The sequence below is a fragment of the Phyllostomus discolor genome, chromosome 13 (assembly GCF_004126475.2).
Source record: "Phyllostomus discolor isolate MPI-MPIP mPhyDis1 chromosome 13, mPhyDis1.pri.v3, whole genome shotgun sequence".
In the NCBI taxonomy this organism is placed as follows: Eukaryota; Metazoa; Chordata; class Mammalia; order Chiroptera; family Phyllostomidae; genus Phyllostomus; species Phyllostomus discolor.
In genome coordinates this window covers 75,997,167-76,058,114 of record NC_040915.2, presented here as the reverse complement: position 1 = coordinate 76,058,114, position 60,948 = coordinate 75,997,167, and the positions used below count along the sequence as shown (strand labels likewise).

The 60,948-nt window shown below is 44.9% G+C and overlaps 1 pseudogene; it reads left to right on the top strand.

Annotated features, from left to right (window-relative positions):
- The first annotated feature begins 14,580 nt into the window (after positions 1 to 14,580).
- Positions 14,581 to 26,942, top strand: LOC114510253 (annotated as a pseudogene).
- The last annotated feature ends 34,006 nt before the right edge of the window (positions 26,943 to 60,948 follow it).

Genomic DNA, 60,948 nt, shown 5'->3' with positions numbered 1-60,948 from the left:
GCTTGGGACTCTAGAAGTTTCTTCCACCAACTCAATCCCCACTGGTTTTTGCAGCCAGGAGACATGGGAACTGATCTTCCTGTCATTGAAACCATGTTCTGGAAGCCTTGGTGTGAGGCTGGAACTCCTTGCTCCTGAGATATCCCTCCCAAGTTTTTATCCACTACACATATGTGTGGGATCAGCCCATTCTGCATCTTCATCCCTCCTTCCAGTCTGGATGAATGTGGTTTCTTTAATTCCTTAATTGTCAGACTTCCATTCTACTTGATTTATGCTGATTCTGAGTGATAATTGTTCTATAGTTTAGTTGTAAATTTGATGTGGTTGTGCAAGGATGCAAGCCATGTTTACCTGTGCTGCCATCTCCCATTTTTTAATTTTAATTTGTTCCAAGTTATCTTTTGATTTCCTTCTTCATCACTGCATTTACTGATTCATTGTTTAGTAACATGTTATTTAGCCCTCTTGTGTTTGTGTTTTACAGTTTTTTTTCTTGTGATTATTTCTAGTGCATAACATTGCACATTAGAGAAATGCTTAATAAGATTTCAATCTTCTTAAATTTATTGAGACCTGTTTTGTGTTCTATCGTGTGGCCTATCCTCTAAAATTTTCCATGTGCATTTGGAAAGAATGTATATTCTGCTGTTTTCCATTGAAATACTCTGAAGATATCAATAAATCCATTTGATCTAGTGTGGCATTTAAGGTCACTTTTTCCTTTTTTTTTTTTTGCTGATATGTCTTCTTTTTTTAAATATATTTTATTGATTATGCTATTACAGTTGTCCCATTTCCCCCCTTCTCTCCCCTCCACCCTGTACCCCCCTCCCACCCACATTTCCCCCTTTAGTTCATGTCCATGTGTCATACTTACGAGTTCTTTAGTTTCTACATTTCCCGTACTATTCTTGCCCTCCCCCTATCTATTTTCAACCTACATTCTATGCTACTTATTCTCTATACCTTTTCCCCCTCTCTCCTCCTCCCACCCCCCTGCTGCTAAGCCTCCATGTGCCCTCCATTTCTGTGGTTCTGTTCCTGTTCTAATTGTTTACTTAGTTTCTTTTGGTTTTGCTTTAGGTGTAGTTGTTGATATTTGTGAGTTTGCTGTCCTTTTACTATACATGTCTTTTCTTTATCTTCTTTTCTTAGATAAGTCCCTTTAGCATTTCATAAAATAAGGGCTTGGTGATGATGAACTCCTTTAACTTGACCTTATCTGAGAAGCACTTTATCTGCCCTTCCATTCTAAATGAGAGCTTTGCTGGATAGAGCAATCTGAGATGTAGGTCCTTATCTTTCATGACTTGGAATATTTCTTTCCAGCCCCTTCTTGCCTGTAAGGTCTCTTTGGAGAAATCAGCTGACAGTCTGATGGGAACTCCTTTGTAGGTGACTGTCCCCTTACCTCTTGCTGCTTCTAGGATTCTCTCCTTCGTTTTTACCTTGGCTAATATAATTATGACGTGCCTTGGTGTGTTTCTTCTTGGGTCCAACTTCTTTGGGGCTCTCTGAGCTTCTTGGATTTCTTGGAAGACTGTTCCCTTTGCCAGATTGGGGAAGTTCTCCTTTATTATTTGTTCAAATATGTGCTCAATCTGTTGCTTTTCCCCTTCCGATTCTGGTACCCCTATAATTCGGATATTGGAATGTTTAAAGGTGCCTTGGATGCTCTTAATCTTTCCCTCAATTTTTTGAATTCTTATTTCATCATGCTTTCCTGCTTGGTTGATTCTATCTTCCTTCTGGTCCACTGTATTGTTTTGAGACTCAGATTCCTTCCTTTCACTATTGGCTCTCCCCTGCGTGTCTTCCTGCATCTGTTTTATGGTAATCTGCATTCTTTCATCTAAATTTCGTCCAAAATCAACCAGTTCCGTGAGCTTTCTGATCACCAGTGTTTTGAACTGCACATCTGATACATTGGCTAATTCTTGGTCGCTCAAAAGGATGAGTCCTGGGGGACTGATCTGCTCTGTTGAAAACATATTTTTTTTTTCCCCTGTCTCTCCTTTTTTTTTTCCGGTCTGATTGCTCTTGTTACAGTGGGGGGCTGGGCACCCCAGTCGCTAGATTGTGACGTTATATGTGGGGGTGGGGCGGGAGCGGGGACGGGAGAAAACAATGGCGGTAGTTCTGTTTCCCTGGACTCAGACCCTTGTCTGGGCTTCTGGGCCTCGAGTTCTGCCCTGGTCCACAATTGCTACCCCTCTGGGTCTGCCAGCCACAGCTTGCATACTCAGGGATCACCGCTGTGTTCTTGCGCCCCCGGATGGCTTTTGCACCGATTTCGCGCCAAACCTTCCCCCGACCTCCACGCGCCGCCGACCCGAGCCAGCCCCATGCCCACCCGGCTCGTCTTCTCCTACCAGTCCGGATGAATGCGTCTACTTCAACTTCTTGGCTGCCCGACTTCCATTCAGATAAATCCTCTGCCGGATCTGGGTGTTATTTTGATAGTAAATTATTGTTGTAAATTACTTTTTCCTTGTTGATTTCCTGTCTAGAAGGTCTATCTGTTCATGTCAATGGGGAGTGAAAATCCTCTATTATGACTGCATTACTGTTGATTTCTCCTTTTATGTCCATAAATATTTACTTTATGTATAGGTGCTCCTATGTTAGGTGCATAAATGTTTACAAGGGTTATATCCTTTTCTTCAATTGATGTCTTTAGCATTATGTAATGTCCTTTGTCTCTTGTTATGGCCTTTGTTTTGAAGTCTATTTTGTCTGATATAAGATTTGATTGCTACTTCAGCTTTTTAAAATTTTCATTTGCAAGAAATATCTTTTTTCATCCCTTTCTTTTTAGTTTGTATCATTCATTCTAACATAGGTATCTTATAGAAATCACACATACACACACACACATGAATCGTATTGTCTTATCCATTCTGCTACCTTATGTCTTTTGATGGAGAATTGAAGCAATTTTTATTTAAAATGGTAATTAGCAAAGATGTATTTATTGCCATTTTATTCTATGTAACTATGTTCCTTTCTCCTCCTCTTCCATCACCTTCTTCTTGACCCTTTTAATGTTTCTTGCAATATTGGTTTGGTGTTAATGAACATTTATTTATTTATTTATTTATGGCTGGGAAGCTCTTTATTTCTCCTTCAATTTTTAAATGACAGCCTTGCTGGGTTAGGTAGTCTTAGTTGTATGTCCTTGCTTTTCATCACTTTAAATATTTTATGCCCAACCCTACTGGCCTGAAATGTTTCTATTGAGAAATCAGCTGACAGTCTTATGGAAGCTTCCTTGTCGGTAACTGTCTTTTCTCTTGCTGCCTTTACATTCTCTCTTTGTCTTGAACATTTGCATTTTAATTATGATGTGTCTTGGTGTAGGCTTCTTTGGGTTCATCTTTTGGAGGACTTTCTGTGCTTCCTGAACTTGTGTAATTTTTTCTTTCACCAGGTAAGAAAATGTTCAGGCATTATTCCTTCAAACAGGTTCTTGACCCTTGCTCCTTCTCTTCTCCTTCTGCTACCCTTATGATGTGATGTTGTTATGCTTCATATTGTCCCAAAGGTTTTTTAAACTATCCTCACCTTTTAAATTATCTTTCTGCTCTAATTAAATGTTTTCTCCTACTTTATCTTCCAAATTGTGGGGCAGGGTTTTAAGGAGCCATCAGATGAGGCCATCAGAGTTTATCAGGCCAAAACAGACCAAGATTTGGCCACATGAAGGGAGGAATATGCACTGGTTGGGTTTGTGAGAGAAAAATTTCTCCCATGGTAGAGAAACACAACTCAGTCTGTCCAAGATTTTGCAGGGAACCTAAGCTTAACAGGATGGTGCTACTACAAGTCAGGACAATGGTTCTAGTGGATCTCCTATGAGGGAGAGGTGAAGGTAAGGGATCAAAGAAGCACAGAGTTGTGCCCCCTGGCCCAGAGTCACACAAGTCAGTCTGTCCTGGATGCTGCCCAGACCTTGGGAGGGTAGGGCTGTTGGATCCCTGATGATGGAGCTAGTGGATCTCCTGAGGAAAAGGCACCAGTTAGATTCATGGGAAAGTGGGGGGGGAATGGCCTCTGCTGCAAAGCCTCACCATTCATTCACTGACACCCCCTGAATCTGCCCAGACCTCCACACCCATGCACAGGGGGATAACTCTTCAAAGGCCATGAGCTACACAAGGTGGATCACCAGGGAGTCAACCAGAGGGTGGGGATATTGCATTCCCCCCAGCTGATGCCATAAGGAGTGCTCCAACTAAGAAAAATAGCATCTTTAATGTGGGAGAGGGACTCAGCACAGGGGTCCTGGTGGCTGTCCCTTTAGCTCTCTCCCCAGAGCCACAAACTGCATGCAGTCTTGCCTCACATTAGTCTAATTACCTCTACCCTCCTTCTGCTGGAGTATAGGTTTAGTGGCTATGAATAAGATTTTGTGCACTGGACTTTAAGAAGGTGCTTGTATCTCTAGCAGACACCTGCCTCTCCACTACACACAGAATCTCCACAGATTTTCACAGCCAGATGTTATGTTGGCATTTTTTCCTAGCTCTAGTGCTCTGGACTGGGAATCCTGGCATGAGATTGAGACCCCATGTTCCTCAGGGGAAACCTTTGCAGCTGAGATATCTCTCCAGAATCTAGCTGCTGTCCATATGAGTGGGGTCAGCACTTTCTGCCTCTCTGCCCTTCCTACCAACCTTAATGTGGCTTCCTCTGTAAATCCTTGGTTGTAACACTTCTGTTCCACTAGTCTTCCATTAAGTGTTCAGGTTGATTGTTCTATATTTTAGTTGTAATCCCAGATTGGACCTGGGATGAGGTGTGTGAAACACCAATTTAGTCCATTGACATCCTGGATCCCTATGCTCTTGTAACTGATTTTTAGTACCAGACATTTCTGGTTGAAGATGCTTGATATGACTTTACTCTTCTTAACACTGCATAGATAGGTCGCAGCTTATCTGAGAGTTACAATCTCTTTTCTTAAATATTGTTACATATATTGGGTGCTTAGGTTCAGAGCCATGACTAACTACACATTTGTACATGACTAATGTTAACATAACATTAAGCTATCAGTTTGGCTATAACACATGTTTCATAAGGGTGTGTGATATAGTAAATTGTATCTGAGAGATACCTCAAACTCCGAAGTCAAAGTTGGTATAGTTGTCTTTTTTCCCACAAACTTTGAAGTCAGTGTTGCTGTTGTTTTTCATTTACCATTGAAAATGGCTGGAAAAAATATAAATAGTCAGTAATTCAAGAGATGTTGAAGAACTCCAGCAAATGCTACTTGGGTCTAATGATGAGAATGATAGAGTCAACTGATAATAAAAGAGATTTAGAAGATTATTATGTGGAACTTCATTCAGAAAATTCAGATACCAAGCAAGATATTTCTAGTGAAGAAAGTGAAGATGAATTAGACATGAATGAAGAGTATTTTTTGGAAAGAATAAAGAATCAAAATAGAGGGGGGAAACCCAATACGAAGACAAATTAGAAGATAACAACTGAATATTTTGTGCCAACTTCCATTAGTTTGGCCAAATGCAAAAAAATGTCAAGACAGAACTTGAATCTTTGAATTGCTTTATCACATGATATTTTAGACCTAATTTTATTATATACAAATAAATACATCAAATCCATCTTGAACCAGTTTTCAAAAGAAAGAGATACTAGATGAATAGACAAAACCAAATTGAAAACATTTTTATGCGTCTTATATCTAGCTGGTTTCTATGACAGTAACCAAGTAATTTTGCAGGATTTATGGGCTACAGAGTGTAGTAGGGGTCAAACTTTCTAGATTTACATGTTTTATGAAGATTTAGATTTATGCACAATTGTATCAGGTTTGATGACAAACTTACCTGTTTAGAAGGCCTAAAAGTGAACACATTTATGGCTGTCAAACATTTTCTCAGCTTTTGAGAAAATTGAAAATTATATTACTGTATAGACAGAATGTAACAATAGATGAAATGTTACCTAGATTTAGAGGCAAATGGGGGGTTTAGACAATATAATTCCATCCAAGCCCAGTAATATGATATAAGAATTTTGCTAAGATAGATTTGAAAGTATTTTACACAGGAAAATCTTCAATATATGCCAAGAAGCAGCCTGAAGGTCCTTACTTGATTGGTGATAGATCAGCAGACATAATCAAGGGACATGAAGAATCCATTTACTCATCAGGAAGTAATATTACAGCAGATAAATGGTACACTGATATCAATTTTGTCTCTGACTTGAAAAACTAGTGGCTTTCATATGTAAGTGCATTCATAAGAATAAACCCCAACCATGACCTGAATTTGTGTATTCTAGAAATAGGCCTAAAAAATCCAACTTATTTGCTTTTGGTGCAGATTGACAACTGTATTTTATACGCCCCCAAAGGGGAAAAACATAATATTAATTTCAAGTATGCATTTATTGATGCCATAAATGATAGGTATATATAATGTGGCCAGGAACACCAGAAGATGGCTTGTGGATATATGAGGTCTGTCTAGAACGTATCCAGCCATTAACTATGAAGAAGAGACATTTATTGAAGAAGATAAAAGGTACAAGGAACATTGTATATAAGGCAATAACATCTCAGTCCCCTTCAAAGTAGGCACCTTGTGACCTCACACAGTTCTCCTATCCACCATTGGCCACCCCATCATATTTTCCTGAATCTCATTGACAGTTTGAAATCTCTTCCCTTTCAAAGGTGATTTTAGTTTTGGGAAAAGTGAGAAGAATCAGATCTGGGTCCCAAATTTGGGCTGTGGTGGGGCTGAGTCACCTGGGTGATTTGAACTTTTGACAAAACCTCTGCTCAAGACATGATGCATAAACAGGGATGTTGTTGTGATGAAACTGCCAGTCACTAGTTGCCCATAGCTGCAGCCTTCTGAACCATCAGAATAGTTTCTGTGAAGGAACATTCAAGCTTAACACAAAATATGATGAAGATTCATTGCTCTACTCACTCAGTCATTTTGAATGTGATGGCCACACAGTGCACATGATCACTCAATGGGGTCTACCACACTCACTGACTGGTATAGTGAAGTCATTGTTCATGCATGTGTATTCCAGTCCACTCTTCTTGGCTGCCAGTTTACATTGATGTCACACAGGTGGTTCTTGTTATATTACAGTGGCTGGACTTTTTTCAGACACACCTGTTAAATGCTCAGGCTATTTATATGCTGAAGAGCAATGTGAAGATAAGATGCAGAATATTTATTAGAAATCTAGTAGCTTGGTAGCTGGGGCAGAGAGAACACATCTCAAGGCAGTGACTGGCAGACCACGCAGCGAGGTGGTGGCTGGTCAATGGGGCATTCCCACATTTGCATGCAGATAAACCAGGAGAAAACAACTGGGAAGCAAGACAGAATGTGCAACCCAGGGTTCCAGCACAGAAAATAAAGCCTCAAAACTTCTGACTATAAAAACCTGTGGGGGGTGTGGGGGGTTAGAGAAACTGCCACTCTCACAGGAGAGTCCATTGGAGAGGCCCATGGGATCCTAGAATGTACATAAGCCCACCCACCTGGAAATCAGCACCAGGGAAGCACCTTGAAGGGTGAAATTCGCTTGTGGGTCAGGAGGGGAGTGACTTGTCAGTGGGGTGAGAGCAGAACAAGCAGCATTTTTCCCTCTCAGACTTCTCCCCTATATACAGTGCTACAATGCAGCAAAGTGGGTTTCCTGCCCTGGCAAATACCTAAGGCTCCACCACTTACAATGTAACAGGTGCCCAAAGACAAAGAAATATGGCCCACATGACAGAAAAGATCAAAACTCCATAAAAAGAAATAAATGACAAGGAGATAGCCAACCTATCAGATGCAGAGTTAAAAACACTGGTAATGAGGAGGATCACAGAAATGATTGACTATGGTTGCAAAATAAAGGAAGAAGTGAAGGCTATCCAGAGTGAAATAAAGAAAAGTATGCAGGGAACCAAATGGTGAGGGAATGAAACTGTGATTCAAATCAATGATTTGGAACAGAAGGAAGAAATAAACATTCAACCAGAATGAAGAAACAAGAATTCAAAAACATGAGGAGAGGCTTAGGAACATCTGAAACAACTTTAAAAGTTCCAATATCCAAATCATAGGGTGCCAGAAGGAGAAGAGGAAGAGAAAGAAATTGAAAACTTATTAGAAAAAAAAATGAAGTAAAATATTGTGAGTCTGAGAAGGAAATAGATATACAAGTCCAGGGAGCTCAGAGAGTCCCAAACAAGGACTCAAAGAGGGACACACCAAGGCACATCATAGTTAAAATGCCCAAGATTAAAGATAAGGAGAGAATCTTAAAAGCAGCAAGAGAAAAGAAGAGTTACCTACAAAAAAAGTTCCCATAAGACTATCAGCTGATTTCTCCAAAGAAACCTTACAGGCAAGAAGAAGCTGGAAAGAAGTATTCAAAGTCATGAAAAGCAAGGACTTATGTCTAAGATTACTCTATCCAGTGAAGCTATCATTCAGAATGGAAGGTCAGATAAAGCACTTCCTAGACAAGGTAAAGTTAAAGGAGTTCATCATCACCAAGGCATTATTATATGAAATGTTAAAGGGACTTGTCTAAAAAAAAAGACTAAAACTATGAACATTAAAATGACAATGAACTCAAAACTATCAATGACTGAACCTAAGGAAAAAAAGAACAAAAGAAAAACAAATGAAGCAAAGAACTAGAACAGGAATCACAGAAATGGAGATCATATGGGGGGTTATCAGCAGGGAGGGGTGGGGTGAATGTGGGAAAAGTTGCAGTGAATAAGAAGCATAATTGGTAGGTACAAAATAGACAGGGAGAGATTAAGAATAGTATGGGAAATGGAGAAGCCAATGAATTTATATGTATGACCCATGGACATGAACTAAGAGGAAGGGAATGTTGGAGGGCATGGGGGTACTGGGTGGAGGAAGGAGATTAAAATGGAGAAAAAGTGCTACAATTGTACTAGCAGAATAAATAAAATGCACATTTTTAAAGATTTATTTACTTGTTTTTAGAAAGAGGAGAAGGGAGGGAGAAAGAAAGGGAGAGAAACATCAGCGTGTTGTTGTCTCTTGTCCAACCCCAAATGGGGACCTGACCCACAACCCAGGAATGTGCACCGATTGGGAATTGAACTGCCCCTTTGGTTCACAGACTGGCACTCAACCCACTGAGCCACACCAGCCAGGGCAATAAGACATACTTAAAAGAAAAAAGAAATCTCATAACTCAGTGTCAGAACAAAAGAAAGGCATTCAGAAATCTCTACAAGTGTGCATTAGCCTCTACACCTGAAACTTCATCAATTTTGAACACAAATTGAAGAAAATTCTAATGACAATATAGATACAGCTCCCCTGACAAGCAGAAACAAATAGACGTGTTAGGTTCTATGACCCCAAAACAAGTCATTTATCAAAATATTTTTGCAAGTGTTGGGGAAAAGTATTTATGCCTTGAGCATAAATACTATTTGTAATGACTGGTACAAATGTTTTGCAAAGCCAACCATTGAAGATTCTGATTAATTAATGTTAAAGAATTTTTTGGTTATAATTTTTAGCAATATCCATGTTTCCATTATTTAAAAATAAACATTTTATTCTTTTTAAAACATATATTTTATTGATTATGCTATTACAGTTGTCCCATACTCCCCCCTTTATTCCCCTCTGCCCTGCACACCCCTCCCACCTGTGTTCCCCACCTTTAGTTCGTGTCCATGGGTCGTATATATAAGTTCTTTGGCTTCTGCATTTCCTATACTATTCTTAACCTTGTCCTGTATATTTTCTACCTACCATTTATGCCACTTCTCTGTACCTTTCCCCCCTCTCTCCTCCTCCCACTCTCCCACTGATAACCCTCCACATGATCTCCATTTGTGTGATTCTTTCCCTATTCTAGTTGGTTGCTTGGTTTGTTTTTGTTGTTTTAGGTGTTGTTAATAACTGTGAGTTTGTTGTCATTTTACTGTTCATATTTTTATCTTCTTTTTCTTAGATAAGTCTCTTTAACATTTCATATAACAAGGGCTTGGTGATGATGAACCCATCTAACTTGACCTTATCTGAGAAGCACTTTATCTGCCCTTTCATTCTAAATGAAAGCTTTGCTGGATAGAGTCATCTTGGATGTAGGTCTTTGCCTTTCATGATTTGGAATACTTCTTTCCAGACCCTTCTTGACTGCAAGGTTTCTTTGGATAAATCAACTGACAGTCTTATGGGAACTCCTTTGCAGGTAACTCTCTCCTTTTCTCTTGCTGCTTTTAAGATTCTCTCTTTATCTTTAATCTTGGCTAATGTAATTATAATGTGCCTTGGTGTGTTCCTCCCTGGGTACAAATTCTTTGGGACTCTCTGAACTTCCTGGACTTCCTGTAAGTCTATTTCCTTTGCCAGACTGAGGAAGTTCTCCTTCATTATTTGTTCCAAAAAGTTTCAATTTCTTGCTCTTCCTCTTCTATTTCTGGTACCCCTATGATTCATATGTTAGAACATTTAAAGATGTCCTAGAGGTTCCTAAGCCTTTCCTCATTTTTTTGAATTCTTATTTCTTCATTCTGCTCCAGTTGAATGTTTCTTTCTTCCTTCTGGTCCACACCATTGATTTGAGTCCTGGTTTCCTTTCTGTCACTGTTGGTTCCCTGTGCATTTTCCTTTATTTCACTTAACATAGCCTTCATTTTTTCACCTAATTTGTGACCAAATTCAACCAATTCTGTGAGCATCCTGATTACCAGTGTTTTGAACTGTGCTTCTGATAGGTTGGCTATCTCTTCATTGCTTAATTGTCTTTTTTCTGGAGTTTTTTTTTTTTTGTCTCAGTGCACCTGTTACATAGTAAGAAGAGGGGCCTTAGGTGTTCACCAGGGCGGGGCAACCCAAGTCACTGCACTGTGACACTGTATGTGGGGGAGGGGTCCGAGAGAAAACAATGCTACTTGCTCTGCTCTCTGCTGGTTTTCAGTCACTTCACCTACTATCCACAATCAAATTGGGCCCTTCTGGTGCTAATTCCTGGGTGGGTGAGTTTGTGTACATTCTAGGACCCTGTGGGTTTCTTCAGTGAACTCTCCTGTGAGGCTGCGAGTTTCTCCTGCTGCCTCAACCCCCACAGGTATTTTCAGTCAGAGGCTTTGAGGCTTTATTTTCCCACACTGGAACCCTGGGTTGTATGGTCTGTCTCACTCCCCAGTTGTTCCTCCCAATTTATCTGCACATGAATGTGGGACTGCCCGGTCTGCAATCCACCACCTCACTGGGTCCTCCAGCCACTGCCTTGCCCGCCAGCTGCAGCCTTACCTGCCCTAGTCCACCAGTTGCCACTTTGCTGAGAGTCCTCTCTGCCTGGATGCCTGTCTCTGCCCCTCTACTGGTCTGGATGAATGTTTCTTCTTTAACTCCTTGGTTGTCAGACTTCCATATAGTTCAATTTTCTGTCATTTCTGGTTGTTTTTTTGTTTTTAAATTTGTTGTTGTCCTTCTTTTGGTTGTGTGAGGAGGCACAGTGTGTCCAGAAACATTTTTATTCTTTATGAATGTATCTCTTGGATAAACATGACCTACACTGTAATTTTTTTTACCATTACCTCCACAGAGTTGTATTTATTGACACTTTTTTATGGCCTAACATGGGATATATCCTGGAAAATGTTCCGTATACACTTGAAAAGAATATATATTCTGCTGTGTTGGTGTAAAATGCTCTAAAAATATCAATTAAATATATCGGATCTAAAAGTGTAATTTTAGGCCACTGTTTCCTTATTGATCTTCTGTCTAAAAGATCTAACCATTTATGTCAGTTCAGCTTAAAATCTCTACTACTATTAGTCATTCTTTATCAAAATTGCTGCAGCTATTCGGGGTCATTTAATGATCATATTTCCAAATAGGGTCACATTCTGAGGCACTGTGGGCTAGGACTTCTTTTGGGAGTCACAATACATAACAATGTGAAAATCCAGAATAGGGAAATATATAAGGACAGAAAGTAGATTAACTATTTCTTAGAACTAGGAACAAGGGGAGAAGATAGGAGGATAATTGCTAAGGAATATTGGATTTCTTCTTGAGGTTGTGAAAATGTTCTAAAATTAACTGTGGTAATAGTTACATGTATCTGTAAATGTATTAAAAGTTAAATTATACACTTTAAAACTTTGAAAAAATCTCTACTATTATTGTGTTATTTTCAATTTATCCTTTTAAATCTGTCAATATCTGTTTTATATATGCAGGTACTCCTATTTTGGGTACGTCAATGTGTAAAAGTGTTATATCCTCCTGCTGAGTTGATACCTTTATCATCATAAAATGTTCGTCTTTGTCTCTTATAGCCTTTTTAAAAAGTATACTTTGTATACATATTGTTATACCATCTGTTTTTCTTTGTTATTTGCATAAAATAGCTTTTTAAATCATTACTTTCAGTCTGTGTGTGTCTTTTGAGCTGAAGTGGGTCTCTTGTAGACAGCCTAGGTATGGGTCTTATTTACTTATTCATTCACCCACCCTATGTCTTTTGATTGGATGATTTAATCCATTTACATTTTGAGAATTATTGATAGGTACATTCCTATTGCCATTTTATTATTCATACTTATGTTCTGTTTTTTCTTCTTTTAAAGAAACCCCTTTAACATTTATTGTAATACTGGCTTAGTGGTGATGGTCTTTTTTAGCTTTTTCATGTCTAGAACATTCTTTTCTCCTCCACTTTTTCAGTGATAGCCCTGCTATGTAGAAAAGTCTTGATTCTATGTCCTTTCTTTTCATCTCATTAAATATTTTCTTCCAATCTTTTTGGCCTGCAAATTTTCTGTTGAGAAACCAAATAACACTCTTATGGGGGCTCCCTTGTAGGCATATGATTGCCTTTTTCTTGCTGCTTTTAAAAATCTGTTGGTCTTTAACCTTTGCCATTTTAATTATGATGTGCCTTGGTGTGTGCTTCTTTGGGCTTATCTCTTTTTGATTCTCTTTGCGCTTTCTCTTTTTAGGCCTGTGTGTCTATTCCTTTACCACAAAATAGAAGTTTTCAATCATTATTTTTTCAAATAGATTCTCAATTCCTTGCCCTCTGTATCCTCCACTGGCATCCCTATGTTGCAAATGTTGTTATTCTCGAATTCATCCCAGAGGTCCCTTAAACTATTCTTATTTTTTTGTTTTTCTGATTGTTTTCCGTTACCTGTTGTTCAAAATAATTCATTCAGACTTCTGTTTCATCTAATCTGCTGTTGATTACTTCTACTTATTCTTCATTTCAATTAGTGTATTCTTAATTTCTGACTCATTCTTCTTTATGGTTTCTATGTCCTTTTTTTATGCATAGCATTTCTTTGTTAAAGTTCTCACTAAGTTTCTTGAACATCCTTATAATCATTATTTTCAACTCTGTTTTGTAGATTGCTTGCCTTTATTTTCTTTAGATCTTTTTCAGGAGTGTTTTCTTGTTCTTTCATTTGAAAGATATTTGTCTCCTCATTTTGGTTGCTGCTCTGTATGTTTTCATGTATTAGGTTGATCTGCTGCATTGCCCAGTCTTGGCTGAGTGGTCTCATGTTCCAGGTTCCTGTGAGGCACAATTGTGCTGTCTCTCTGGTCACCGGAGCCTGTTGCTTCTTGACCAGAGAGAAGCAACAGGTGTGCCCTCCTGTTGTGGTTGTCTTGATTGCTGTTGGTATGTTTGTGGGTCAGAATGACTCTCAGGCTGACTGGCTATAAGGATTGGCCATGACCACAGTGTACAAGCTGCTGTGTGAGGACTGACCAAACACAGCAGGATTTGCCCCAGTGGGTTCTGGTCCCTGCCCAGATACCCTTTGAATGTGTCATCTCTGTAGTGCTCTGTTTCAGTCTGAAACTGCCCACCAAGCGTTTTGGGTCTGGGACTCTTAAGAAGAGCTTCTGTGAGGCAAAGATCAGCCACTGCCAATGACCAGCCTTGAGGCATATGATAAGAGCTACAAAGTTATCCATGGCTGGTAGCTGCCAGTCCTGGACCTGGAGGCACATGAAAGAGGCCATTTGATGAATCCACTCTAGTTGCAATCAATAACAGGCCTGGGGCAGCTCAGCAAATTGCACAGGACACCCCTAGGCATGTCACTGCTTTCTGGATTCCTACAAAGCTCAGCCACTCAGGAGTCTAAGGCAGTATACAGTTTTGATTAAAAGGTCTCAGGGTGTCACCAGGGTGGGGCAAGTGGTGTATACCAGGTTAATGCAGATTTACATATGGCACCAACACTGAAACTGGGTCTATTTATCAAAAGGCATAGGTCACACTGAGGCTAGCAGCCATCACCTGGGGTCTCTGAACCTTTGAGAGTTTTTAAAGAGAGATTGCAATGTGGGCCAAGGCCTGCTTCCTTTCACCAAAATAGCCTCTAGTAGTGCACAGTTTGGGTGGAGTGGGGTCTGAGGGAGTCATCAGTGTGAAGTAAGTAGATTTCACCATGCTGAGTGAAATTTGGATTGGTCCATGTGGGAGGAGGCTTAAACACAGGAAAGATAGTGTCTGCCAGTCCCCTTGTGCTGGGGAGGGCTCAACACAAGGACAATGGCGGTTGTACTTCCAGCCCTCGCTCTGAAGTCCCCCAACTATGTTTCTCCCTTTTGTGCTTCTCAAACCACTGTCCCTATGCTGAAGCCCAGCGTAAGTGCCTGCAAGCAAGCAAGCAAGCACATACACAGTCTCCTCAGGAGGACACCTAGGTTTCTGGCAGCCTTCTGCTTCATCTGAATGGAGAGAGTGCCTGCTGGTTTTCACAGCACATGCAGTGGGGCTCCTCTTCCCAGCACTGGTGTTCCGGGCTGGGGGCCTGGTGTGGGGCTGGGAACCTTTGCTCTTCAGGTCAGAACCAATGCAACCAAGATATCCCTCTGGATTCTCATCAGCCACATGTGGGCACGGGGCCAGCCGTTTTGTACCTCCAGCTCTCCTACTAGTCTTGATATGGCTTTTTGTTTATGTCCTTGGTTATAGAACTTCTGTTCAGCTAGTCTTCATGTGGTTCTCCAGGTTCATTGTTCCATAATTTAGTTGGAATTTTGAAGTGGTCATGGGAGGAGGCAAGCAGAGTGTTTATCTACTCTGCCATTTTTTCTGGAACTCCCTATTCATCTACTGATGGTCACTTAGGTTTGTTTTCATAACTTGGCTATTATCAATAATGCTGCAATGAACATGCAAGTGCAGATATAATTTTGCGTTAGTGTTTTCACTTCCTTTAGATGAATACCCAGAAGTGAAATTACTGTGTGGAATGGCAATTCTGTTTTTAAGTTTTTGAGAAACCTCCATACTGTTGTTTACAAGTGACTGCCCGTTTATATCTCACCCACAGTGGTAAGGATTCCTGTTTCTCCACATCCTGACAAACACTTGTTCTTTCTGAGATTTCATTATCTTCTGACACTACCACTCAATGAAAGGCTTTGTGGTTCACCTCAGATGGGGAGAATGTGAGGATCACATTCCACAAGAGACATGTATCACTTCTGTTGCCATTTTATTTGCCAAAGCAAGTTACATAGCTGTAACTAACTTTCAGAGAGCAGAAAATTGTGAGCTTCCCATGAGCCTGGGAGGGAAAAAGAACTGGAAATCTATGGTGACAGCTGCTACACCGCCATGAGTCGGTCACTCCTGTGTGTATTACAGAGGAATACACCCACAGAAATAAAAACAGACCCCTCAGCTAACAGTCTGCAAGGCAGAACTGAAAGATGATTCTCATTTTTCGGTAAATCTGTCTGAAACAAATTACTCGATGTCACAAAATCTTAACTTTGTTCTCTCTCAAATGAGAACAGTAAGCTTCCTTCAAAATATTATGTTTTAATACAATATGCAAGTGCAAACAACATGATAGTATATATTGAGGTAACTCCAGAACATACTTTTTCTGTCACTCAAAAATTTTTGCCTCAAGGAAAGCAGGGTATGTACACCCTTAGAAAAGATTAAAAATGAAGTTAATTGGGAATATCATTAATTTGGTATTTGATAGCAAAAGAAGCAATACCTTGGGATCTGGTATTTCTGACAATTGAGAATTCTAAAATTATGTTCTTAAATTATTTTTAGAAGTAGTCAAATGCTCACTCAAAATCCTAACAGCAAAACTTGAAAGTAGTAACTGTTTCACATTGTCTAATATCTAGCTATTTGACATTTACTGAGAGATTGAAGTCTAGTAAAATGTTTTTCAACCAAAGGAATTAATTATCAAAAATGAAAATCATGTAGGCTTAGGCTAATATTACTTTTTAACTAATTCAGAATTAACTAAGTATCAATCCCCATTCCAAACCCTCCAGCCTCTCTTCCAGAACTCAGTGTGTTACTGCAGTTTGGTCCAGTCAGGAGAGCAGGACAGCATTATTTAGAGCTCTGATGTACTGCTGGCTGAGGCACAACCCAATAAAAAAGAAAAATCTAACAGCACCCTCTAGTGTCCTTTTTCATTTTTGCATGAAATCCAAATGTATATTGAACCGTACCAATCAAAATGTGATTTCTCCCCAGTACTTGAAATCTTAGAGGCAGAAAATTACCAAAACACAGCTTTAGAGAACACATAAAATGCCAAGGGCATTTTCTGGAGACCAGTGTGAGAATTTAATGCATGCAGTAAGCATCATTACAGGAAAATACCAGCGCTTGTCATCCCATACAAATTTTGCCCTTAATACTTATTTTGCTAACATGTTGTCAAAAATAGCTGTTGAAAAATATTAAGCATTTCTTCAAAATGTTGATAAATAATCTGATCAAAAGACCCTATTCAGCAGTCTTCCTTTCCTCCAGCAGAATGTGATTTACTTTCATATGCATTAAATCCCAGCAGCAGTACTGCTCTAACAGAAGGTTCTGTTTGTGATGGTTTGGTTATGTTTGCTGACATAAACTCTTCATATAAGATGTCTCCATGACAGAGGGACACATGTATGCATGTGTCTCTGATTAGAGACACATGCCTATAGATAAAATTAAACACAAAAGACCCATGGTTCCACGAAGAACTTGGTAATCAAAGTCTATCTGCTGAGGAAGCAAATGGAGGAAGCATGTTCACTGCACATCTTGTTGCATGTTTCTGTCAGCAGGGGGACCTCTGGATTCACTACTATGTTATTTGCTGGCATAGCATACTGAGTTGAAAGAATCGTGGTAAAATAGATTCAGTGACTTGCTCACAGTCATAGAGAGCCTGCCCATGGGTTTCCAAGGTTCCTTTGTGGAGCAAATCTCCTGCCTATCTCCTCCCTGTGCCATTAGACTTCACACTTTGCTGTGGTGATCCAGCTCATTTGAACCATTTAGAAATAGTTTTAAAAGTCTTAAAGAAGGAACCCTAAGTAGTTCAGTAAACTGAAGAATTATAACTAATTTTTTAATTTTTATTTTTTGCAACATGTATTTTTTATTTTAATCATTGTTCAAGTACAGTTTTCTCCCTTTTACTCCCATTCCAGCCCACCCACCCATCCCTCCCCACTTCCCTCCCATTTCCACCCTCCCCCTAGTTTTTGTCCATGTGTCCTTTAAATTTGTTTCTATAAACCCTTCCCATTCTCCCCTGAAATTCCCTCTTCTCTCCCCTCTGGTCACTCTCAGCCTGTCCTCTACTTCAGTGTCTTTGGTTATATTTTGCTTGTTTCTTTGTTTTGTTGTTTAGGTTCCTGTTAAAGGTGAGAGCATATGGTATTTGTCTTTCACTGCCTGGCTTGTTTCGCTTAGCATGATGGTTTCCAGTTCCATCCACACTGTTGCAAAGGGTAGGAGCTCTTTCTTTCTTTCTGCTGCATAGAATTCCATTGTGTAAATGTACCATAGGTTTTTGATCCATTCATTTACCGATGGGCACCTAGGTTGCTTCCAGCACTTAGCTATTGTAAATTGTGCTGCTATGAACATAGGGGTGCAAAGGTTCTTTTGTATTGGTGTTCTAGTGTTCTTAGGATGTAGTCCCAGCAGTGGAATTGCTGGGTCAAAAGGCAGATCCATTTTTAGTTTTCTGAGGAAGTTCCATACTGCTTTCCATAGTGGTTGTACCAGTCTGCAGTCCCACCAACAGTGCACTAGGGTCCCCATTTCTCCACAACCTCTCCAACACTTGTTGTTTGTTGCTTTGTTTATGATGGCCATTCTGACTGGTGTGAAGTGGTATCTCATTGTGGTTTTAATTTGCAGCTCTCTGATAACTAGTGATATTGAACATTGTTTCATGTGTCTTTGGATCCTCTGTATGTCCTCCTTGGAAAAGTGTCTGTTCAAGTCCTTTGCCCATTTTTTAATTGGGTTGCTTGTTTTCTTAGAGTGGAGTACTGTAAGTTCTTTATATATTTTGGAGATTAAACCCTTGTCTGAGGTATCATTGGCAAATATGTTTTTCCATGCAGTTGGTTTTCTTTTTATTTTAATGCTATTTTCTTTAGCTGTGCAGAAGCTTTTTATTTTGATGTAGTCCCATTTGTTTATTCTTTCCTTTATGTCCCTTGCTCTAGGGGACATGTCAGTAAAAAAGTTTCTGAGTGAAATATCTGAGATTTTCCTACCTACGTTCTCCTCTAGGACTTTAATGGTGTCACGGTTTATATTTAAGTCTTTTATCCACCTTGACTTTATTTTTGTATAAGGTGTAAGTTGGTGATTGAGTTTCATTTTTTTTTTTTGCATGTAGCTGTCCAGTTCTCCCAACCCTATTTGTTGAAGAGGCTATTTTTACTCCATTTTATGTTGCTGCCTCCTTTGTCAAATATTAATTGACCGTAGAGACTTGGGTTTATTTCTGGGCTCTCTGTTCTGTTTCATTGGTCCATGTGCCATTACTAATTTTTTTAAACCACAGTTTCTGTCACAGGGGCAAAAGATTTGGAAATAAATTAATGGTTTTGAGCTGTATTTTGAAGGAAGAAGCTATGAAATTAAGTGATGTATTGAATTTGAAGATAAAGAAAAGTTAGGAATTTAAAGTGTTTCTAATTTGTACAACTGGATGAATTGATGATGTCATTTACTGAGATGAAAAATTTTAGTGTGATATAGTTTCAGGGGAAAAAAATCAAGTGTTCCCTTTTATACATGTTGAACATGAGATGTAATAAATCCAAGTAAGAGTGTCAAGTAGGCAGTAAGATGTGTGACAGGAGATCATCAGACTAGTGTGGCATGGTGATGAACCATGTGTGGTAATCGTATAAATTTAGAAAGCATTTTAAGTTTAAGGAAAAATTCAGAGTACGAGAATAGAAGGGGTCTCAGTCTCAAGAGACCTAAGAATCTACAGGATCAAATTTGAGAGGTTAGGAAATGAGGGAGAAATTGCTACAGGAAATGGAAGAACAGCCAGAGCAGTCAAGATCAAGTATGACTGATGCTGAAGGAAGAGGATCTCCAGCAGCATAGTGGCCATCACTGTTCAGTGCAAGATCTTGGCGAGTTATTTGATATTTCTGAGAACCTATAAAACCTATAAAATAGGGATAAAGGGATGATACTACTTATCTCGATAGATGTTCAGCATATTAAGTGAAATGACAAATATAAGTCACGTAACACAGGACTCCATATATAAGTGTACAATAGGTTTTTTATCTTTGCTATACTAATATCATCAATTTTCGCTCTATTGTAGAATTGCAAAAGAGAAATCTAATAGAGAATTGTGTTTATAAGAATGCCAATTCAACTGGCTTTTACTATTACTCTTGCCTTCTGACATTATAAATTACTAAAAAGGTATAAGGATAAATATCACTGAGAGAGTATAGCATTAATTACTTAAAAACCTGTTTGCTTTTTCACCACTTCCTATTAATATTTGGCTGTCTGGTAGCACATGAATGGTGTTGTTTTGTTTTCAGTTAATTTTATCTGTAATCCAAGGAGTAACCAAATCAGCAAGGTTATTAACATGTAAGACTACTATCCTACATACTGTGAAAGCATTCTGTAGACAGCTTGTGAAGGAATGTTCTCCAAAAGCCCTGCTGTTGCTTCCAGAGACAGAAGTGCTGCTGTTCAGAATAGAAAATGATACAGCATACAGGCTTCTCAAAAACGTGAGAAAATGAAAAACCGTTACAGACAGTGAGCAATTAATTTAAAAAGCAGCTTTCATTTATTAAAATTCTATAAACACATTTTATAATAATTATATAAACACACATTCAGACCCATTATTAAGGTACTTGAATATTTTTGGTAAATATTATCAGCAGGTAGAAATATAAGATTTAAATTTGCTCTTAACTAGCATTTAAAAATAAAAAGTTATTTTCAAAATAGTGGTCTTCATTAAGTTTCACTAAGACCAGTTGGACTGGTAATAATTATATTAGCCTATGAAAAAATCAACCAATAAAAAGTTAAAGATTAAAATAAATTCCTAAGCTCATGATAAAAACCTAAGAGATATGGAAGGACTCCTCCTCCATCACTCTCCAAATCAGACACTTGGAAAATTTCCCCCATTAATTAACAAGATATATCTCAATCCTTTTGTGATTCAATGGAGACTGACTTATAAGCAAAAATAAGAAGTAATTATCTATAAAAATAGCTTATAAAAATAGCTTATTAATTTTGGTATTTACCCACTGAATATAGAATTAATAGATAAATACCCATGAAAGAGAAAGAGAAACACCATGGAAAATTGTATTATGAATTGGATGCTTGAACCCTAATTCTGATGATTGCATTAGAGCATGCCTGAGCTTGAGCTGATCATGACACTTAGGTCTGTCCAACTACTCATTTTTCTCCTCTTATCTATCTTACACTCTCTTCCTTCCCTCGCTCTCACCATCTTCCACAAACTCTACAAGGCAGTAACAAAACCAAAAAATCCATTATTTAGAAATAGGTAGGAAAAAGGTAAGAATATAAAATAGTATGAAAAATTATATACCACTAATTTTGGTTCTAAGGTTTCTAGGAAATAGTGCAAAACTAACTCAATATAGAATCTATAGTAAAAAAACTGCTTAAAATAACTGGTAAATGAAAGGGAAAAAATAGGTATAAGCATTTAGTAACTCCAATCAATGATTTACTTCTTTAGTTGGGATCTGCACCATGGGGGTACTTTTTGTCAGCTACGGTAACCATTTAAACTAAGTATGAAAATAAACTGAACTAAGAACCAGACATTATTTGTTTTGGCCTGTTTGATGTATGTGTGAAATACTGTTGTCCAATATTAAACTAGAATTTTATGTAGAAAAAAACAAGTCCCAGGTGTTCACAATGCTGTATTATAAAGAGTTGTGGCCAAGATGACAGAGTAGGGAAATGCTGTGCTCACCTCTTCTTACAACCACATCAAGCATACAAATCAATTGTAGAACAGTCAACTTGGAGAACCATCTGAAGACTAGCTGAACAGAGTTTTATAACTAAGGACAAGACCATGTTGAGGCTGGTAGAAGGAGTAGAGATGCAAAAGAGGCTGGACCCACAAACACATGTGGCAGTTAAGAAATGGGAGACAGATGCAGAAGTCCCTCCTAAGGAGCAAGAGGTCCCAGCCCCACACCAGGCTCCCCAGCCCAGAGCGCCAGTGTTGGGAAGAAGAGCCCCACTGCAAGTAGATGTGAAAATCAGCAGGGACTCCATCCATGCACCTGAAATGGAAGGTTGCCAACAACCCTGCACTCTTCTAAAGGGCCTCTTCACAGATTTACTTGCTCACAGTCACTCATCCTGGGCTCTGACAAATGAATGGAAGCTCAGGAGGCACCACGGACATACAGGGAGAGGCTGACTTGTATGGCTTCAGGGCAAGGGCTGGAGGGACAGCCACCATTGTCCCTGTGTTCAGTCCTCTACCACATCACCAGAAGGTGGGTGCAATCATTCCCAGGTTGAATGTACCCCAACACAATCAAAATTGAATCTGTATTAGCCTACTCACTCTACCTTCATGACTCTCTGACACTTCATTCCACCCAACCTGTGCACCACCAGAGATTCTTTTGGCAGCCAGAAACTGGGCATGTTCTGCATTCCAGTCTTCCTTAAAAACTCTCAAAGGTCAAAGGCCCCCAGCCCAGGGTGGATAGCCTTGGTGTGCCATGTGCCTTTTTTTTTTAGGTCACCCCAGGCTCAGCATTGGTGCCAAACATGAATCTGCATTAACCTGGTGAACACAACTTGACCTACCCTGGTGACTCCCTGAGATCCTGCACCACCGAACTTGCAAACTGCACAACAAACTTTCAGCAGCTGAGCCTTATGGGCAGCTGGTAGGTGGCAGTAAGACTCAGGGTGCACCTGTCTTTTTTTTTTTTAAAGATTTTATTTATTTAATTTTAGAGAGGGAAGGGAGAAAGAGAAGGAGAGAGAGAGAGAGAGAGAGAGAGAGAGAGAGGGAGAGAGAAACATCAATGTGCGGTTGCTGGGGGTTCTGGCCTGCAACCTGGGAATGTACCCTGGCTGGGAATCAAACCTGGGGCACTTTGGTTCCCAGCCCGTGCTCAATCCACTAAGCTACACCAGCCAGGGCTGCACCTGTCTTTTGATGAATGGCCTCAGTACTGGTGGTCTGGGTTCAAAGCATGGTCTCTCCCTCATGCCTACAGGTCTAGCATGAACAGCTAACAGTTGTAGATCTATTTGTAGCTCCTACCAGGCAGCCCTTGGCTAGTCACAGGCAGCTGCAGCAAAAGCCAAAGAGGCCTCAGAACAAACACATAGTAGCTGGCTTCAGACTGCAACAGAGAAACACCCAAACAGCTCTATAATGGTTTCAGCAGGTACCAGAGCCCGCTGGGGTGAATTACGCTGAACTGGGTCATCCCTCATGGGGCAGTGGCTATGGATGATCTTCACAGTCAGGTAGCCTGAGGGTCAATCCCATGAATAGAGGGGCCAGCAACAGTGAAGACTCAGCTACAACAGGAGGGCACACACAACCCAGACAGGAATTCTCCAAGAGCACCCAGCTCAGGTGATCAGAGAGACTGGGCCGCAGAGTCCCACAACACACCTACCACATAAGGCCACCCTGCCAAAACTGGAAGATCTAGTAGACTTACCTAATACATAGAAACAAACACAGAAAGGCAGTCAAAGTTAGGAGGCAAAGAGGCATGTCCAGAATGAAAAGCAGGGGGGTGGAAACTATAGAGAAATATTTAATAAAAATGACAGAAACTGACTAGACACAGAGATCAAAAACTGACTATAAGGATGCTCAAGGAATTAGGAGAATAAGGGATGAACTTAGTGAGAACTTCAACAAAGGGGTAGTAAAAGCCATAGAAACTATAGAAAAGAACCAGTTAGAAATAAAGAACACAATAACTGAAATGAAACATACACTAGGAGGATCAAAAGCAGATTAGATGAAGCAGAGAACTGACTCAACAATTTCAAAGACAAGGTAGCAGAAAACACCCAATCAGAACAACAAAAAGAAAAAATAGCCCTGGCTGTTGTGGCTCAGTGGGTTGAGCACTGGCCTGCAAACTAAAAGGTTGCCAGTTCAATTCCCAGTTAGGGTAAATGCCTGGTTTGTGACTGACCAACAAGTGCCTGGTTGAGAGCATGCAAGAGGCAGTCAACTGATGTTTCTCTCACACATCGATGTTTCTCTCCCTCCTTCTCTCTCCCTTACCCTCTCCCTAAAAATAAATTAAAAAAAATTTTTAGAAAAGATAAAACAAACACAAAATGATGATAGTTTAAAAGACTCTGGGACAACATCAAGCATAAGAACATTCACATCACAAGGGTTCCAGAAGGAGAAGTACAAGAGTAAGAAATTGAGAACTCATTTGAAGAAATAATGACTGAAAACTTCTCTAAACTGGTTCAGAAAATAGACATACAAACCCAAAAAGTGTACCACTCAGAATGTGAACCCAAAGAAGCTCACCCCAGGACATATCATAATTAAAATGGCAAAGGCTAAAAACAAAGAGAGAATCTTAAAAGCAGCAAAAGAAAAGCACTTAGCTACCTACAAGGGAGTTCCCATAAGACTGTCAGCTGATTTCTCCACAGAAACTTTGTAGGCCAAAAGAGACTGGAACAAAATATTTAAAATGATGAAAAGCAAGAACCTATAACCAAGACTACTCTACCCAGAAAGGCTATGATTTAAAAGTGAAGGAGAAATAAGCTTTCAGGAAAAAAAAACACTAAAAAGATCACTACAAAAGTTTTATGAAAAATGTTAAAGGTACTTCTTTAAGTAAAAGAACAAAAAAAGAAAATAAATATGAATAATAAAATGGTGATAGGAATGTACCTGTCAATAATTACTTTAAATGTATATGTATTAAATTCTCCCCTTAAAAGACATGGAGTAGCTGAATGGATAAGAAAATAAGATTCATACCTATGGTTTGAATCTGAGTTTCTGTACAAGAAACTCAGTTCAGATGAAAGACACACAGAGACTGAAAATAAAAAGAAGAAAAAAGAGATTTCATGCAAATGGAAACAAAAAGAAACAGCTGGGGTAGCAGAGAAGGCTATAATAAGAAACAAAGAAACATTTCATTGTGATAAGGGAGTCAATCCAACAAGAGGATAGAACCCTTGCAAACCCAAATGTATCAACAGAGAAGCACCTGAATCTATGAAGCAAATGTTGATGGACGTGAAGGGAGAGATCAACAGTAACACACTCATAGTTGGAACCTTGAACACTCCATTGACATCAATGGATAAGTCTTTCAGACAGAAATTTGACCAGAAAAAGCAGCCTTAAATTGCACATTAGACCAGACCAATTTAACTGATATTTTTAGAGCATTTCACCCCAAAGTAGCAGAATAAACATTATTTTAAAAAGCACATGGAACATTTTCTCTGATATACCAAATGTTAGGAAACAAAACAAATATGAATAAATTTAAGAAGATTAAAGTCATAGCAAGCATCTTCTTCAACCACAAATATATGAAACTAGAAATCAATTACATGAAAAAACTGAAAAAACACATAAATAATACATGTAAGCTAAATAGTATTGTAGTAAATCAATGAATGAGTTATCAACAAGATCAGGAAAGAAATCAAGATATCTTTCAGCAAAAGAAGATGAGAACACCCCTGAACAGAGAGTTCAGTTGGTTTGAGCATGCTCTGATAAGCAGTGGCTGTGGGTTTGAGCCTCAGTCCGGCACATACAAGAATTAACCAATGAATGCACAGACAAATGGAACAACAAACAGACATCTCTCTTTCCCTCTCTCTCTCTCTTTCTCTCTCTCTCTCTCAAATCAGTCAATAAATAATTATTAAAGGAAAAACAGAAAATGAAAACACAATGACCCCAAATCTATGGGACACAACAAAAGCAGTCCTAAGAGGGAAATATACAGCAATACAGGGCTACTTCTAGAAGGAAGAAAAAACTCTCAGATAAACAATGTAACAGCACACCTACGAGAACCAGAAAAAAAATAATAAAAACTCAAAGTGAGTAGAAGGATGGGAATAATACATATCAGCAGAAATAAAACAAAGAGAGGCCACAAGACCAATACACAAGATCAATATACCAAGAACTGGTTCTTTGAGAAGATAAACAAGATGACAATCTTTTGTCTGGCCCCAGAACATAGCTGAAGCCTGCACCCCTGTACCCCTACCCATGTCCCCTCGCATCCCCTGCCCCCACTGACACCCAGCAGAACCTCTGACATCTCTTCAGTGCAAGCTATTTGGTGGGGTCAGCATCTGTGAGCCCACCACAAAAGAGGGCTACAGCTCTAGCTGGCGGATGGACTCGGAGCCAGAGCCTGAGGAACCCGGGCAGGAGGCAGAGGCAAGGACAGGGCAGACACCGGAGCGGCTGCGCAGCCTTCAGGGAGAGGCAGCGACAGGCTCCACACCAGTCCCACTCTGGACGAGGCTGCAGAGCAGGGTGCTGGCTCCAGTACTGGCAAACCAAAGCAAAGTTTTTATGCCAGGAGGCATTTGTACAAATTTCGACCCCAGTAACCACAGAACTTCAAAATACCCCATATCAAAATGACTTGAGCAACCTTCGTTTTTGTGAGGATAAAATTCCTTTTAATCCAGATAGTGTTTACATCAAAGAAGTTCTAAACAAGTTGTAAGGGTGTTAGGAGAAGCTGGAGCATGACCACCCTTACATTCGACGGCCCTTCCCCTGAGAGAAGGAGGCTCGAACTCTCACGCCAAAGAACTAACTGCAAATGAAATTGAGAACTTAAAAAAAACAAAAGGTGCAATTAGAAGATTTCTCCTGGCTTATGAAATGATGTTAGCATGTTTTGGAATAAAACTAATGGATAAAACTGGAAATGTTGTTTGAGCTGTTTACTAGCAGGAAGGTTCCCGAGTCTGAACGTGTCCCAACACGGCTACATGAGAACCAGCGTTCCTTCTCCAAGTCCCAGTGGGCCTGCACATCCAACTTTTAAATCTCCTCTTGCGAAGCCAATTTTTCATGAAGCTCTTGTGGAAAATATTGTTCCCAATATTGGACGGAGCGCTCTGGAGTATTTTGTTAATACAGTAAGAGAGGGGAGAAAGCTGCAAGGGTTCGCCAGCAAACACCACACGCCTTTGCAGAGTTTTGTCTGGGCCCAGTGAAAGAACAGTCAGAGGGCAGCACAGACCAGGAAATCTCTGCCTCTCCCACCTCCAGTCATGACAGTCAAACTTCTATGCACAAAAAAAAACTAAGCACTCTAAAAATTCCTCCTCAGCTGCTTTTGTAAATAGCAAAACAGCTGAAGAAAAAAAATGGCCCCTACAGAGTCTGGAGCAGAGACAGGCCCATCACAGAGCTGGTCGGACCGCCTGCCAGGTGGAGGAACACAGAGAAGGGTGACAACGCCAAGACCGCACATTCTCACGGGAAACACAGCAGAGAGAAAATGAGTGCATCGCCTGATGAAAAAGACGAAGCAGGTGAAAAGTCATAATGAAGACTGTGGAAATCCTGTCAATTCATGAATATGAAGAGTTAAAATTATTTAAATGTCCATATTTCTCAAAGCAATTTATAGATTCAATGCAATTACCGTCAAAATACTAATGGTATTTTTCACAGAACTAGAGCAAATAATTCTAAATTTTATAGAGAGCCACAAAGGCCCTTAAATATAAGACTTAAATTCACAGTGAATTATCAGAAACCCACAAACCCGTTTTGGTAAGGGAGGAGAAAACTGCTACATAGTTTATCTTAAAGAACTTAGGTCACATTTTAAATTTTAGCCATCTGTTTTTGATTTCTGTTCTAAGCATTTTGTTATTTTTTATTTTGGATGCAATAAGTTTAATCAGATTAATAAGTGTAATAAGATGTTTAATAAGAATGTATTCTGTAACACTTTCAGGTGTTACAGATGTGAGTTAAAAAAAAAAAAAACCCTCAAAACATACTCCTTGGGCCAGATAGCCAAACAGGGACATTTTAGCAAACATTCAAAGAAGAATGAACACCTATCCTCAGACTATTCCAAAAAAATCCAAGGGAAGACAAAGCTCCAAAGTACATTTTACAAGGCCAGCATTACCCTGGTTCCAAAACCGGACAAATACTTTACCAAAAAAAAAGTTATAGGCCAATATCACTGATGAAGATAGATGTAAAAATCTTCAACAAAAAATTAGCAAATGGAATTTGGCAATACATCATAAAAATCGTATATCATGATCAAGTGAGATTTATTGTTGGGATGCAAGTTGGTTCATTCACTATCTGTAACTCAATTTATGTAATAAGCCACATAAACAAAAGTAAGTAAAAAATTATATGAGAATATTAATAAGTGCAGAAAAAGCTTTTGATGAAATCCAGCACCCATTTATAATAAAAGCTCTCAGATCAATGGGAATAGAGGGAACATACCTCAACATAATAAAGGCCTTGTATAACAAGCCCACAACCAACATCATATTCATTGTGGAGAAGCTAAAAGTGTTCTCCTTAATATCAGGATCAAGACAAGGATGTTCACCTCAACCACTTTTACTCAATGTAATATTAAAAGGCCAAGTCACAGCAATCAGAGGAGAAAAAAGAAATAAAAGGCATCAAAATTGGGAAGAATGAAATAAACCGACATTATTTGCAGATGACATGATCCTGTAGAAAGAACCCTAAATTTCCTCCAAAAATGTTAAAACTAATAAATGAACTTAGTAAAATAGTGAAATATAAAGTTAATATTCAGAAATTGGTTGCATTCTTATACACCAATAACAAACTATCAGAAACAGAAATTAAGAAAACAATCTCATTTACAATTGCATAAGAAAATAAAATACCTAGGAGTAAATTATCCATTATTCAAGAAGGTAAAAGACCTGTACTCAGGAAATTGTATCTTACAATTTCTTACTAAGAAAGAAAATGAAGATACAAATAAATGAAGCATGTACTGTGCTCATGAATATGAAGAATTAAAATTATTTAAATGTCCACACTTCTCAAAGCAATTTATAGATTCAATGCAATTATTGTCAAAATACTAATGGTATTTTTCACAGAACTAGAGCAAATAATTCTAAATTTTATAGAGAGCCACAAAGGCCCTGAATGGTCACTGAAATCTTAAGAATAAACATAGTTGGAGGTATCACTGTACTTGTTATAGTACTGGCATAAAAACAGACACATACATCAATAGAACAGAATAAAGAACCCAGAAGTTAACCTATGCCAATGTGGTCAGTTAATCTATGACAAAGGAGAGTAAAATATACAGTGGAGTAAAGACAGTATATTCAATAAATGTTAGGAAAATGGGACAGACACATGTAAAAAATGAAACTAGGCCACTTACTTACACCATATACAGTAATAAATTCAAATAAATTAAAGACTTAAATATAAGACCCAAATCCATTAAACTCCTAAAAGAAAACATAAGCAATAAAGTTTCTGACACTACTCTTAGTAATACTTTTTCTGATATATCCCCTCCCCCCATTTCTTTCTTCACAGGCACAGTCTCCTAAACTCTGAGGCAATGGGCATCTGGCAGCTGGTCCCAGGCTTACCCCCTGAATCTGCTCCCAAAGCCCCCTTTTCTCTACATCTGACCCTAGGCAGACCCACTCAGTGCCAGGCCCCTGTCCAGTAACACTACCACCTGCTTCACAAGCAGGTCCTGCTCAGCAGGGAGAACTGGCTGCTTCTGAGCAGTGAGGAGAAGCTCTGCATTTTTCTGTCTGAAGGGCAGAAAAGACTTTGGATTCCTGGGGTCCCAGTGGGTGGCAGTTGGTCCCTCAGGCCCAAACCATCCCTGTCCTGCATAGGACCCAGCAGCAGGCCTCCACCTGTGCTCATGAAGCACGCCTCTGCTGCCTGAGACATGATCCTCCTGAGCTGGCCACATGTGGGACTCGGTTGGCAGCTGGGACACTGGATCCCTGTTCTGGGAAGAGATGGGAGAGACAGAAACTTCCCTGCTTTGGGAGGTACTTCTAGGGCATTGGTCTCTACCTGTAGGAGAAGAAACACAGTAATGGTGAAGCAAAAGGACCCCAATATAGAGCATGTTCCCCTGCCCCACAGCCAATGGTTGGAAGATGATATGGCTTAAGATGCTTTTTATAACAATGGCAAGCTGATGGTTAGCTAATAACTGTGCTATCACCCTGGGGCTAAAGGTGCATATAGGACTTCCAAAATGTATGGTGACTCGTGACAAAGCCAGGGGCTTATACCGAGCCTGTGAGAAAGGCAAGGAGGTGGTTACCCCTGCATCACTGAGTCATTCTTGCCTTGACTAAAGGTGGCAGCTAAGAGAATGTATATGATATGGGAAACTGGCAAATGTAGCTCATCATGGGAGGAGATGCATAGGAGGTCCTGTAGGAAGCTCCAGGTCAGGATTTAAACAAAGGGTGGGCAGGGAGAGAGGCTGGTCCACCATGAAGGCTGAGAGAGTAGGTAGCAGCTGTGCTGGTCTGTAGTAAAGAGGGCAGCCATGTGAAGAAGATTCAACCACACTGCCAGTAGTGAGAGAGGAGGAGCCATGTGGGTAGAGTGAGCATCGAAGAGAAGGAGCCATGATGTAGCAGCTAGGCTTGCAGTCAGGATCCCACCATGTAGCCTGGTGTAGTAAGAGAGAGAAGGGCATACTGCTGCTTGGAGTGTGCCCACCATAACTGACGCGGAGCCATCTGGACTCTTGGAACTCAGGACACATGGAGAGGTCACTCTTTCAGGACTCGTGCCTTTCCTGGACTCCATCATGATCCAGTGCAACACAGCACATGCTTTCCCAGACGGAGGCTAAGAGCAGCATTCTCCAGATCCTGAAGGAGAGTGCTGCTGTGAGGCTGTTTTTCCAGCCAGCATAAGCACAGATAAGGAGATGGGGGAACTATTGGGCTTGGCTTTGGCTTATAGCCTTTTAGGGAGCAAGGAGAGTGCTGGGGATCAGGAAGAATAGAGCTTTAAGCTGAAGTGCTCCCAGCCTCTGCAACGTTGGAATATTTTAAATAAAAGCCTGTTTCTTCCAATACTAATTGTTGGTTCATACACCAAGGCACCACATGAATAGACTCTGTTTTCTGTTACAACTCCGCCTGGAAAGTTGTCCAAGTGGCAGTCATGAGATGCTTCTCTTTAGTGACAACATTGTAAGAAAGACTAAGAACTGAGGACGGAGACCTGGGGTCTCCTTGACACAATTCTCACTGGGAAGGTGCCCTGGCTCTTGGGACTGAGGGTGTAGGAAATGGCTCCTCTTCCTGCTTCAGCCACAGAATTTACTGAATTCAATTCAGCAAATCTTTTGTCAGAGTATTAAGCAAGAAAATGTTACAAAGTTCAGTTCCTGGGAAATCAATCCCTAAGAGAGGGGACATTATTCATGATTTGCTTATTATTGTTTATTCTTTCATCTATCATAGTTATATATTTATGTAACCTACATTTGCCCTCACCTTGTATTAAAATTCACAAAACATGTTTCCTGCTTTCTGTTATCAATTTTTCATTTTTATTTATGAAATTCTTATTCAACTTTGAGATTTCATTTATTCTGGAATTTAAATCTTTACATGTTTTCTATATAAATCTCAGAATATTACTTGGCTAATAAGACTCAAACAACAGTTCCACCGCTACTGAGAAAATCCCTAACAAAAGCTGAGAACCTATAGAATTAAAAACAGTCCTGGGAAATATGGAATATATTCAGCACTTAGGTATCAGCTGTAACTGATTTAAATCCAGGGAGCAAGGAGTGGTGGGTAGAAATTCCCCAGAGGGATCATCTAGCCTGAGGTGGGAAAGACACATGCTATTTATTGGCTGATTCTGGCACCTGGTACTCTTCCTCCCACCCTCTCTTCAGTACCTGCTTTACTGATGGCATTTACCCCTCATACAACACCTTCCCCCCCACCCATTGTACTGCCCACGTGCACAGGTGCTCTGGTTCTGTTGTGGGTTCAGCTTTAAGGTTTCTACTCAGAGTACAAAGCCAAAGGGATAGAGCAAAAGTCGAGTGGAAGCTCTTTACTTTTCAAAACCCTGTAGGCAGGGCTGCTCCAGTGAGTCCTGATGTAGATTAGATATTGGGGCCCTGAGTGAACACCACCGTTACAGTGAAGATGTAGGTGAGGTGCTGAGGTGAAAGGAATCAGCTCAGTTCCATTCACTGTCAGTGTGTGTTGGGTGAATTTCTCAGATGGCAGGGAGAGGTATCAGTTTGGGAGGATTTCTTGCAGCTTTGCCCCAGAAGACCTCACCGATGCTTTAGCAGGCTCTCTAGAACTTGCGAGTTGAATACACTATTATCCTGTATCTTTTTCTTTTCTACCACTTCTTCTCAAGGAACCAGTTTAGTAGAAGGAGAAAAGCCTGCAACTCGTAACTTTAATGTATCTTTCTTTGATTGCCTACCGCCTCTCCAACCTGTGCTTCCCCCTGAACTCCTCTAAAAACATAAAAGGTAAAGCAAATTGTCATTAAATTATTTATTTAAGAAAGTAGATCATGTTCTTCTGTCTAATCACAATTTTGTGAATTCATAATTTACTATGTATTTTTTTAAATGACCCCACAATTTTGATTTCATGTGTTTCTCAGCCTGTGCAGAAATGTGAGTGGACACTGGGGCTTAGCAAACAATGCACTGAATAGAGAGTTACGCATGTCACTTTCTTGTTCATTTCAGACTTTTCTTTGGTGATTGTTTCCTGAGGGGAAGGCATTCCTCAGCTCCGACTCTGACAAACTCCCAGGCCCAGGGGCTGTATATTTATTTCTGTTCTTTCCTGTGGTTATGGATCCTTTGCACAGGCTTCCGGACAAGAATTCCCAAGCAGGGACAAGCCAGATTTTCTTCTTCCATCTGATCCAGGTATTCTAGCCTGGGATCAGGCTCCAGAGCCGTTGGCAGAGGAGGGTGCGGTTCCGTGCAGCACCGCTGTGTTCTGCTGCAAAGAGCTGGAAGATCTGCTGGAGCGTCACATGGTGGAAACAGGTGCATTGTGTCTTTTGCATTTGGGAGATAGCCCCTCTTTTCCAAGGAAATTTCAAGTCGTTTCTGTCATGTAGGCACGACGGAGGGGGAACCGTCTTCAACTATCAACAAAAATTAGAGATTCTCCAGTTGTTTTGGCTCTGGCTCCAAAGAACGGCCCCACCAAGGGAACCCGCGGCGATGGCGCAGGGTGTCATCACTCCTGCCACCAGCCAGGACTAGATCTCGGCCTTTGAGAATCCCAGTAATTCAGGGGACGGCCGCCAGGGGGGCGTCGCGGGTTCAATTAACTCGAAGTTTCTGTGGCTTGTTCCCTGGAAGCGCAATTCCTGGGGAAGAGGGTGAGCTGGTGCCCTTTTCTCACATGGGGATTTGGGAAGCACAGACTTCAGAGCTTTCGTTTTCAGTGTTGGGTCTCAGGACAGGCACACTGTCACGTCACGGCCTCACCAAGCAACTTCAAACTGCTGTAATAGTGAGCAAAACACCTTCCTCTGGCGGCCCTACCTGCTGAACCCTGAGCTCTGCCCAGGCCTTGCCGGCTGCACTTCCCTTAGGTACCGAGCAGAGAACCTTACCTTTTCTGCACTTCCCCCCGAGTTTCAGCTTTACTTTGCACAAAAAATACCTCTAGCGAAGCCATTTTTACAAAGAATCCATTTACTGAGGGCTTTGAAGCTGGGAATCAGAGCGTGTTTGGTTCTTTTTACTGATTCGGGACAGTTTCTGCAGGAGATGCCCAAGGACTCAGAGACTGGAGCACAGAAAGGGTGGGGCAGGACTGGACCACGTAGGGGCCACTGTGGAAGGGAGCTGGGATGCAGCCACGGGGGCGGGTCCACTGGGGGCCGAGCCCAGGAAGAGACCTCTGTACAGGATTTGAGACTCTTATGGTGATGGTTCAACATCACAACGTTACACCAGTGGAGTAAAGAAAAGTTCAAAAGTGGGATTGTAACGGGAAAAGGCACCATCATTCGGGCTGCCTGTCACTACCAAATCCAATAAGCAATGACAGTGATTGAATCTTTTATAGGCGCTTTATTCAGATGGCCGGCGATCCGAGAACATGGCGGGCTCATAACCTAACAAACCATCTTTCCCTTTCTTTCCTGGCCAGATCTTTTATAAGGGGATTGGGGAAGACAAAAAAGAAGTCAGTGCGAGTCCTTGAAGTTCGCAGCTGCAGCACTTCTATCCTGGCAATTAGCTGTCTCCAAGTGGGAGGGGTAGTCGCCTGCTTCTTCCCAATAGGGATGTCTCCAGGCGGTAACCTCTAGCCAGCACCCCAGGAGGTCAGCTGCTTTTTCTCAGGTGCCAGATGGGCCTTATCTGTAGTTTCTGAAACAAAGAGCTTAACATACGTATTACTTGCTAGATTTATGGCTATTTACCTTAAGCTAAATTTTTTCAAGTCTTAAGCCCTCCTATCGGGATCATTAAAAGAGCATTTCCTTCAACTTTTAAAAATATTAACATATTTTAATATTAAATATAAATATCAAATGTAAAATTTAAAAATATTTTAACGTTAAAATGTCATTTTATACCTGGCTGGCGTAGCCTCAGTGGATTGAGCGCGGGCTACGAACCAAAGTGTCGCACGTTCGATTCCCAGTCAGGGTACATGCCTGGGTTGCGGGCCATGACCCCCAGCAACCTCACATTGATGTTTCTCTCTCTTTCTCCCTCCATTCCTTCTCTAAAAATAAATAACTAAAAAATCTAAAAAAAAAAAAAGAAAATTCTTAATAAAAAAAGATATGTAAATACTTTAATATTAAATAAATGTCGATATAAAATTTAAAATTTTTAACATTCAGACCTTTGAAACAGCATGTATGAAACTTCAACTTCATTTAAAGTGAATTTTACTTATACCCTAACAGGAATTTAGTTAGCCCTGGCTGGTGTGGCTCAGTGGATTGAGCACTGGAGTGGGAACCAAAGGGTGGCAGGTTGGATTCCCAGTCAGGGCACGTGCCTGGGTTGTGCCAGTAGGGGGCACGCCAGAGGAAACCACGCATTGATGTTTCCCTCTCTTTCTCCTTCCCTTACCTCTGTCTAAAAATGAATAAAATCTTTTTAAAAAACATATAAAAACAGGAATTTGATGTTACTTTTTTGACTTAATGGAAAGGGAACAGACACAGGAATTTCAAGATTGCATTTTCAATGGACAGTATTGCCACATTGGGCAGTCTCTCATGACTCCATGACAATACTGAATTGCTTTTCATTAAGGTCACGTTACTCAAACGTCTTCACGGGACCCCACCTGTGGGTGCCAGATACAAGGCACAAGGCAGACCCATTGCCTGCTGCCACAGCACGTCTTCCAGGCTGGTGGTAACTGAGCCCTCTAAAGCCATGCTCACGCATATGACACCGGCAGGGGATCCTGGGGCATGTAAGCCTTGTAGGGTCAGGGAGAGCTTCCAGGGCAAGCCACTGCTGAGCCCACCTCCCCAGGAGCTGCCAGCATTGGCCAACTAGGTGCATGGTCATCCTTTCTGGACATGTAAAGGGCAGGTATCCTAGGGTAGCAGGTAAAACACAGGCCTTGTGTTTGGAGACGTGACTGAGTAAAGGCATGCATATGAAGTCATAATCACAGAGATGACATTTAGAACAATTTGGGAGGTTGAGACTGTAGGTGCAGAGGACAAAGTGTGGCGGCTGGCTCAGAATTCCGAAGAGGTGGGAGATTCCCGGAGACGAGAGGCGACGGTCAACAAAGGAAGGAGGGCAGGAGGGGCGCAGAAGCAGAAGGTGGTGAGGACAGAGAAGTCAGGGAAAGGTCGGGCTTCGGTACAGGATGCGGTCGGCGTCAGATGCTCCTGAGATGCCAGCAGGGCCAACGGACGGTCATTGCTGACCTGGGCACCATGCGGTTTGTTGTAAACTCTGCCTGAGCAGTGCAGGAGAGAGAACAGGGAGCCTGAAGGCACCTCGCCGTGAGCGGAGAAATGAGCTGCATGTGAACAAGTAGGGACGGATATTGCAGAGAAAATTCAGGACGTTTAGGTGTGAACAGAATGTCAGGAGCAAGACAACACAGGTGGTCGCAGGACTGAGTAATGATCATACTTGGGATGAAAAGGATGAAAATGAAGCACATTGAACATTGATCAAAAGCAGCCAGTCCACAGGAAGATGTTCTTCAGGAGAGACGGGAGGCAGCTGGTAGAACATCAGCACCTCACTAAGGCTGCTCTGCTGTCCTACCAAGGGCTCTTCCTCCAGCGCTGAGCCTTCGAGAACTGTCTCTCTGGGTGGTGTCACAGAGGTTTTGCATGTGGGACTATGCCCCACGGTGAGGCTTGGGACGAGTAAGAGGGCCTTTGGTGCTCAAAGTGCCGTGAGGTCTGAGTGTGAGCAGGGGGTGGGAGTGGAGACCAGTGGGACTTGCAGTGTTCCTCTCAGGCCCATCGGTTTTCTGCAAGTGTACTTATGAATGTTGAGGGTGTCAACGCCCTGTTTCATGAATGATTTAAGTGAACTTTGAATAGTTTTTTAAAAATATTAAAAGGGATTCTCTACTGAAAAATTAAAAATACAACTGGCATATGAAAAAAAATGTTCTCATCACATCGATAAGAATCTTTATATATTCAGTGGCTGTGATTTCATTTTAGTATCATGAATTAGCAAAATCAGACATCAAATTGAGGTGGGGTTTATTTTTTGATGCCTCTCACACCACATGTTAAGTCTGTGTATGCCCAAACATTCACAGCAATCCCAAACATTTATAGGAATACACTGTACTAAGGAACAGATCTTCAGATCAACAAAGTGTAAAATTAAAAGGGTGTTTAAACTGGACTCACCAGCAAGTTCTTTCTTTCCGTATCTATCAGTTTCCGTCTGGTAGGTATTATGTGCCCACTTTTACAATAAGGAATAGGTGGGTCTGCTGCGGAACCAGACAAAATGGACTACTGCCTCAAGAGTGTGTTTCCCTGAGCAGATTAAATGGAAAAGAACAGTGTTTCTGCCTGCCCTATTCAAGGGTGATGGGACAAGAAGTAAAAACAATTTTGACCCTAGAATGAAGTGGGCCCTGTTTCTTCAGTAACAAGTGGACACGTGGTCTCAGGAATTAAGGAAGCTGTTTCAGCTCTGGTGGTCCTGAATGGCACTGACCCCCGTGGCCTGGGTCATCCAGCCCAGGGCTGGTCACACTGCCCCTTGCTGACTGGGGCTGATCACAGGAATATTGGGGCAAATACTGACACCAGGCCATCACTAGGGAACTACCAGCGAAACAGCCCCTAACGTTTTTTCAAACACTAGGGAATAAAAATTACTTTAATGACAGGCATTGAGGTATCTTCGCATGGTCTGAGAGCTCATTTCTTCTTAGCACTGAGTTTACTCTATTGTCTGCATGGACAGGGTGCACTTATCCACTCACTGACAGAATTTGTTTTATCTCAGTCCCCTGTTAAAAACTTTTTTCAATTAGTCTATAATCACTATTATTTTGTATCAGTTCAGCAGAGGGGTTAGACAATCCTATACTTCACCAAGTGTTCCCCTGGGGTTTCCGCACCACAGTTATTAGAATGTAAAGGCTGTACTTTACATCCTTGTGACTCTTCTGTAATTGCTAATTTGGACTTCTTGAACCACACAACTATTTTGCCCGCGTGCACGCGCGCGCGCACGCACACACACACACACACACACACACACACACACAAATTGACTATGCCATTACAATTGTCCCAATTTTCCCCTTTTGCCCCCTCCTCCTTGTACCAACATTCCCTCCAGCAATCCTTCTCCCTTAGATCATGCCCATGGGTCGTACATATAAGTTCTTTGGCTACCCCACCCTACACTGTTTTTAACATCCCCCCGTCTATTTTGTACCTACTGATTTATGCTTCATGATCCCTGCACCTCTTCTCCCCCCTTCCCCCCGCAGCTGATAACCCTCCAAATGATCTTCATATCTATGGTTCTGTTCCTGCTCTTGTTGTTTGCATTGTTTGGTTTTTTAGATTCAGCTGTTAATAGTTGTGAATGTTGCCCTTTTAGTGTTCATGAATCTGATCTTCTTTTTCTTAAATAAGTCCCTTTAACATTTCATATAGTAATGGCTTGGTGATGATGAACTCCTTTAGTTTTTACCTTGTCTGGGAAGCACTTTAACTGCCCTTCCATTCTAAATGAAAGCTTTGCTGGATAGGGTCATCTTGGATGTAGGTCGTTGCTTTTCATCACTTTGAATACTTCTTGCCTGTCCCTTCTAGCCTGCAAAGTGTCTTTTGAGAAATCAGCTGATGGTCTTATGGGAATTCCTTTGCAGGTAACTCTCTCCTTTTCTCTTGCTGATTTTAAGATTCTCTCTTAAATCTTTAATCTTTGGCATTTTAATTATGATGTGTCTTGCTGTGGTCCTCTTCGGGTCCAACTTCTTTGGGACTCTCTGTGCTTCCTGGACTTGTGTGTCTATTTCCTTTCCCAAATTAGGGGAGTTTTCCTTCATTATTTTTTCAAATAAGTTTTCAGTTTCTTGCTTTTCCTCTTTTCCTTCTGGTATCCCTATGATTTGGATGTTGGTATGTTTGGAGGTGTCCCAGAGGCTTCTTAGTGTAGCCTCATGGTTTTTGTTTTGTTTTGTTTTAATTCTTCTTTCTTCTTGATGTACTGATTGAATGCTTTTTTTCTTCCTATGTTCCAAATCAATGATTTCACTCTTGGCTTCCTGCCCTTCACTGTCGGTTCCCTGTAGATAATTCTTTATTTCACTAAATGTAACCTTCATTTCTGCCTGGGTCTTTTTTATGCTGTTCCCATACTGAATGATTTCCCTAAGCATCCTGATAACCAGTGTTTTGAGCTCTGCATCTGATAGGTTGGTTATGTCCATTTTGTTTCATTCTTTTGCTGGAGTTTTGTTCTGTTCTTTCATTTGGGCCATATTCATTTGTCTCCTCAGTTCGGAGGCCTCGCTGTATTTGTTTCTATGCACTAGATCAAGCTGCTTTGACTCCCTGTCTTAGGAAGTGTGGTGTATTGTAGAAGAGCAGACCGGTAAATTGTGATGTGGTGTATTGTAGAAGAGCAGACCGGTAAATTGTGATGTGGTGTATTGTAGAAGAGCAGACCGGTAAATTGTGATGTGGTGTATTGTAGAAGAGCAGACCGGTAAATTGTAAAAACCTTAGGTGTTTATCAGGGTGGGGCAACCCATTCCACTGCTTTGTGGCTCTGTGTGTGGGCAGGGCTTAGAGAGGGGACAGTGCTCCTGCTTGGCTTCTAGGAACTTTGCCCAGGAAGCTGTCTCCTGCCACAGTCCCTGTTTCCAGCCACTTCGTTTTCTCCCCGTATGCCACTGGTGCCCTTCCAGCTGTTGCCCTGGTGCTGAATCCCAAATGGGGTGGGTCTGCGTAAGTCCTAAATCCTTGCGGACCCTTTAAGAGGAGTCTCCTGATAATCTGGCAGTTTCTTCTGCTGCCAAACCCTCACTGGTTTTCACAGCCAGAAGTTATGGGGATTTATCTTCCTGGCACTTGAAGAGCATGTGCTGCATGCTCTGGTGTGGGGCTTGGATCCCTAGCTCCCGAGGTAGCCCTCCTGATTTGTATCCTCGTGAATGTAGGACCACCGGTTCTACCACCTGTCCATGACTCTCGGTGTCTCTGTACCTCCGCACTTCTCCCTCTCTCCCCCTCTCCCTGCGTCTCTGCTCCTCTTACCCGTCTGGATGAATGTGGCTTCTTTAAGTCCTTTGTGTCAGACTGCCATACGGCTCAATTTTCTGATGGTTCTGGGTGATGTTTGTTTTGTAGTCTAGTTGTACTTTTGTTCTGTAGTTGTGCGAGGAGGTGAGGCGCGTTTACCTACGCCTCTGTCTTCCCCTACACCTTCTTCACCCAGTCCTCCAAACCCCTCCCCTCTGGCAACCATGAGTCTATTCTCTATCTGTAAGTCTGTTTCTGTTCTGCTTGTTTATATTTTTCTTTAGATTCCACATATAAGTGAAATCCTACGGTGTTTGTCCTTCTCTGACTGACTTATTCACTATGCCTAATACCCTCTAGGTCCATCCATGTGACAGAAATGTGCAAGTGATTTCATTCTTTTCTGTGGCTGAGTAATAGTCATTGTTTGTAAGTACCACCACTTTTTAAACCACTCGACTATTGATGGGCACCTGGGTTGCTTCCATAGCTTGGCTATGCAAATAATGGCAAATGAACATAGGGTGCATGTATTATCTCGAATTAGTGTTTTCACTTTCTTCAGATATATTCACAGAAGTGGAATCAGTAGGTCATAATCAGCCATTTTTAATATTCCTGAGGACCCTCCATGTTTTTCCCCACAGTGGCTGCACCAATCAGCATTCCCACAAAGAGTGCACGAGGGCTCCCCTTTCTCCAAGTCCTCACCAGCACTTGTTGTCGATGAATTGGTGATAGCCATTCTGACAGGTGGCAGTGATATTCCAATGTGGTTTCAGTCTGCATTTCTCTGATGATTAGTGACATTGTCTTTTCATATGACTACTGGTTATCTCTGTGTCCTCTTTGGAGAAGTGACCGTGCAGGTCCTACCCCATTTTTTTGTTGGACTGCTTGTCGTTTTGGTGTTGACTTCTATGAGTTCTTTATAAATTTGGGGTATTAACCCCTTATCAGATGTGTTACTGGCAAATATGTTCTCCCATTCAGTGGGTTGCCTTTTCATTTTCTTGACGGTTTTTTGCTGTTGTTGTTGTTCCTACAACATTTGCCAGTGAGCCAGCCCCTGGGGCAACCCCCAGGGGCTGGCTCACTGGACACTCCTCCCTTGCCCCAGGGTTGAACAGCCTGGTCCTGTCCCCCTCAGCATTGCTGGCCGGGCCTAGGCAGCTTCTGTCCCTGTCTGCTCCCAGGGCAGCCCCCAGTTTCACCCACAGATCCCAAAGGGCCTCGAGGCAGGGTTCACTATGGGGTGGAGATAACTCAGGTGACACCCACTTGGGTGGATCAGGCTGGGTCTGAGGCCAGTTTGGGAGGCTTTCGGTTCTCAGATAAGCTGTCCGCTGGGTGAGGAAGTGTCACCTTCCATTTCTGAGGATCTGCACAGACACTACTGCTCAGCCTCTCGACAGGGATTGCACAGCAGGAGTGACGCGGTTTAGTTCACAGAGAGCTTAGGTAACCTGCCCGATGTCTCCCAGCTGGGAAGCGGGTGAGTGGAGCTGCCTGGGACCCCAGTCGCTGTCCAGAGGGGACGTGGGGCGATGGCAGGGACACGGGGAGAGTCTGAAATTGCGATGCCCTGGGCATACCACCCCCAGGCTGGTGGTCTGGGGGCAAATTCCAGTGAGATGCCACCTATAGGATGGTGGCAGATCTTGGCAGCAGGAGGAAGCAGCAGTAACAACCACCACTGCCCCGCTCAAGGCCGCCTCAGGGCGGTGTGAACACACCAGTAGTGGACAGAGAGGGTGGTCTCCTGGCTTCGTGGAGGGGGTGCCCCCTGGGAGTCCATCTCTCCAAATAAAGACTTTCCACCAGGCCCCTCTTTTCAGTGCCAGGCCTTCTGAAGCTCCGCTGACCTCAAGTGCTTCAGGAGTCGCCAGCAGTTTTGCAGGGACCCCCGACACTTGTCACCGCTATCCTGCTCTGCTGTTCCTCGGGTGTCACGTTGGTGCTGCTATGTTGGGGACCGCCCTGCCTGGTCTCAGGAAGCTGTACCCCCCCCCCCGACCCCGTGACAGGCTGAGTGAGAGACCTCTGAACCAGAAGCCACTACGGAGACAAAACTTATTTCCCTGGCATGATCGGCAGTCAATGATGGGTAATAGTTCTCTAAGAAAGAGAATGAATCTAAGACAGACGCAATCACGTGGGAATGCCCTAAGGGAAGAGACTCACAGAGCTGTGGATATGAAGGGGTGGTGGACACCAACCCCTGCCCCCTTGGCTTTGTCAAAGCCTGAGTCTTTGTTCTTAGCTGTGAGAAATCCAAGCCTCCTGGCTGCCTCTGTCTCCTGCCCTTCTCAGGCCTGGGGAAATTGCAGGGGCGGTGCAGACCAGACCAGAAACAGCAGACCCTCGGGGTAATCAGGCCTGGGACAGAGAATATGTAAGATCCTGTAAGATCTGTTTGCTGGAGGATGTTATTAACTTGGAATTTAAAGGCACAGACAGGAAACCTTTGGAACCTGTAGTCCTTTCATGTGATAAAACTCCAAACTCTGCCCAGAATCACAGCAGGAGTTCTGTCTGCACCTTTGTAAGTCACCTACTTCTTTTGATCTTTTCTGCCAGACTGTGAATCCACAAACTAAGTCCGTATTCTCAATAAAAATCTGCTTGGAAACGAAGATGGCGCACTCTCCACTAGAGAGAGTGGCCCTTCTGTTCCTATTCCCCCACAGGACCTGGTTGTCTCTGTGTATGTTTTTTCTTGTGTTTCGACGAGCATCCGCAGCCGAGATGGATACTGCTGGCCGGTATCATCCACACTGCTAAACCAGTCACCTTGGCCCCATGGCCTCCTAACAGCCCGTGAACTTCGATCACTGATGTCTCCCTTGTCTTCGTGCCACTGTTATTGTATGGGGACTTGGGGAACCACAGGTGATAAACACGTGGACCAATCAGCCATAGCACACGGGGCCAGTGCTGTCACTGGCCTGCCTGGAACAGATGCCCGGCCCTGGGCCAGAGGAAGGACTGGAGATGGGGTTTTGGGCCAAGATTTGACAAGCCCGAGAGGTCGGGGCCAGCAGCCCCTGCATCCTCTCCAGGGGACAGCACACCGTGTCCAGTTGCTCTGGCTCTCTCTTCAACATTGCCATTCCAGGGGGGGCAGTAGCGGGCCAGGTGGAGCCACGACCTTTCCCTCAGCCTGCGAGGGCAGCAGGGGGCAGTGGGGAGGTGAGGAGGGGCTCCTCCAGCCTATGGTTCCACCAGGCTGCATCGTGTGGGGAAGAGGTCCTTCGGGCTTTGCACCCTGGGGAGCAGTTAGAAAGGAAATAGAGGCCGGTGTGTCCAGCCGTCTCTCTAAGTGGCTGTCGCCCCGGTGCTGGGACCTGTGTGTATTGATCTCATGGCTTAATTCTCAGAGAGGTTTCACAGATGTGGACTCTGAGGCTCAGAGGAAGCCCAGGCATCCCTGAAGCCCACCTGGCAGCCCTGGGCCTGGGCCAGCTCCCCTCTAAGTGTAGCATTTGGTCCAGGTGCGCTCTCAACACCTGCAGCCCTGGACGTCTACCCTGACAGGGCCCAGAGAGAGCCCTGGAGATGGCCTCCCTCCCGAACAGTTTCCCTAGCTCCTGAGTCTCCTTTTCCTCATCTTCCCCTAAGAAACTGAGGTGTCAGGCATGGAGCTGAGGCAGTTTCAGCAGGGACAGCCAGGGCATTGTTCCCCTGGGCTCCACTCTTGGGTACAGTGGACCCTCCACCTGCCCACGCAGGCAAGGCCTCAGGTGAGGCCAGCACCAGGCGCTGCCCAGAGCCTTGTCCAGGCCTTAACAGGGAAACACAGAGGTTTTCTGTACCTCCCACCACCCAGCGTGCAGACAGCATTGGAGAAGGAGAGATAACCCTGAAGCAGAGGGGTGATGCAGAGACGCCCCCCGCCCCGGGCGCTCCAGCCCCTGCAGCCCGGCCTTTGCTCAGAGAGGTCCCCGGGGGCTGGCAGCTGGCCACATGGCCGGCTGTGCACAGTCACGAGCTATTCATGCCGGCCTTCCTTTCTTTTGAAGTGTCACCTCTCAACCTTATGGCAGAGTCCCCACAAGGGCAGAGGCCCAGAGACAAAGTGCCCTGTCACCCAAGGACACTGGGCAAGCCATGTGCAGAACCTGGACCCCGAGAGCAAGTGCAGGCCTGGGCATCCTGGAGACAGCGCTGCAGCCTGGATTCCCAGCCCCTGTGTGTGTCCCCAAGTCCCTGAACTGCACTCCTCAGTGAAGACTTTGCTGAGGACCCTCCCACATGCCTATTGGGCTGCTGCAGGCTAGTTTCAGAGTCACTTCACCAGTTTTCCCTAAAGCATCGGCTACGGGCAACGCATCTGTGGAACTTGTCTCTGGGAGCTGATGAGCTCTCAAGCCCCACTGCTAAGCGTGTGGCCCGGGACCCAGCAGCTTGGGTATCACGGGGGACCCAGGTGGCAGTGTGGACCCTCAGGCCCACCGCAAATCCACGGCATCAGAACCTGTCCAGGTGATCCACGGGCAGCGCAGTGTGAGAGGCAAGGGTGTCTTCAGCAACGGGACTAAGGTGGCAAATGAATGGCAGGTGGTGCAAGTGCTCACCGAGCCTCCCTGTGCTTGGATCTGGGAATTTGGGGGTGCTGGCTGAGGTCAGAGCCTCCTGGCTCCCGTCGTAGCCATGCCTCCACACAGCCACTGCCATGCTGACCAGCTAGTGCTGGGAGGGAAGGATGTGCCAAAACCCCTGGGGTGTGCGAGCGAAGCTCCCCATTGGGACAGGGTCTGTCCCGATGTTCTGCCTCAGAGCAAGCTCTGGGAGTGGCTCTGGCTCCTCTAGACATGGGGCGGAACCAGGGCTGGGACCAGGCAGCCCTGTCAGGCAGCCCCAGGGTGGGAAGAGCACAGAGGGAGCCATGCAGAGGAGTCAAGCAGGCAGCACTGGGACAGGTGGGCAGAGACAAGGACCTGGACACAGGGCTGGCAACAGGGCTGGCTCAGGGGGTGGGGGGTGGGCGAGGGCAGCACCCTCTGCTTCCCCAGCCCTCACCTGCTGCACAGCCAGGGCGGGGTGGGCTGTGAGCAGAGCCCAGGCCTGCAGGGCCTGAGGGCACTTCAGTAGGTGACTGCTGAATGCCCAAAGGGGGCGGGCATTGCCCACTCCCGACAGCAGGGGGCAGCAAGAAGACAGGGTGTAGAGACTCTCCTGGGAAGGGAGGAAGTCTACCAGAGGCAGCACAGGTACCTTGTCCCCTGGTGCTGGGGTGTGGGAGTGACCTGTTGCAGGGGTCAGCCCACCTGGGGACTTCCCACCTGTGGAAGGGTGTGCCCATAAGTGGCCCACCTGGGAGTGGACCCAGGGTGGGTCCTCCAGGCTGTGGCCAAAATGGGGTGACCAGGGCAGCTGTGGACATCACAGGGTCAGGGTGGCTAAGCCTCATCCTAGGGTCCCAGGTGGCTGTTCACACACCTGTTTACCTCACGAGCAGGCTCACAGGACACAAATAGATGTGTTGGTGTTGAGCTTCATTTGGGGGCTTTTCTGTTACAGTGATTAGCTCTGCTAACTAATTCAGGTTCATTGGCTTTGAAGTTTTTAGGCCAAGGGTGCCCAAACTTTTGGTGTCTCTGGGTTGCACTGGAAGAAGAGAGTTACCTTGGGCCACTTGTTAAATACAAAAACATTAACAAAACCTGACGAGCAAAAAAAGGTTTTAATTAAATTTACAATTTGTGTTAGGCCGCATTCATGGAGAAAATGGAAAAGATGTATGCATGCCCTTTCCTCTACCTTAAATCACTCGCCATCTATCTGTCCATCTGCCTGTCCATTCATTCAGCCAGTGATAGAGGCACTGAGGGCCAGGCCTCATGCTGTGTGCAGGGGACCCAGGCCAGCAGCAACTCCTGGGTCTGAGTGCAGGGGAGACAGGAGGAAAGGTCTTCATCTGTTCACCACTGTTGGAATGGGGCCGGATGAGCTGGTGACAGTATGTGTGAGCTCAGGCACTGGGTCATTCCCATATTTCCTGGTTGCCCACAGAGTGGCCTGGGAACAGGCAGTGTGGCTGCAGTGAGGGTCATCACCTGTTTCATTCATAGTCTGTCTCCCAGAAACATAGCTGCCCCCTTGGGGTGATTAATTACATCGACCCCACATCCCAGGCTCTGCTTGGCCCTTCCTGAGCACCCACAGGGGCCGCACCTCAGTGGAGGAGGTCAGACTCCAACATCCGCATTTGACCTTGAACGCAGCTTTACCACCTTGAGAAGGGTGTTTAACACTCGACTTCTGAATCTGCACAACGGGACACTGATAACCCCACCACAGGCTGTTTTGAGGTTTAAATGAAGTTTATTCCATTCACGGAAAGCCCTCACTACACACCCGACACACAGTGAACATTGGTAACCATTCTCTCTTTCTTGCTACACTCACTGATGTGACAGCCAGCATTTGCTACGGTGACACTGTGCTGTGTGGGAAACGTGGTACTGCACCTGAGTCCTACAGCACTGACCTGCCTAAGGAAACGAATGTGAAAGGAGATCAGAAGGGAGTCCACTGGGGTGGCATCCACACACATGGGCATGTCCCCAAGGAGGGAGCCAGGCTGCCTCGCTTCCCCCGTCAGCTAGTGGCGGGGTTTCTTCACCTCACTTCTTTCTCTTCTCTCATAAAAGATGCCATTTCACATGACAGCTAGAAAGGAAAGGAAGTAAATTATCCATGAAGAAGAGAGAGGTTGGGACCTGAAGATTCTGCAAAACTCAACATTTTCTTCCCAGCTCTCAGTGATCCTATGAATTGTGGGCTTCATGACTGGCTTTCTGTTCCCTTCTCTTTCTTTCTTCTTTCTGGGACTGCCCTGCTGCTCCTCATCTGACACAGTGGCCTGATAGACTGGGGAGGGGCAAGCAGGCGTGCACTGCTGAGTGGGGCTGGCTGCTGCAGGAGGGAGTTTGAGGTAACCAAGGACACTGTTGATGATGTTTCACACGTAGGAGCTCTTGACTCATCCCAGTTCCAAGGAGTGAGCAGGACCTTCTGTCTCTGTGATTCACGATGGCTCTGGGGACGTCACATGGGAGGAATCACAGAGTATTTGTCTTGTGGGGACTGGCCTCTTTCACTGAGCATAATGTCTTCAAGGTCCATCTAGGTGGTAGCATGTGTCACAATGTCCTTCTTTTTCTTTCAATTGCACCTACCGGGATGGCATTGTTATTAAAATTACATAGGTTTCTGGTGTACAATTCTATATAATACACCGTCTGTATACCAGGCTTTTTTTTCTTGTGATTGAGTTGTGGTTCCATACCATTATGGTCAGAGAAGATATCTGGTATGATTTGAGGCTTTTTAAACTTATTGAGACTTGTTTGCATCCAGGGCTTGGTCTCTCCCAGGAAACGTTCCATGTGCACTTGAAGGGAACACGTGTTCTGCTGCTGTGGGATGAAATGCTCTGAAGACACTGAGTAAATCCATCTGGTCTCGGGTGTCATTTAAGACCGCTGTTTCCTTGTTGATTTTCTGTCTGGAAGATTCGTCCATTGATGTCATGGGGTGCTAACATCCCCTGCTGTGGCTGTACTTCTGTCCATCTCTTCCTTTACATCCACCAAGGTTTGCTTTATATATGTAGGTGTTCCTGTGTTCCTGTGTTGGGTGCATAAATGTTCACAAGGGTTCTATCTTCTTGTTGGTTTAGTTCCTTTATCATTATGTAGTGTCCATCTTTGCCTCCTAATGTAGCCTTTCTTTTACCCTGGCTGGTGTGGCTCAGTGGATTGAGTGCTGGCCTGCAAACCAAAGGGTTGCCAGTGTGATTTCCAGTCTAGGGCACATGCCTGAGTTTCAGGCCAGGTCCCCAGTGGGGGACACACAAGAGGCAACCACACATTGATGTTTCTCTCCCTCTTTCTCCCTCCCTTCCCCTCTCTAAAAAATAAATAAAACTCTGTATAAAATTTTTTAAAAGAAGAAAATGTTTTCTAAAAATGTAGCCTTTGTTTTAAATTCTATTTCATCAGATATAGGTATTGCTACCCCAGTTTTTTAATTTACATTTGCATAAAATATCTTTTTTTTTTGTCCCTTTACTTCTAGTCAGCGTGTATCTTTCATTCTGAGTTAGGTCTCTTGTAGACAGCATATACACAGGTCTTCTTTTCATATACATTCAGCTACCATGTCTTTGGATGAGAGCATTTAAGCTATTTGCATGTAAAGTGATTATCAACAGGTACATATTTGTTGGCATTGTATTTTTTTAACTATGTTCCTCTGTTTTTTCTGCTTCTTAAGGAAGACCTTTTAAGTCTAGTAACACTGGCTTTGTAGTAATGAACTCTTCAGCTTTTTCTTATCTAGAGAGCTTTGTATTTATTATATTTTAAAATTTTAATTTAGTGATTATAGGGAAGAAGGGAGAAGGAGAGAGAGCAAAAAACATTGGCATGTTCTTCAACCTGTCTACACATTCATTGGTTGACTCTTGTATGTGCCCTGACCAGGGTTTGAACCTGCAACCCTGGCTCACTGGGACTACTCTGCAACCAACTGAGCCGTTCAGCTAGGACTCCTTCAGCTGGGTAGAGTAGTCTTGGTTGTAGATCTTCACTTTTTGTCACTTTGAATATTTTGTGCCAATTTGTTCTGGCCTGAAATATTTTTGCTGAGAAAGCAGCTTATAGTCTTATGTGGGCTCTCTCATTCTTAATTAAGTGTCTTCTTCTTCTTGCTCTTAAGATTCTTTGTCAGCCCTGGCTGGTATAGCTCAGTGGATTGAGCATGGGCTGCAAACCAAAGTGTCGCAGGTTCAATTCCCAGCCAGGGCACATGCCTGGGTTGCAGGCCATAACCCCCAGCAACCGCACATTGATGTTTCTCTCTCTCTCTCTCTCCCTATCTCCCTTCCTTCCCTCTCTAAAAATAAATAAATAAAAAATATTTTTAAAAAAAGATTCCTTGTCATTCAACTTTGCTATTTTGATTATGCTATGTCTTTGGTGTGGGGTTTTTTGGGTTCATCTTTTTTGGGACTCTTTAGGCTTCCTGGACTTGTACGCCTTTTTTTCTCACCAGGTTAGATAAGTTTTAAGTTATTTCTTTTAATAGGTTCTGGATGCTTTGCCCAGTCTTTTATCTGGTACCCCTATGACATGGATGTTGTCGTGCCTCATGTCTCACAGGTCTTTTAAACTACCCTCATTTTAAATTTTTCTTCCTGATCTTATTGGGTGCCTTCTGCTACCTTGTCTTCCAAATCACTGACTCAGTCCTCTGCTTCATCCAGATACTGTATTCTTCCTTTCTGACTTGCTCTTTTCATTTTTATCATCATCTGATGACAGGCTCATCACATTTAGAGAGAGGGGAAGGGAGGGAGAGAGAAATACAGACATTGATGTGAAAGAGAAACACCATTCAGTTGCCTCTTGTACATTCCCTGACCAGGGACCACACCCTCAACCTAGGCATGCACTCTGGCCAGGAATCAGACCCACAACCTTTCAGTCTACAGGATGATGCTCTGACAAACCAAGCCACACCAGCTGGGGCTGACTGTTTATTTTTTATTGCTTCTGTGTCCTTTTTCATGCTTACTATCCCTTTGTTTAAGATCTCACTGATCTCATCCATTATTCCCCCAAGTTCCTGAAGCATCCTTATAACCATTGTTTTGAACTCTGTATCTGATCATTTAGCCTTTTTCTGTCTTCATTTAGCCTTTTTCTGGAGGTGTCTCCTGTTCTCCAAGGCATGTATTTTTGTCTCAACATTTTAGCTGGCTCTTTATATTTGTTCTATGTCATAGGTGGACCCTCCATGACTCCCAGTCCTAATAGGGTGGCCTTATGTAGGAGAAGTCCTGTGGGATCCAGTGGTGCTCCAGGAATGCCATTGGGGGGCGGGGGTTATGTGGGCCCTCCTGTTGTAACAGGATCTTGATTACTATGACCCGTTTGTATGGTGTGGACCCTCAGGCTGGCTGGCTGTGAGGCTCAACACCGACCACAGTATATGAGCTGCTGGGCGGGTGCTGACCACATGGAGCAGAATTTACCTCAGTAAAGTCCACTGCCTGTCATGATCCCCCTTTGGATATGCTGCCAGTGAAGCTAATTGGATCTGCTCTGATGTCTAAAGCTGGCCACTGGGTGTGTTGGACCTGGGGCCCCTTGTGGCAGACCTTGGTGCCAGCCTTTGGTGCTAGCCAATGCCAGATGCTTGCTGTGACTGGTCCTGGGCCACCTGCTTCAAGGTACAAAGCAATCCAATTTGTGGCTACTTCTGCTGGGTTGAGTGCAGGAGGTCCAAGCAAGGCACCAAGGATGGCTTTTACCAGCACTGGGCCCTGGGACAGCTCAGTAAGTGTCCCAAGGTACTTCAAGGTCTTCATCCATCTGCCCCCACCTGCTGGCTGCCTACTAGGCTTAGTCCCTGAAAGAGCCTCTGGCAGTACTTGAGTTGTATTAGGCAGGTTCTCAGTGAGTCTCCAGGAAGAGGTAAGTGGTGTTCACCAGACTGATACAGGTTTGAACTCACTGTCAGTGTTGGGTCTAAAGCCCCTCAGGACGTGGTCCAGGGTACACCAGGTCTAGCTGCCCTTGGCTGGATGCTCAAACGTCTTTGAGCAGTGCACAAGGCCCCCAGACCTGGCTTTCTGTTTAAGTGTGGAATTGAAAGATTGAAACTGTCACCATCCCAGGACTTAAGGAGTCTGGGATCCATAGTCTGAGATCAGCCTTGGGACATCAAGGGCTCTGCAGGGGGTCCATGGGTTCTCAGAGTCCAGAGAGCTACTTTCTGCTCTGGGTGATAAATGGGTCTTCTGGGACATGATGGGTGAATGAGAGCCTGGTGGGTTCATGCAGCTGCGATCCTGTCACCGGATCATGAAAAGTTTAGTCCTTCGTGCGTGGCTCACCCTAGTAGGTGCCTGCCTCCATCTTCTTCCTAAAAGAGCTGCAGTTCTGTTCAGACACCTGATCAGAAGCATGTTCACTGTCTGCCTAGTCTGCACAGGCCTGGCCTTCTGCCCCCAGGGCTGGGTGAGCCAGGCTGGTTAGGGCTGCTAGTGAGCTAAGGGTGGTGGCTGGTGTATGAAGGTCTCTCAGGTGGGTTGAAAATGCTGTCAGAACCATAAAGACTCTTAAAGAAAATTTGTGTGTGTGTCTTCTCCCACACTAAAACTGAGCAGGCAAAGTGAATGCTTAGCACACTCTCAAGGAATCAGACTTCTGCCTGCACCACCACCAGATGCCACCTGCAGTGACAGAGGCACCGGGAGGGAGAAGACAGGACACTCCTCTCCCCTCAGTGTCCATCCATCCCATCAGTGAGTCCGTCTTCACAGCTGACTGCTGCTGCAGCCAGTAAGGTTTTTAGACACGAGAATGACATGATCTGATTTATATTTTTTAAGAATTACTCTGATTTATGTTTTACTCATATATTTAAATTTTATTTATTTTATTTCATTTATTTTTAAAGGTTTTATTTCTTTTTTTCTTAGAGAGAAGTGAAGGGAGGGAGAAAGGGAGAGAAACATCCATGTGTAGTTGCCTCTTGTGCACCCCCTACTGGGACTTGGCCTGCAGCCCAGGCATGTGCCCTGGACTGGGTATCGAACCTGCAACCCTTTGGTTTGCAGGATGTCACTCAATCCAATGAGTCATGCCAGCCAAAGCTATTTTATTTATTTGTATATTTTAATAATTTGAACAAATTTTTAATTAGACTTGACATTCAATATTCAGGTTTACAACATAGTGGTTAGACATTCATAAAACTTACAAAGTGGTCCCCCCAATAATTCTAGTATGGGGTCACTTTTAAAAGAGTATTAATCCCATTCATGAGAGCTTCACCCTCATGATCTAATGAGTCTCAAAGTCCCCCACCTTTTGTCTATTTTAATTGCATTTATTGGGGTGACCGTGGTTCATCAGATTACATAGGTGTCAGGTATACAGTGCTGTGCTGCATCATCTGTGCAGTGTGTGTTCACCACCCCGAGTCCCCTTCCATCATCATTGCTTACCCTGCACTCTGTCCACTTCCCCACCGCCGTCCCCTCTGGAGATCACACTGTGATTGGACATTTGAAATGATAGTCGAGACGTGTCTTGAGAGTAGGTAGGGTTTAGGCCAGAGATTTTTAACCAGTATGCTGCAACACATTGGTGTGCAGCAAGAAGTTTTAAAACACGCACTATCTGCCGTTTAGTCACGGACACTGGTCTCTTTTCAAGGCTTTTATATATTTTTTTCTTTTTCTTTCCGTTTTTTGCTTATTTCTCCTTTTCTCTCTCTCTTCTCTACTCTCAGATGTTTCTAGTGAATTGACCATTACATTTCCTAAGTTCTGAAGTGGCCAACAGACCATAGAAAGACATTTCTTTAGGCTCCTGCTTGAAGTTATGTTGTCATTTTTTTAAATGTGACAAACTAAGGGAAAAGGGTCAGTGCTCCTGACTACATAGTCAGGTATTTCATGTTTGAAAAACCCGTGTGGCACGCAGGGAGAAAATCACTCAGATGAAGAGGGTGAGGTGTGCTTCAGGTACAGAAAGTGGACACGCATCCAGGAGGCAGAAGAGATGAAGCCAGCAGACCAGGGCAGCCGTCCCTCAGAGGCCTGGGAGTGAGAGGACAGAACAGGACAGCAGAAGACCCTCTATGAAGAATGGGGGTAGGAGACTGAGTACCCTCCACGGGAGAAGCACGGCAGGAAATGGAAGACCAGGAAGGGGCAGAGCAGCGGGGACAGGGGTCCCTCCATGGATGGGGCAGTATCTCCTGTCACTGGTCCCTCATCCCTTGGCCTTCCTATCCTTCCCTGTCCATAAAAGTTCCCAATCACCCCTATCCTACCCCAGTCACGGAGGGCCCTATATGCCCACTGCCCTGCTCCCTCCATGGAGGGTCTTCCATTTCCCTTTTCCCTGACCTGTCCATCACTCACAGGTCTCTTCCCGGCATACACTCCGGTCTCTGGTCTTCAGGTCTCCTGCCTCTAGGCCACATGCAGACCCCTGGCAGACCCCTGAAGCACTTGTCTCACCATCTTCCTCTGTCTAGTTCCTACCTGTGCTCTCAAGGCACATCTCCAGTAGGATTTCAAATGTCAAATCACAGCACAATCTTTAAATAATATACATCAGGTGGTATCATCTTGTGCCCAAAAGCCTTCATGGTTATGATAGCATTTTAAGCCCACCCAAGGGCTCTTTATCTGCTGACCTTCCCTGCCCTGCACCCCAGCCAGCCTGGCCGTCCCTGTCCTGGAGGCACTTGCTGTTCCTTTTGGGGAGGCTTCCCCAGTTCTCCATGTGGTCAGCTCTGTCTCAACAGACAAATCTGAGTTTAAATATAATGAGATCTTGGGGGGCCCTTCCCTGACTCTGCTGGGGAGTCACTGCACAGGTCTCAGCCCATACCGTGGCATATCACACGACAGCAGTCACAGAGCTAAGACAGGTCACAATGGGAAGACAGGTCATAGAAGTAAACTATCCCAGGTCAGCCGACGGGGGGGGTGGGGGTGGGGTGGGGTGGGGAGGGGGCAAGGTAACCAGCTGAGCCTGGTTGAAGGGACCAGGGGTCAAGGTTTTTGGGGGTCCCTGGAGTCCAGAAACAGCTTTGGCAGGGACACGGGAGACAACGTCCCAGAAGGAGCAGATTCTGCCAGTAGTGCATGAGCAGGGGACAGGGCCTCCCGGAGCCTCAGGGTCTGAGTGCAGCCTGAGCACCTGCTCAGGTTTCTGACCCACAGCTCCTGCAATCAATCGCACACTGTGTGGTGGGGGCCACTCCATTTGAGGCTGTGTGTTAGGGCCACCGCAATAGGAAACCAGTATCGTCCCTATCACTCCCTAGTCTCATCGCCTAAGTCTGTACATCTTCCAAATACAGTGCTGTTATTGCTCACCTGTCTGTCTCTCAGCACCTGCAGGGTAGCCTGTGAAGGCCCCACCTGCGAGACCCAGGGCCACAGAGGAGCAGACGGCACACGTGTTGAATGAGTTCAGGAGGGAAGGGCTCTTCTCTGATTTCTTTCAGTTTTATTTTTGTAATAAAACTGATTCATTAACCTGTAAATACATATGATTTCTTCCACCTTGTTAGGACATCTCAAATAAATAAATTCATGAATGAAAAAACCTTATTTTATTTTATTTATTTTTTTTGCCAATACCTGCATGTCAATTTTTAGTTGAGAGATGCAGTTGCTGCTCTGTGAGCTGCCTTGTGGCAGGAGAGGGTCCTGACTGCAGACAGGCTCACACTAGGATATGCCTCCTGTTCCCTGTCCCCACACACCTGCCCTTAGGCCTCAGGTGGCCAATTCACCCTGGTGTTGCTCAGGCCGGTGGGGCCAGGGGACCCCCATCACAGGGCTGAGACAGCCCTGGTGATCTTAGCTCCTCAAGTTTGAGTTTTCTTTCATTTCTTTCTGGGGACCAGGAGTTGTGGCCCTTGGAAGTGGGGACAGCTCGGATGCTGTGTGCTCATGGCTGCAGGCCTGCAGGGGGCAGGAGATGTGGGGTGGTCCCTCCTGAAGCCCCCCACTAGCTGGCCCACTAGCCAGCTTCCCCACCAATAGCAGCTCCCCTCCAGTTCTGTTTGGGGTTCCCAGGAACAGTTTCAGGGACACAGTGACGTCCAGTCATGACAGAGCCACCTGTGCCCCTGGCCACGGTGGTTGCAGAGGTGGCACCTGAGTTGAGATGACCTTCCTCAGCACTGGTGCTGGTGGTGAGGGCTGAGCAGGGAGTCCGAGGGCCTCCCAGCAGCAGAGCTCAGGGGGCTGGAGCTGGACTGAGGCCCAGAGTCTTTGGGCATGAGGGGTGGCTCCACCAGGAGGCCATGTGCCCTGGCTCCTGGGGTGGCCTGGGAGCTGCCCCTCCAGTTCCTGACCTGCCCCAGGGCTGTGCAGGCTCAGCTTCATGGCTTGACAAGTAGAGATGCCAGATACAGCCAATCAGACATAAACTATTGCACAAGAAACGTGAATATGGAAAGGTTATTTGTTGTTCATGTGATATCCTAGTTTATCTGGGTGCATTATTGACAAGGCCTCCGGGTCCAGGGTACCAGGATCGCAGCCTCAGACTCTGGAGCCTGGCTGGCTCATGAAAAATTAGGTGTTCCTGAAGGCCTCAGTCTCTCCACCTGTCAAATGGAATAGGACAGGCAGCACCTACATAATTGTGGCACAAGCAGCTCAGAAACCAACTCCTGGAGGCCTGAGGGAGGCAGGCAGCCAAGCCTGGGAGGGCCCTCCCAGCAACAGCCACCAGAGAGCAGCAGCACCCAGTGCTGAGGGTTCTGTGCAGGCCAGGGGCCCTGGCAAAATTGTCAGATCACTCAGCCACTCAGCAAATGCTGACAGAGTCCATTGGGACCAGAGGGCTGTAGGGATAGGGGTTCAGCCTGATCCAGGAAGACCCAGGGCCTGCCACATCAGGGTACCCAGGGCTTTGAGGAAGGAGCTACCGGCAGTCTTGTTCTCACACCAGGCTGCTCCCCCTGAAACCATTCCTGAGCCCCCCACAGGTTAAGCCCACCACACCTTAGCCCTGGCCTCCTAACTCAGGCCCAGTGAACAGTGGGTGGGACTCTGAACCCTGTCTTCTTGCTGCCCCCTGCTGTCGGGAGTGGGCAATGCCCGCCCCCTTTGGGCATTCAGCAGTCACCTACTGAAGTGCCCTCAGGCCCTGCAGGCCTGGGCTCTGCTCACAGCCCACCCCGCCCTGGCTGTGCAGCAGGTGAGGGCTGGGGAAGCAGAGGGTGCTGCCCTCGCCCACCCCCCACCCCCTGAGCCAGCCCTGTTGCCAGCCCTGTGTCCAGGTCCTTGTCTCTGCCCACCTGTCCCAGTGCTGCCTGCTTGACTCCTCTGCATGGCTCCCTCTGTGCTCTTCCCACCCTGGGGCTGCCTGACAGGGCTGCCTGGTCCCAGCCCTGGTTCCGCCCCATATCTAGAGGAGCCAGAGCCACTCCCAGAGCTTGCTCTGAGGCAGAACATCGGGACAGACCCTGTCCCAATGGGGAGCTTCGCTCGCACACCCCAGGGGTTTTGGCACATCCTTCCCTCCCAGCACTAGCTGGTCAGCATGGCAGTGGCTGTGTGGAGGCATGGCTACGACGGGAGCCAGGAGGCTCTGACCTCAGCCAGCACCCCCAAATTCCCAGATCCAAGCACAGGGAGGCTCGGTGAGCACTTGCACCACCTGCCATTCATTTGCCACCTTAGTCCCGTTGCTGAAGACACCCTTGCCTCTCACACTGCGCTGCCCGTGGATCACCTGGGCAGGTTCTGATGCCGTGGATTTGCGGTGGGCCTGAGGGTCCACACTGCCACCTGGGTCCCCCGTGATACCCAAGCTGCTGGGTCCTGGGCCACACGCTTAGCAGTGGGGCTTGAGAGCTCATCAGCTCCCAGAGACAAGTTCCACATATGCGTTGCCCGTAGCCGATGCTTTAGGGAAAACTGGTGAAGTGACTCTGAAACTAGCCTGCAGCAGCCCAATAGGCACGTGGGAGGGTCCTCAGCAAAGTCTTCACTGAGGAGTGCAGTTCAGGGACTTGGGGACACACACAGGGGCTGGGAATCCAGGCTGCAGCGCTGTCTCCAGGATGCCCAGGCCTGCACTTGCTCTCGGGGTCCAGGTTCTGCACATGGCTTGCCCAGTGTCCTTGGGTGACAGGGCACTTTGTCTCTGGGCCTCTGCCCTTGTGGGGACTCTGCCATAAGGTTGAGAGGTGACACTTCAAAAGAAAGGAAGGCCGGCATGAATAGCTCGTGACTGTGCACAGCCGGCCATGTGGCCAGCTGCCAGCCCCCGGGGACCTCTCTGAGCAAAGGCCGGGCTGCAGGGGCTGGAGCGCCCGGGGCGGGGGGCGTCTCTGCATCACCCCTCTGCTTCAGGGTTATCTCTCCTTCTCCAATGCTGTCTGCACGCTGGGTGGTGGGAGGTACAGAAAACCTCTGTGTTTCCCTGTTAAGGCCTGGACAAGGCTCTGGGCAGCGCCTGGTGCTGGCCTCACCTGAGGCCTTGCCTGCGTGGGCAGGTGGAGGGTCCACTGTACCCAAGAGTGGAGCCCAGGGGAACAATGCCCTGGCTGTCCCTGCTGAAACTGCCTCAGCTCCATGCCTGACACCTCAGTTTCTTAGGGGAAGATGAGGAAAAGGAGACTCAGGAGCTAGGGAAACTGTTCGGGAGGGAGGCCATCTCCAGGGCTCTCTCTGGGCCCTGTCAGGGTAGACGTCCGGGCTGCAGGTGTTGAGAGCGCACCTGGACCAAATGCTACACTTAGAGGAGAGCTGGCCCAGGCCCAGGGCTGCCAGGTGGGCTTCAGGGATGCCTGGGCTTCCTCTGAGCCTCAGAGTCCACATCTGTGAAACCTCTCTGAGAATTAAGCCATGAGATCAATACACACAGGTCCCAGCACCGGGGCGACAGCCACTTAGAGAGACGGCTGGACACACCGGCCTCTATTTCCTTTCTAACTGCTCCCCAGGGTGCAAAGCCCGAAGGACCTCTTCCCCACACGATGCAGCCTGGTGGAACCATAGGCTGGAGGAGCCCCTCCTCACCTCCCCACTGCCCCCTGCTGCCCTCGCAGGCTGAGGGAAAGGTTGTGGCTCCACCTGGCCCGCTACTGCCCCCCCTGGAATGGCAATGTTGAAGAGAGAGCCAGAGCAACTGGACACGGTGTGCTGTCCCCTGGAGAGGATGCAGGGGCTGCTGGCCCCGACCTCTCGGGCTTGTCAAATCTTGGCCCAAAACCCCATCTCCAGTCCTTCCTCTGGCCCAGGGCCGGGCATCTGTTCCAGGCAGGCCAGTGACAGCACTGGCCCCGTGTGCTATGGCTGATTGGTCCACGTGTTTATCACCTGTGGTTCCCCAAGTCCCCATACAATAACAGTGGCACGAAGACAAGGGAGACATCAGTGATCGAAGTTCACGGGCTGTTAGGAGGCCATGGGGCCAAGGTGACTGGTTTAGCAGTGTGGATGATACCGGCCAGCAGTATCCATCTCGGCTGCGGATGCTCGTCGAAACACAAGAAAAAACATACACAGAGACAACCAGGTCCTGTGGGGGAATAGGAACAGAAGGGCCACTCTCTCTAGTGGAGAGCACGCCATCTTCGTTTCCAAGCAGATTTTTATTGAGAATACGGACTTAGTTTGTGGATTCACAGTCTGGCAGAAAAGATCAAAAGAAGTAGGTGACTTACAAAGGTGCAGACAGAACTCCTGCTGTGATTCTGGGCAGAGTTTGGAGTTTTATCACATGAAAGGACTACAGGTTCCAAAGGTTTCCTGTCTGTACCTTTAAATTCCAAGTTAATAACATCCTCCAGCAAACAGATCTTACAGGATCTTACATATTCTCTGTCCCAGGCCTGATTACCCCGAGGGTCTGCTGTTTCTGGTCTGGTCTGCACCGCCCCTGCAATTTCCCCAGGCCTGAGAAGGGCAGGAGACAGAGGCAGCCAGGAGGCTTGGATTTCTCACAGCTAAGAACAAAGACTCAGGCTTTGACAAAGCCAAGGGGGCAGGGGTTGGTGTCCACCACCCCTTCATATCCACAGCTCTGTGAGTCTCTTCCCTTAGGGCATTCCCACGTGATTGCGTCTGTCTTAGATTCATTCTCTTTCTTAGAGAACTATTACCCATCATTGACTGCCGATCATGCCAGGGAAATAAGTTTTGTCTCCGTAGTGGCTTCTGGTTCAGAGGTCTCTCACTCAGCCTGTCACGGGGTCGGGGGGCGGGGGGACAGCTTCCTGAGACCAGGCAGGGCGGTCCCCAACATAGCAGCACCGACGTGACACCCGAGGAACAGCAGAGCAGGATAGCGGTGACAAGTGTCGGGGGTCCCTGCAGAACTGCTGGCGACTCCTGAAGCACTTGAGGTCAGCGGAGCTTCAGAAGGCCTGGCACTGAAAAGAGGGGCCTGGTGGAAAGTCTTTATTTGGAGAGATGGACTCCCAGGGGGCACCCCCTCCACGAAGCCAGGAGACCACCCTCTCTGTCCACTACTGGTGTGTTCACACCGCCCTGAGGCGGCCTTGAGCGGGGCAGTGGTGGTTGTTACTGCTGCTTCCTCCTGCTGCCAAGATCTGCCACCATCCTATAGGTGGCATCTCACTGGAATTTGCCCCCAGACCACCAGCCTGGGGGTGGTATGCCCAGGGCATCGCAATTTCAGACTCTCCCCGTGTCCCTGCCATCGCCCCACGTCCCCTCTGGACAGCGACTGGGGTCCCAGGCAGCTCCACTCACCCGCTTCCCAGCTGGGAGACATCGGGCAAGTTACCTAAGCTCTCTGTGAACTAAACCGCGTCACTCCTGCTGTGCAATCCCTGTTGAGAGGCTGAGCAGTAGTGTCTGTGCAGATCCTCAGAAATGGAAGGTGACACTTCCTCACCCAGCGGACAGCTTATCTGAGAACCGAAAGCCTCCCAAACTGGCCTCAGACCCAGCCTGATCCACCCAAGTGGGTGTCACCTGAGTTATCTCCACCCCATAGTGAACCCTGCCTCGAGGCCCTTTGGGATCTGTGGGTGAAACTGGGGGCTGCCCTGGGAGCAGACAGGGACAGAAGCTGCCTAGGCCCGGCCAGCAATGCTGAGGGGGACAGGACCAGGCTGTTCAACCCTGGGGCAAGGGAGGAGTGTCCAGTGAGCCAGCCCCTGGGGGTTGCCCCAGGGGCTGGCTCACTGGCAAATGTTGTAGGAACAACAACAACAGCAAAAAACCGTCAAGAAAATGAAAAGGCAACCCACTGAATGGGAGAACATATTTGCCAGTAACACATCTGATAAGGGGTTAATACCCCAAATTTATAAAGAACTCATAGAAGTCAACACCAAAACGACAAGCAGTCCAACAAAAAAATGGGGTAGGACCTGCACGGTCACTTCTCCAAAGAGGACACAGAGATAACCAGTAGTCATATGAAAAGACAATGTCACTAATCATCAGAGAAATGCAGACTGAAACCACATTGGAATATCACTGCCACCTGTCAGAATGGCTATCACCAATTCATCGACAACAAGTGCTGGTGAGGACTTGGAGAAAGGGGAGCCCTCGTGCACTCTTTGTGGGAATGCTGATTGGTGCAGCCACTGTGGGGAAAAACATGGAGGGTCCTCAGGAATATTAAAAATGGCTGATTATGACCTACTGATTCCACTTCTGTGAATATATCTGAAGAAAGTGAAAACACTAATTCGAGATAATACATGCACCCTATGTTCATTTGCCATTATTTGCATAGCCAAGCTATGGAAGCAACCCAGGTGCCCATCAATAGTCGAGTGGTTTAAAAAGTGGTGGTACTTACAAACAATGACTATTACTCAGCCACAGAAAAGAATGAAATCACTTGCACATTTCTGTCACATGGATGGACCTAGAGGGTATTAGGCATAGTGAATAAGTCAGTCAGAGAAGGACAAACACCGTAGGATTTCACTTATATGTGGAATCTAAAGAAAAATATAAACAAGCAGAACAGAAACAGACTTACAGATAGAGAATAGACTCATGGTTGCCAGAGGGGAGGGGTTTGGAGGACTGGGTGAAGAAGGTGTAGGGGAAGACAGAGGCGTAGGTAAACGCGCCTCACCTCCTCGCACAACTACAGAACAAAAGTACAACTAGACTACAAAACAAACATCACCCAGAACCATCAGAAAATTGAGCCGTATGGCAGTCTGACACAAAGGACTTAAAGAAGCCACATTCATCCAGACGGGTAAGAGGAGCAGAGACGCAGGGAGAGGGGGAGAGAGGGAGAAGTGCGGAGGTACAGAGACACCGAGAGTCATGGACAGGTGGTAGAACCGGTGGTCCTACATTCACGAGGATACAAATCAGGAGGGCTACCTCGGGAGCTAGGGATCCAAGCCCCACACCAGAGCATGCAGCACATGCTCTTCAAGTGCCAGGAAGATAAATCCCCATAACTTCTGGCTGTGAAAACCAGTGAGGGTTTGGCAGCAGAAGAAACTGCCAGATTATCAGGAGACTCCTCTTAAAGGGTCCGCAAGGATTTAGGACTTACGCAGACCCACCCCATTTGGGATTCAGCACCAGGGCAACAGCTGGAAGGGCACCAGTGGCATACGGGGAGAAAACGAAGTGGCTGGAAACAGGGACTGTGGCAGGAGACAGCTTCCTGGGCAAAGTTCCTAGAAGCCAAGCAGGAGCACTGTCCCCTCTCTAAGCCCTGCCCACACACAGAGCCACAAAGCAGTGGAATGGGTTGCCCCACCCTGATAAACACCTAAGGTTTTTACAATTTACCGGTCTGCTCTTCTACAATACACCACATCACAATTTACCGGTCTGCTCTTCTACAATACACCACATCACAATTTACCGGTCTGCTCTTCTACAATACACCACATCACAATTTACCGGTCTGCTCTTCTACAATACACCACACTTCCTAAGACAGGGAGTCAAAGCAGCTTGATCTAGTGCATAGAAACAAATACAGCGAGGCCTCCGAACTGAGGAGACAAATGAATATGGCCCAAATGAAAGAACAGAACAAAACTCCAGCAAAAGAATGAAACAAAATGGACATAACCAACCTATCAGATGCAGAGTTCAAAACACTGGTTATCAGGATGCTTAGGGAAATCATTCAGTATGGGAACAGCATAAAAAAGACCCAGGCAGAAATGAAGGTTACATTTAGTGAAATAAAGAATTATCTACAGGGAACCGACAGTGAAGGGCAGGAAGCCAAGAGTGAAATCATTGA